The sequence below is a fragment of the Heptranchias perlo genome, unplaced genomic scaffold, assembly GCF_035084215.1.
Source record: "Heptranchias perlo isolate sHepPer1 unplaced genomic scaffold, sHepPer1.hap1 HAP1_SCAFFOLD_76, whole genome shotgun sequence".
In the NCBI taxonomy this organism is placed as follows: Eukaryota; Metazoa; Chordata; class Chondrichthyes; order Hexanchiformes; family Hexanchidae; genus Heptranchias; species Heptranchias perlo.
Window position 1 is genome coordinate 1,335,524 of NW_027139793.1, and position 72,089 is coordinate 1,407,612.

Here is a 72,089-nt window from a genome sequence, read left to right on the forward strand (position 1 = left end):
ATTTCAGCGAGGGAGAAATTTTTTCTTTAATAGCGTCAGATTTTATCTTAAATTACAAAAACTTTTCGTGGTTCATGTCAACTTTTGTTGGTTTTCATCTTATGAACTTATTTCAGTCAGCTCGATCTTTCTTCTTCAAAGCAAAAAGATTTTATCTTCAAATACAAGAACTTTTCGTGGTTTTGTTGATTTTCAGCAAATGAACATATTTCAGCGAGCGAGAAGTTTTTTCTTTAATAGCGTCAGCTTTTATCTTAAAATACAAGAACTTTTCGTGGTTCTTGTCAATTTTTGTTGGTTTTCATCCACTAAACTTATTTCAGTCAGCTAGATCTTTCTTCTTCAAAGCAAAAAGATTTTATCTTCAAATACAAGAAGTTTTCGTGGTTTTGTTGATTTTCAGCAAATGAACATATTTCAGCGAGCCAGAAGTTTTTTCTTCAATAGCGTAAGATTTTATCTTAAAATACAAGAACTTTTCGTGGTTCTTGTCAACTTTTGTTGGTTTTCATCCAAGGAACTTATTTTAGTCAGCTGGATCTTTCTTCTTCAAAGCAAAAAGATTTAATCTTCAAATACAAGAACTTTTCGTGGTTTTGTTGATTTTCAGCAAATGAACATATTTCAGCGAGGGAGAAGTTTTTTCATTAATAGCGTCAGATTTTATCTTAAAATACAAGAACTTTTCGTGGTTCTTGTCAATTTTTGTTGGTTTTCATCTTATGAACTTATTTCAGTCAGCTAGATCTTCTTCAAAGCAAAAAGATTTTATCTTCAAATACAAGAACTTTTTGTGGTTTTGTTGATTTTCAGCAAATGAACATATTTCAGCGAGCGAGAAGTTTTTTCTTTCATCGCGTCAGATTTTATCTGAAAATACAAAAACTTTTCGTGGTTCTTGTCAATTTTTGTTGATTTTCATCAAATGAGCTTATTTCAGTCAGCGAGATCTTTCTTCTTTAAAGCAAAAAGATTTTATCTTCAAATACAAGAACTTTTCGTGGTTTTGTTGATTTTCAGCAAATGAACATATTTCAGCGAGCGAGAAGTTTTTTCTTTAATCGCGTCAGATTTTATCTTAAAATACAAAAACTTTTCGTGGTTCTTGTCAATTGTTGTTCATTTTCATCAAATGAACTTATTTCAGTCAGCTAGATCATTCTTCTTTAAAGCAAAAAGATTTTATCTTCAAATACAAGAACTTTTCGTGGTTTTGTTGATTTTCAGCAAATGAACATATTTCAGCGAGGGAGAAGTTTTTTCTTTAATAGCGTCAGATTTTATCTTAAAATACAAGAACTTTTCGTGGTTCTTGTCAATTTTTGTTGGTTTTCATCCAATAAACTTATTTCAGTCAATGAGATCTTTCTTCTTCAAAGCAAAAAGATTTTATCTTCAAATACAAGAACTTTTCGTGGTTTTGTTGATTTTCAGCAAATGAACATATTTCAGCGAGGGAGAAGTTTTTCCTTTAATAGCGTCAGATTTTATCTTAAAATACAAGAACTTTTCGTGGTTCTTGTCAATTTTTGTTGGTTTTCATCCACTAAACTTATTTCAGTCAGCTAGATCTTTCTTCTTCAAAGCAAAAAGATTTTATCTTCAAATACAAGAAGTTTTCATGGCTTTGTTGATTTTCAGCAAATGAACATATTTCAGCGAGCCAGAAGTTTTTTCTTCAATAGCGTAAGATTTTATCTTAAAATACAAGAACTTTTCGTGGTTCTTGTCAATTTTTGTTAGTTTTCATCTTATGAACTTATTTCAGTCAGCTAGATCTTTCTTCTTGAAAGCAAAAGATTTTATCTTCAAATACAAGAACTTTTCGTGGTTTTGTTGATTTTCAGCAAATGAACATATTTCAGCGAGGGAGAAATTTTTTCTATATAGCGTCAGATTTTATCTTAAATTACAAAAACGTTTCGTGGTTCTTGTCAACTTTTGTTGGTTTTCATTCAATGAACTTATTTCAGTCAGCTCGATCTTTCTTCTTGAAAGCAAAAAATTTTATCTTCAAATACAAGAACTTTTCGTGGTTTTGTTGATTTTCAGCAAATGAACATATTTCAGCGAGCGAGAAGTTTTTTCTTTAATAGCGTCAGATTTTATCTTAAAATAACAGAACTTTTCGTGGTTCTTGTCAATTTTTGTTGGTTTTCATCCAATGAACTTATTTCAGTCAGCTGGATCTTTCTTCTTGAAAGCAAAAAGATTTTATCTTCAAATACAAGAACTTTTCGTGGTTTTGTTGATTTTCAGCAAATGAACATATTTCAGCGAGGGAGAAATTTTTTCTTTAATAGCGTCAGATTTTATCTTAAATTACAACAAATTTTCGTGGTTCTTGTCAACTTTTGTTGGTTTTCATCTTATGAACTTATTTCAGTCAGCTCGATCTTTCTTCTTCAAAGCAAAAAGATTTTATCTTCAAATACAAGAACTTTTCGGGTTTTGTTGATTTGCAGCAAATGAACATATTTCAGCGAGCGAGAAGTTTTTTCTTTAATAGCGTCAGATTTTATCTTAAAATACAAAAACTTTTCGTGGTTCTTGTCAATTTTTGTTGATTTTCATCAAATGAACTTATTTCAGTCAGCGAGATCTTTCTTCTTTAAAGCAAAAAGATTTTATCTTCAAATACAAGAACTTTTCGTGGTTTTGTTGATTTTCAGCAAATGAACATATTTCAGCGAGGGAGAAGTTTTATCTTTGATAGCGTCAGATTTTATCTTAAAATACAAGAACTTTTCGTGGTTCTTGTCAATTTTTGTTGGTTTTCATCCAATGAACTTATTTCAGTCAGCTGGATCTTTCTTCTTGAAAGCAAAAAGATTTTATCTTCAAATACAAGAACTTTTCGTGGTTTTGTTGATTTTCAGCAAATGAACATATTTCAGCGAGCTAGAAGTTTTTTCTTCAATAGCGTAAGATTTTATCTTAAAATACAAGAACTTTTCGTGGTTCTTGTCAATTTTTGTTAGTTTTCATCCAATGAACGTATTTCAGTCAGCTAGATCTTTCTTCTTCAAAGCAAAAAGATTTTATCTTCAAATACAAGAACTTTTCGTGGTTTTGTTGATTTTCAGCAAATGAACATATTTCAGCGAGTGAGAAGTTTTTTTCTTTAATAGCGTCAGATTTTATCTTAAAATACAAGAACTTTTCGTGGTTCTTGTCAATTTTTGTTGGTTTTCAACTGATGAACTTATTTCATTCCGCTAGATCTTTCTTCTTCAAAGCAAAAAGATTTTATCTTCAAATACAAGAACTTTTCGTGATTTTGTTGATTTTCAGCAAATGAACATATTTCAGCGAGGGAGAAATTTTTTCTTTAATAGCGTCAGATTTTATCTTAAATTACAAAAACTTTTCGTGGTTCATGTCAACTTTTGTTGGTTTTCATCTTATGAACTTATTTCAGTCAGCTCGATCTTTCTTCTTCAAAGCAAAAAGATTTTATCTTCAAATACAAGAACTTTTCGGGTTTTGTTGATTTGCAGCAAATGAACATATTTCAGCGAGCGAGAAGTTTTTTCTTTAATAGCGTCAGATTTTATCTTAAAATACAAAAACTTTTCGTGGTTCTTGTCAATTTTTGTTGATTTTCATCAAATGAACTTATTTCAGTCAGCGAGATCTTTCTTCTTTAAAGCAAAAAGATTTTATCTTCAAATACAAGAACTTTTCGTGGTTTTGTTGATTTTCAGCAAATGAACATATTTCAGCGAGGGAGAAGTTTTATCTTTGATAGCGTCAGATTTTATCTTAAAATACAAGAACTTTTCGTGGTTCTTGTCAATTTTTGTTGGTTTTCATCCAATGAACTTATTTCAGTCAGCTGGATCTTTCTTCTTGAAAGCAAAAAGATTTTATCTTCAAATACAAGAACTTTTCGTGGTTTTGTTGATTTTCAGCAAATGAACATATTTCAGCGAGCTAGAAGTTTTTTCTTCAATAGCGTAAGATTTTATCTTAAAATACAAGAACTTTTCGTGGTTCTTGTCAATTTTTGTTAGTTTTCATCCAATGAACGTATTTCAGTCAGCTAGATCTTTCTTCTTCAAAGCAAAAAGATTTTATCTTCAAATACAAGAACTTTTCGTGGTTTTGTTGATTTTCAGCAAATGAACATATTTCAGCGAGTGAGAAGTTTTTTTCTTTAATAGCGTCAGATTTTATCTTAAAATACAAGAACTTTTCGTGGTTCTTGTCAATTTTTGTTGGTTTTCAACTGATGAACTTATTTCATTCCGCTAGATCTTTCTTCTTCAAAGCAAAAAGATTTTATCTTCAAATACAAGAACTTTTCGTGATTTTGTTGATTTTCAGCAAATGAACATATTTCAGCGAGGGAGAAATTTTTTCTTTAATAGCGTCAGATTTTATCTTAAATTACAAAAACTTTTCGTGGTTCATGTCAACTTTTGTTGGTTTTCATCTTATGAACTTATTTCAGTCAGCTCGATCTTTCTTCTTCAAAGCAAAAAGATTTTATCTTCAAATACAAGAACTTTTCGTGGTTTTGTTGATTTTCAGCAAATGAACATATTTCAGCGAGCGAGAAGTTTTTTCTTTAATAGCGTCAGATTTTATCTTAAAATAACAGAACTTTTCGTGGTTCTTGTCAATTTTTGTTGGTTTTCATCCAATGAACTTATTTCAGTCAGCTGGATCTTTCTTCTTGAAAGCAAAAAGATTTTATCTTCAAATACAAGAACTTTTCGTGGTTTTGTTGATTTTCAGCAAATGAACATATTTCAGCGAGGGAGAAATTTTTTCTTTAATAGCGTCAGATTTTATCTTAAATTACAACAAATTTTCGTGGTTCTTGTCAACTTTTGTTGGTTTTCATCTTATGAACTTATTTCAGTCAGCTCGATCTTTCTTCTTCAAAGCAAAAAGATTTTATCTTCAAATACAAGAACTTTTCAGGTTTTGTTGATTTGCAGCAAATGAACATATTTCAGCGAGCGAGAAGTTTTTTCTTTAATAGCGTCAGATTTTATCTTAAAATACAAAAACTTTTCGTGGTTCTTGTCAATTTTTGTTGATTTTCATCAAATGAACTTATTTCAGTCAGCGAGATCTTTCTTCTTTAAAGCAAAAAGATTTTATCTTCAAATACAAGAACTTTTCGTGGTTTTGTTGATTTTCAGCAAATGAACATATTTCAGCGAGGGAGACGTTTTATCTTTGATAGCGTCAGATTTTATCTTAAAATACAAGAACTTTTCGTGGTTCTTGTCAATTTTTGTTGGTTTTCATCCAATGAACTTATTTCAGTCAGCTGGATCTTTCTTCTTGAAAGCAAAAAGATTTTATCTTCAAATACAAGAACTTTTCGTGGTTTTGTTGATTTTCAGCAAATGAACATATTTCAGCGAGCTAGAAGTTTTTTCTTCAATAGCGTAAGATTTTATCTTAAAATACAAGAACTTTTCGTGGTTCTTGTCAATTTTTGTTAGTTTTCATCCAATGAACGTATTTCAGTCAGCTAGATCTTTCTTCTTCAAAGCAAAAAGATTTTATCTTCAAATACAAGAACTTTTCGTGGTTTTGTTGATTTTCAGCAAATGAACATATTTCAGCGAGGGAGAAGTTTTTTTCTTTAATAGCGTCAGATTTTATCTTAAAATACAAGAACTTTTCGTGGTTCTTGTCAATTTTTGTTGGTTTTCAACTGATGAACTTATTTCATTCCGCTAGATCTTTCTTCTTCAAAGCAAAAAGATTTTATCTTCAAATACAAGAACTTTTCGTGGTTTTGTTGATTTTCAGCAAATGAACATATTTCAGCGAGGGAGAAGTTTTTTCATTAATAGCGTCAGATTTTATCTTAAAATACAAGAACTTTTCGTGGTTCTTGTCAATTTTTGTTGGTTTTCATCTTATGAACTTATTTCAGTCAGCTAGATCTTCTTCAAAGCAAAAAGATTTTATCTTCAAATACAAGAACTTTTTGTGGTTTTGTTGATTTTCAGCAAATGAACATATTTCAGCGAGCGAGAAGTTTTTTCTTTCATCGCGTCAGATTTTATCTGAAAATACAAAAACTTTTCGTGGTTCTTGTCAATTTTTGTTGATTTTCATCAAATGAGCTTATTTCAGTCAGCGAGATCTTTCTTCTTTAAAGCAAAAAGATTTTATCTTCAAATACAAGAACTTTTCGTGGTTTTGTTGATTTTCAGCAAATGAACATATTTCAGCGAGCGAGAAGTTTTTTCTTTCATCGCGTCAGATTTTATCTTAAAATACAAAAACTTTTCGTGGTTCTTGTCAATTGTTGTTCATTTTCATCAAATGAACTTATTTCAGTCAGCTAGATCATTCTTCTTTAAAGCAAAAAGATTTTATCTTCAAATGCAAGAACATTTCGTGGTTTTGTTGATTTTCAGCAAATGAACATATTTCAGCGAGGGAGAAGTTTTTTCTTTAATAGCGTCAGATTTTATCTTAAAATACAAGAACTTTTCGTGGTTCTTGTCAATTTTTGTTGGTTTTCATCCAATAAACTTATTTCAGTCAATGAGATCTTTCTTCTTCAAAGCAAAAAGATTTTATCTTCAAATACAAGAACTTTTCGTGGTTTTGTTGATTTTCAGCAAATGAACATATTTCAGCGAGGGAGAAGTTTTTCCTTTAATAGCGTCAGATTTTATCTTAAAATACAAAAACTTTTCGTGGTTCTTGTCAATTTTTGTTGATTTTCATCAAATGAACTTATTTCAGTCAGCGAGATCTTTCTTCTTTAAAGCAAAAAGATTTTATCTTCAAATACAAGAACTTTTCGTGGTTTTGTTGATTTTCAGCAAATGAACATATTTCAGCGAGGGAGAAGTTTTATCTTTGATAGCGTCAGATTTTATCTTAAAATACAAGAACTTTTCGTGGTTCTTGTCAATTTTTGTTGGTTTTCATCCAATGAACTTATTTCAGTCAGCTGGATCTTTCTTCTTGAAAGCAAAAAGATTTTATCTTCAAATACAAGAACTTTTCGTGGTTTTGTTGATTTTCAGCAAATGAACATATTTCAGCGAGCTAGAAGTTTTTTCTTCAATAGCGTAAGATTTTATCTTAAAATACAAGAACTTTTCGTGGTTCTTGTCAATTTTTGTTAGTTTTCATCCAATGAACGTATTTCAGTCAGCTAGATCTTTCTTCTTCAAAGCAAAAAGATTTTATCTTCAAATACAAGAACTTTTCGTGGTTTTGTTGATTTTCAGCAAATGAACATATTTCAGCGAGGGAGAAGTTTTTTTCTTTAATAGCGTCAGATTTTATCTTAAAATACAAGAACTTTTCGTGGTTCTTGTCAATTTTTGTTGGTTTTCAACTGATGAACTTATTTCATTCCGCTAGATCTTTCTTCTTCAAAGCAAAAAGATTTTATCTTCAAATACAAGAACTTTTCGTGAGTTTGTTGATTTTCAGCAAATGAACATATTTCAGCGAGGGAGAAATTTTTTCTTTAATAGCGTCAGATTTTATCTTAAATTACAAAAACTTTTCGTGGTTCATGTCAACTTTTGTTGGTTTTCATCTTATGAACTTATTTCAGTCAGCTCGATCTTTCTTCTTCAAAGCAAAAAGATTTTATCTTCAAATACAAGAACTTTTCGTGGTTTTGTTGATTTTCAGCAAATGAACATATTTCAGCGAGCGAGAAGTTTTTTCTTTAATAGCGTCAGCTTTTATCTTAAAATACAAGAACTTTTCGTGGTTCTTGTCAATTTTTGTTGGTTTTCATCCACTAAACTTATTTCAGTCAGCTAGATCTTTCTTCTTCAAAGCAAAAAGATTTTATCTTCAAATACAAGAAGTTTTCGTGGTTTTGTTGATTTTCAGCAAATGAACATATTTCAGCGAGCCAGAAGTTTTTTCTTCAATAGCGTAAGATTTTATCTTAAAATACAAGAACTTTTCGTGGTTCTTGTCAACTTTTGTTGGTTTTCATCCAAGGAACTTATTTTAGTCAGCTGGATCTTTCTTCTTCAAAGCAAAAAGATTTAATCTTCAAATACAAGAACTTTTCGTGGTTTTGTTGATTTTCAGCAAATGAACATATTTCAGCGAGGGAGAAGTTTTTTCATTAATAGCGTCAGATTTTATCTTAAAATACAAGAACTTTTTGTGGTTCTTGTCAATTTTTGTTGGTTTTCATCTTATGAACTTATTTCAGTCAGCTAGATCTTCTTCAAAGCAAAAAGATTTTATCTTCAAATACAAGAACTTTTTGTGGTTTTGTTGATTTTCAGCAAATGAACATATTTCAGCGAGCGAGAAGTTTTTTCTTTCATCGCGTCAGATTTTATCTTAAAATACAAAAACTTTTCGTGGTTCTTGTCAATTGTTGTTCATTTTCATCAAATGAACTTATTTCAGTCAGCTAGATCATTCTTCTTTAAAGCAAAAAGATTTTATCTTCAAATACAAGAACTTTTCGTGGTTTTGTTGATTTTCAGCAAATGAACATATTTCAGCGAGGGAGAAGTTTTTTCTTTAATAGCGTCAGATTTTATCTTAAAATACAAGAACTTTTCGTGGTTCTTGTCAATTTTTGTTGGTTTTCATCCAAAAAAATTAATTTCAGTCAATGAGATCTTTCTTCTTCAAAGCAAAAAGATTTTATCTTCAAATACAAGAACTTTTCGTGGTTTTGTTGATTTTCAGCAAATGAACATATTTCAGCGAGGGAGAAGTTTTTCCTTTAATAGCGTCAGATTTTATCTTAAAATACAAGAACTTTTCGTGGTTCTTGTCAATTTTTGTTGGTTTTCATCCACTAAACTTATTTCAGTCAGCTAGATCTTTCTTCTTCAAAGCAAAAAGATTTTATCTTCAAATACAAGAAGTTTTCGTGGCTTTGTTGATTTTCAGCAAATGAACATATTTCAGCGAGCCAGAAGTTTTTTCTTCAATAGCGTAAGATTTTATCTTAAAATACAAGAACTTTTCGTGGTTCTTGTCAATTTTTGTTAGTTTTCATCTTATGAACTTATTTCAGTCAGCTCGATCTTTCTTCTTGAAAGCAAAAAATTTTATCTTCAAATACAAGAACTTTTCGTGGTTTTGTTGATTTTCAGCAAATGAACATATTTCAGCGAGCGAGAAGTTTTTTCTTTAATAGCGTCAGATTTTATCTTAAAATACAAGAACTTTTCGTGGTTCTTGTCAATTTTTGTTGGTTTTCATCCAATGAACTTATTTCAGTCAGCTGGATCTTTCTTCTTGAAAGCAAAAAGATTTTATCTTCAAATACAAGAACTTTTCGTGGTTTTGTTGATTTTCAGCAAATGAACATATTTCAGCGAGGGAGAAATTTTTTCTTTAATAGCGTCAGATTTTATCTTAAATTACAACAAATTTTCGTGGTTCTTGTCAACTTTTGTTGGTTTTCATCTTATGAACTTATTTCAGTCAGCTCGATCTTTCTTCTTCAAAGCAAAAAGATTTTATCTTCAAATACAAGAACTTTTCGGGTTTTGTTGATTTGCAGCAAATGAACATATTTCAGCGAGTGAGAAGTTTTTTCTTTAATAGCGTCAGATTTTATCTTAAAATACAAAAACTTTTCGTGGTTCTTGTCAATTTTTGTTGATTTTCATCAAATGAACTTATTTCAGTCAGCGAGATCTTTCTTCTTTAAAGCAAAAAGATTTTATCTTCAAATACAAGAACTTTTCGTGGTTTTGTTGATTTTCAGCAAATGAACATATTTCAGCGAGGGAGAAGTTTTATCTTTGATAGCGTCAGATTTTATCTTAAAATACAAGAACTTTTCGTGGTTCTTGTCAATTTTTGTTGGTTTTCATCCAATGAACTTATTTCAGTCAGCTGGATCTTTCTTCTTGAAAGCAAAAAGATTTTATCTTCAAATACAAGAACTTTTCGTGGTTTTGTTGATTTTCAGCAAATGAACATATTTCAGCGAGCTAGAAGTTTTTTCTTCAATAGCGTAAGATTTTATCTTAAAATACAAGAACTTTTCGTGGTTCTTGTCAATTTTTGTTAGTTTTCATCCAATGAACGTATTTCAGTCAGCTAGATCTTTCTTCTTCAAAGCAAAAAGATTTTATCTTCAAATACAAGAACTTTTCGTGGTTTTGTTGATTTTCAGCAAATGAACATATTTCAGCGAGGGAGAAGTTTTTTTCTTTAATAGCGTCAGATTTTATCTTAAAATACAAGAACTTTTCGTGGTTCTTGTCAATTTTTGTTTGTTTTCAACTGATGAACTTATTTCATTCCGCGAGATCTTTCTTCTTCAAAGCAAAAAGATTTTATCTTCAAATACAAGAACTTTTCGTGAGTTTGTTGATTTTCAGCAAATGAACATATTTCAGCGAGGGAGAAATTTTTTCTTTAATAGCGTCAGATTTTATCTTAAATTACAAAAACTTTTCGTGGTTCATGTCAACTTTTGTTGGTTTTCATCTTATGAACTTATTTCAGTCAGCTCGATCTTTCTTCTTCAAAGCAAAAAGATTTTATCTTCAAATACAAGAACTTTTCGTGGTTTTGTTGATTTTCAGCAAATGAACATATTTCAGCGAGCGAGAAGTTTTTTCTTTAATAGCGTCAGCTTTTATCTTAAAATACAAGAACTTTTCGTGGTTCTTGTCAATTTTTGTTGGTTTTCATCCACTAAACTTATTTCAGTCAGCTAGATCTTTCTTCTTCAAAGCAAAAAGATTTTATCTTCAAATACAAGAAGTTTTCGTGGTTTTGTTGATTTTCAGCAAATGAACATATTTCAGCGAGCCAGAAGTTTTTTCTTCAATAGCGTAAGATTTTATCTTAAAATACAAGAACTTTTCGTGGTTCTTGTCAACTTTTGTTGGTTTTCATCCAAGGAACTTATTTTAGTCAGCTGGATCTTTCTTCTTCAAAGCAAAAAGATTTAATCTTCAAATACAAGAACTTTTCGTGGTTTTGTTGATTTTCAGCAAATGAACATATTTCAGCGAGGGAGAAGTTTTTTCATTAATAGCGTCAGATTTTATCTTAAAATACAAGAACTTTTCGTGGTTCTTGTCAATTTTTGTTGGTTTTCATCTTATGAACTTATTTCAGTCAGCTAGATCTTCTTCAAAGCAAAAAGATTTTATCTTCAAATACAAGAACTTTTTGTGGTTTTGTTGATTTTCAGCAAATGAACATATTTCAGCGAGCGAGAAGTTTTTTCTTTCATCGCGTCAGATTTTATCTGAAAATACAAAAACTTTTCGTGGTTCTTGTCAATTTTTGTTGATTTTCATCAAATGAGCTTATTTCAGTCAGCGAGATCTTTCTTCTTTAAAGCAAAAAGATTTTATCTTCAAATACAAGAACTTTTCGTGGTTTTGTTGATTTTCAGCAAATGAACATATTTCAGCGAGCGAGAAGTTTTTTCTTTAATCGCGTCAGATTTTATCTTAAAATACAAAAACTTTTCGTGGTTCTTGTCAATTGTTGTTCATTTTCATCAAATGAACTTATTTCAGTCAGCTAGATCATTCTTCTTTAAAGCAAAAAGATTTTATCTTCAAATACAAGAACTTTTCGTGGTTTTGTTGATTTTCAGCAAATGAACATATTTCAGCGAGGGAGAAGTTTTTTCTTTAATAGCGTCAGATTTTATCTTAAAATACAAGAACTTTTCGTGGTTCTTGTCAATTTTTGTTGGTTTTCATCCAATAAACTTATTTCAGTCAATGAGATCTTTCTTCTTCAAAGCAAAAAGATTTTATCTTCAAATACAAGAACTTTTCGTGGTTTTGTTGATTTTCAGCAAATGAACATATTTCAGCGAGGGAGAAGTTTTTCCTTTAATAGCGTCAGATTTTATCTTAAAATACAAGAACTTTTCGTGGTTCTTGTCAATTTTTGTTGGTTTTCATCCACTAAACTTATTTCAGTCAGCTAGATCTTTCTTCTTCAAAGCAAAAAGATTTTATCTTCAAATACAAGAAGTTTTCATGGCTTTGTTGATTTTCAGCAAATGAACATATTTCAGCGAGCCAGAAGTTTTTTCTTCAATAGCGTAAGATTTTATCTTAAAATACAAGAACTTTTCGTGGTTCTTGTCAATTTTTGTTAGTTTTCATCTTATGAACTTATTTCAGTCAGCTAGATCTTTCTTCTTGAAAGCAAAAGATTTTATCTTCAAATACAAGAACTTTTCGTGGTTTTGTTGATTTTCAGCAAATGAACATATTTCAGCGAGGGAGAAATTTTTTCTATATAGCGTCAGATTTTATCTTAAATTACAAAAACGTTTCGTGGTTCTTGTCAACTTTTGTTGGTTTTCATTCAATGAACTTATTTCAGTCAGCTCGATCTTTCTTCTTGAAAGCAAAAAATTTTATCTTCAAATACAAGAACTTTTCGTGGTTTTGTTGATTTTCAGCAAATGAACATATTTCAGCGAGCGAGAAGTTTTTTCTTTAATAGCGTCAGATTTTATCTTAAAATAACAGAACTTTTCGTGGTTCTTGTCAATTTTTGTTGGTTTTCATCCAATGAACTTATTTCAGTCAGCTGGATCTTTCTTCTTGAAAGCAAAAAGATTTTATCTTCAAATACAAGAACTTTTCGTGGTTTTGTTGATTTTCAGCAAATGAACATATTTCAGCGAGGGAGAAATTTTTTCTTTAATAGCGTCAGATTTTATCTTAAATTACAACAAATTTTCGTGGTTCTTGTCAACTTTTGTTGGTTTTCATCTTATGAACTTATTTCAGTCAGCTCGATCTTTCTTCTTCAAAGCAAAAAGATTTTATCTTCAAATACAAGAACTTTTCGGGTTTTGTTGATTTGCAGCAAATGAACATATTTCAGCGAGCGAGAAGTTTTTTCTTTAATAGCGTCAGATTTTATCTTAAAATACAAAAACTTTTCGTGGTTCTTGTCAATTTTTGTTGATTTTCATCAAATGAACTTATTTCAGTCAGCGAGATCTTTCTTCTTTAAAGCAAAAAGATTTTATCTTCAAATACAAGAACTTTTCGTGGTTTTGTTGATTTTCAGCAAATGAACATATTTCAGCGAGGGAGAAGTTTTATCTTTGATAGCGTCAGATTTTATCTTAAAATACAAGAACTTTTCGTGGTTCTTGTCAATTTTTGTTGGTTTTCATCCAATGAACTTATTTCAGTCAGCTGGATCTTTCTTCTTGAAAGCAAAAATATTTTATCTTCAAATACAAGAACTTTTCGTGGTTTTGTTGATTTTCAGCAAATGAACATATTTCAGCGAGCTAGAATTTTTTCTTCAATAGCGTAAGATTTTATCTTAAAATACAAGAACTTTTCGTGGTTCTTGTCAATTTTTGTTAGTTTTCATCCAATGAACGTATTTCAGTCAGCTAGATCTTTCTTCTTCAAAGCAAAAAGATTTTATCTTCAAATACAAGAACTTTTCGTGGTTTTGTTGATTTTCAGCAAATGAACATATTTCAGCGAGTGAGAAGTTTTTTTCTTTAATAGCGTCAGATTTTATCTTAAAATACAAGAACTTTTCGTGGTTCTTGTCAATTTTTGTTGGTTTTCAACTGATGAACTTATTTCATTCCGCTAGATCTTTCTTCTTCAAAGCAAAAAGATTTTATCTTCAAATACAAGAACTTTTCGTGATTTTGTTGATTTTCAGCAAATGAACATATTTCAGCGAGGGAGAAATTTTTTCTTTAATAGCGTCAGATTTTATCTTAAATTACAAAAACTTTTCGTGGTTCATGTCAACTTTTGTTGGTTTTCATCTTATGAACTTATTTCAGTCAGCTCGATCTTTCTTCTTCAAAGCAAAAAGATTTTATCTTCAAATACAAGAACTTTTCGTGGTTTTGTTGATTTTCAGCAAATGAACATATTTCAGCGAGCGAGAAGTTTTTTCTTTAATAGCGTCAGATTTTATCTTAAAATAACAGAACTTTTCGTGGTTCTTGTCAATTTTTGTTGGTTTTCATCCAATGAACTTATTTCAGTCAGCTGGATCTTTCTTCTTGAAAGCAAAAAGATTTTATCTTCAAATACAAGAACTTTTCGTGGTTTTGTTGATTTTCAGCAAATGAACATATTTCAGCGAGGGAGAAATTTTTTCTTTAATAGCGTCAGATTTTATCTTAAATTACAACAAATTTTCGTGGTTCTTGTCAACTTTTGTTGGTTTTCATCTTATGAACTTATTTCAGTCAGCTCGATCTTTCTTCTTCAAAGCAAAAAGATTTTATCTTCAAATACAAGAACTTTTCAGGTTTTGTTGATTTGCAGCAAATGAACATATTTCAGCGAGCGAGAAGTTTTTTCTTTAATAGCGTCAGATTTTATCTTAAAATACAAAAACTTTTCGTGGTTCTTGTCAATTTTTGTTGATTTTCATCAAATGAACTTATTTCAGTCAGCGAGATCTTTCTTCTTTAAAGCAAAAAGATTTTATCTTCAAATACAAGAACTTTTCGTGGTTTTGTTGATTTTCAGCAAATGAACATATTTCAGCGAGGGAGACGTTTTATCTTTGATAGCGTCAGATTTTATCTTAAAATACAAGAACTTTTCGTGGTTCTTGTCAATTTTTGTTGGTTTTCATCCAATGAACTTATTTCAGTCAGCTGGATCTTTCTTCTTGAAAGCAAAAAGATTTTATCTTCAAATACAAGAACTTTTCGTGGTTTTGTTGATTTTCAGCAAATGAACATATTTCAGCGAGCTAGAAGTTTTTTCTTCAATAGCGTAAGATTTTATCTTAAAATACAAGAACTTTTCGTGGTTCTTGTCAATTTTTGTTAGTTTTCATCCAATGAACGTATTTCAGTCAGCTAGATCTTTCTTCTTCAAAGCAAAAAGATTTTATCTTCAAATACAAGAACTTTTCGTGGTTTTGTTGATTTTCAGCAAATGAACATATTTCAGCGAGGGAGAAGTTTTTTTCTTTAATAGCGTCAGATTTTATCTTAAAATACAAGAACTTTTCGTGGTTCTTGTCAATTTTTGTTGGTTTTCAACTGATGAACTTATTTCATTCCGCTAGATCTTTCTTCTTCAAAGCAAAAAGATTTTATCTTCAAATACAAGAACTTTTCGTGAGTTTGTTGATTTTCAGCAAATGAACATATTTCAGCGAGGGAGAAATTTTTTCTTTAATAGCGTCAGATTTTATCTTAAATTACAAAAACTTTTCGTGGTTCATGTCAACTTTTGTTGGTTTTCATCTTATGAACTTATTTCAGTCAGCTCGATCTTTCTTCTTCAAAGCAAAAAGATTTTATCTTCAAATACAAGAACTTTTCGTGGTTTTGTTGATTTTCAGCAAATGAACATATTTCAGCGAGCGAGAAGATTTTTTCTTTAATAGCGTCAGCTTTTGTCTTAAAATACAAGAACTTTTCGTGGTTCTTGTCAATTTTTGTTGGTTTTCATCCACTAAACTTATTTCAGTCAGCTAGATCTTTCTTCTTCAAAGCAAAAAGATTTTATCTTCAAATACAAGAAGTTTTCGTGGTTTTGTTGATTTTCAGCAAATGAACATATTTCAGCGAGCCAGAAGTTTTTTCTTCAATAGCGTAAGATTTTATCTTAAAATACAAGAACTTTTCGTGGTTCTTGTCAACTTTTGTTGGTTTTCATCCAAGGAACTTATTTTAGTCAGCTGGATCTTTCTTCTTCAAAGCAAAAAGATTTAATCTTCAAATACAAGAACTTTTCGTGGTTTTGTTGATTTTCAGCAAATGAACATATTTCAGCGAGGGAGAAGTTTTTTCATTAATAGCGTCAGATTTTATCTTAAAATACAAGAACTTTTCGTGGTTCTTGTCAATTTTTGTTGGTTTTCATCTTACGAACTTATTTCAGTCAGCTAGATCTTCTTCAAAGCAAAAAGATTTTATCTTCAAATACAAGAACTTTTTGTGGTTTTGTTGATTTTCAGCAAATGAACATATTTCAGCGAGCGAGAAGTTTTTTCTTTAATCGCGTCAGATTTTATCTTAAAATACAAAAACTTTTCGTGGTTCTTGTCAATTGTTGTTCATTTTCATCAAATGAACTTATTTCAGTCAGCTAGATCATTCTTCTTTAAAGCAAAAAGATTTTATCTTCAAATACAAGAACTTTTCGTGGTTTTGTTGATTTTCAGCAAATGAACATATTTCAGCGAGGGAGAAGTTTTTTCTTTAATAGCGTCAGATTTTATCTTAAAATACAAGAACTTTTCGTGGTTCTTGTCAATTTTTGTTGGTTTTCATCCAATAAACTTATTTCAGTCAGCAAGATCTTTCTTCTTCAAAGCAAAAAGATTTTATCTTCAAATACAAGAAGTTTTCGTGGCTTTGTTGATTTTCAGCAAATGAACATATTTCAGCGAGCCAGAAGTTTTTTCTTCAATAGCGTAAGATTTTATCTTAAAATACAAGAACTTTTCGTGGTTCTTGTCAATTTTTGTTAGTTTTCATCTTATGAACTTATTCAGTGAGCTAGATCTTTCTTCTTCAAAGCAAAAAGATTTTATCTTCAAATACAAGAACTTTTCGTGTTTTTGTTGATTTTCAGCAAATGAACATATTTCAGCGAGGGAGAAGTTTTTTCTTTAATAGCGTCAGATTTTATCTTAAAATACAAGAACTTTTCGTGGTTCTTGACAATTTTTGTTGGTTTTCATCCACAAAACTTATTTCAGTCAGCTAGATCTTTCTTCTTCAAAGCAAAAAGATTTTATCTTCAAATACATGAAGTTTTCGTGGTTTTGTTGATTTTCAGCAAATGAACATATTTCAGCGAGCGAGAAGTTTTTTCTTCAATAGCGTAAGATTTTATCTTAAAATACAAGAACTTTTCGTGGTTCTTGTCAATTTTTGTTAGTTTTCATCTTATGAACTTATTTCAGTGAGCTAGATCTTTCTTCTTCAAAGCAAAAAGATTTTATCTTCAAATACAAGAACTTTTCGTGGTTTTGTTGATTTTCAGCAAATGAACATATTTCAGCGAGCGAGAAGTTTTTTCTTTAATAGCGTCAGATTTTATCTTAAAATACAAGAACTTTTCGTGGTTCTTGTCAAATATTGTTGGTTTTCATCCAATGAACTTATTTCAGTCAGCTGGATCTTTCTTCTTCAAAGCAAAAAGATTTTATCTTCAAATACAAGAACTTTTCGTGGTTTTGTTGATTTTCAGCAAATGAACATATTTCAGCGAGCGAGAAGTTTTTTCTTTAATAGCGTCAGATTTTATCTTAAAATACAAGAACTTTTCGTGGTTCTTGTCAATTTTTGTTGGTTTTCATCCAATGAACTTATTTCAGTCAGCTGGATCTTTCTTCTTCAAAGCAAAAAGATTTTATCTTCAAATACAAGAACTTTTCGTGGTTTTTGATGATTTTCATCAAATGAACATATTTCAGCGAGGGAGAAGTTTTTTCATTAATAGCGTCAGATTTTATCTTAAAATACAAGAACTTTTCGTGGTTCTTGTCAATTTTTGTTGGTTTTCATCTTATGAACTTGTTTCAGTCAGCTAGATCTTCTTCAAAGCAAAAAGATTTAATCTTCAAATACAAGAACTTTTCGTGGTTTTGTTGATTTTCAGCAAATGAACATATTTCAGCGAGCGAGAAGTTTTTTCTTTCATCGCGTCAGATTTTATCTGAAAATACAAAAACTTTTCGTGGTTCTTGTCAATTTTTGTTGATTTTCATGAAATGAACTTATTTCAGTCAGCTAGATCTTTCTTCTTGAAAGCAAAAAGATTTTTTCTTCAAATACAAGAACTTTTCGTGGTTTTGTTGATTTTCAGCAAATGAACATATTTCAGCGAGCGAGAAGTTTTTTCTTTAATAGCGTCAGCTTTTATCTTAAAATACAAGAACTTTTCGTGGTTCTTGTCAATTTTTGTTGGTTTTCATCCACTAAACTTATTTCAGTCAGCTAGATCTTTCTTCTTCAAAGCAAAAAGATTTTATCTTCAAATACAAGAAGTTTTCGTGGTTTTGTTGATTTTCAGCAAATGAACATATTTCAGCGAGCCAGAAGTTTTTTCTTCAATAGCGTAAGATTTTATCTTAAAATACAAGAACTTTTCGTGGTTCTTGTCAACTTTTGTTGGTTTTCATCCAAGGAACTTATTTTAGTCAGCTGGATCTTTCTTCTTCAAAGCAAAAAGATTTAATCTTCAAATACAAGAACTTTTCGTGGTTTTGTTGATTTTCAGCAAATGAACATATTTCAGCGAGCTGGAAGTTTTTTCTTCAATAGCGTAAGATTTTATCTTAAAATACAAGAACTTTTCGTGGTTCTTGTCAATTTTTGTTGGTTTTCATCTTATGAACTTATTTCAGTCAGCTAGATCTTCTTCAAAGCAAAAAGATTTTATCTTCAAATACAAGAACTTTTTGTGGTTTTGTTGATTTTCAGCAAATGAACATATTTCAGCGAGCGAGAAGTTTTTTCTTTAATCGCGTCAGATTTTATCTTAAAATACAAAAACTTTTCGTGGTTCTTGTCAATTGTTGTTCATTTTCATCAAATGAACTTATTTCAGTCAGCTAGATCATTCTTCTTGAAAGCAAAAAGATTTTATCTTCAAATACAAGAACTTTTCGTGGTTTTGTTGATTTTCAGCAAATGAACATATTTCAGCGAGGGAGAAGTTTTTTCTTTAATAGCGTCAGATTTTATCTTAAAATACAAGAACTTTTCGTGGTTCTTGTCAATTTTTGTTGGTTTTCATCCAATAAACTTATTTCAGTCAATGAGATCTTTCTTCTTCAAAGCAAAAAGATTTTATCTTCAAATACAAGAACTTTTCGTGGTTTTGTTGATTTTCAGCAAATGAACATATTTCAGCGAGGGAGAAGTTTTTCCTTTAATAGCGTCAGATTTTATCTTAAAATACAAGAACTTTTCGTGGTTCTTGTCAATTTTTGTTGGTTTTCATCCACTAAACTTATTTCAGTCAGCTAGATCTTTCTTCTTCAAAGCAAAAAGATTTTATCTTCAAATACAAGAAGTTTTCGTGGCTTTGTTGATTTTCAGGAAATGAACATATTTCAGCGAGCCAGAAGTTTTTTCTTCAATAGCGTAAGATTTTATCTTAAAATACAAGAACTTTTCGTGGTTCTTGTCAATTTTTGTTAGTTTTCATCTCATGAACTTATTTCAGTGAGCCAGATCTTTCTTCTTCAAAGCAAAAAGATTTTATCTTCAAATACAAGAACTTTTCGTGTTTTTGTTGATTTTCAGCAAATGAACATATTTCAGCGAGGGAGAAGTTTTTTCTTTAATAGCGTCAGATTTTATCTTAAAATACAAGAACTTTTCGTGGTTCTTGACAATTTTTGTTGGTTTTCATCCACAAAACTTATTTCAGTCAGCTAGATCTTTCTTCTTCAAAGCAAAAAGATTTTATCTTCAAATACATGAAGTTTTCGTGGTTTTGTTGATTTTCAGCAAATGAACATATTTCAGCGAGCGAGAAGTTTTTTCTTTAATAGCGTCAGCTTTTATCTTAAAATACAAGAACTTTTCGTGGTTCTTGTCAATTTTTGTTGGTTTTCATCCACTAAACTTATTTCAGTCAGCTGGATCTTTCTTCTTCAAAGCAAAAAGATTTTATCTCCAAATACAAGAAGTTTTCGTGGTTTTGTTGATTTTCAGCAAATGAACATATTTCAGCGAGCCAGAAGTTTTTTCTTCAATAGCGTAAGATTTTAACTTAAAATACAAGAAATTTTCGTGGTTCTTGTCAACTTTTGTTGGTTTTCATCCAAGGAACTTATTTTAGTCAGCTGGATCTTTCTTCTTCAAAGCAAAAAGATTTAATCTTCAAATACAAGAACTTTTCGTGGTTTTGTTGATTTTCAGCAAATGAACATATTTCAGCGAGCTGGAAGTTTTTTCTTCAATAGCGTAAGATTTTATCTTAAAATACAAGAACTTTTCGTGGTTCTTGTCAATTTTTGTTGGTTTTCATCTTATGAACTTATTTCAGTCAGCTGGATCTTCTTCAAAGCAAAAAGATTTTATCTTCAAATACAAGAACGTTTTGTGGTTTTGTTGATTTTCAGCAAATGAACATATTTCAGCGAGCGAGAAGTTTTTTCTTTAATAGCGTCAGATTTTATCTTAAAATACAAGAACTTTTCGTGGTTCTTGTCAATTTTTGTTGGTTTTCATCTTATGAACTTATTTCAGTCAGCTCGATCTTTCTTCTTGAAAGCAAAAAATTTTATCTTCAAATACAAGAACTTTTCGTGGTTTTGTTGATTTTCAGCAAATGAACATATTTCAGCGAGCGAGAAGTTTTTTCTTTAATAGCGTCAGATTTTATCTTAAAATACAAGAACTTTTCGTGGTTCTTGTCAATTTTTGTTGGTTTTCATCCAATGAACTTATTTCAGTCAGCTGGATCTTTCTTCTTGAAAGCAAAAAGATTTTATCTTCAAATACAAGAACTTTTCGTGGTTTTGTTGATTTTCAGCAAATGAACATATTTCAGCGAGGGAGAAATTTTTTCTTTAATAGCGTCACATTTTATCTTAAATTACAACAAATTTTCGTGGTTCTTGTCAACTTTTGTTGGTTTTCATCTTATGAACTTATTTCAGTCAGCTCGATCTTTCTTCTTCAAAGCAAAAAGATTTTATCTTCAAATACAAGAACTTTTCGGGTTTTGTTGATTTGCAGCAAATGAACATATTTCAGCGAGCGAGAAGTTTTTTCTTTAATAGCGTCAGATTTTATCTTAAAATACAAAAACTTTTCGTGGTTCTTTTCAATTTTTGTTGGTTTTCAACTCATGAACTTATTTCATTCCGCTAGATCTTTCTTCTTCAAAGCAAAAAGATTTTATCTTCAAATACAAGAACTTTTCGTGAGTTTGTTGATTTTCAGCAAATGAACATATTTCAGCGAGCGAGAAGTTTTTTCTTTAATAGCGTCAGATTTTATCTTAAAATACAAGAACTTTTCGTGGTTCTTGTCAACTTTTGTTGGTTTTCATCTTATGAACTTATTTCAGTCAGCTCGATCTTTCTTCTTCAAAGCAAAAAGATTTTATCTTCAAATACAAGAACTTTTCGTGGTTTTGTTGATTTGCAGCAAATGAACATATTTCAGCGAGCGAGAAGTTTTTTCTTTAATCGCGTCAGATTTTATCTTAAAATACAAAAACTTTTCGTGGTTCTTGTCAATTGTTGTTCATTTTCATCAAATGAACTTATTTCAGTCAGCTAGATCATTCTTCTTTAAAGCAAAAAGATTTTATCTTCAAATACAAGAACTTTTCGTGGTTTTGTTGATTTTCAGCAAATGAACATATTTCAGCGAGGGAGAAGTTTTTTCTTTAATAGCGTCAGATTTTATCTTAAAATACAAGAACTTTTCGTGGTTCTTGTCAATTTTTGTTGGTTTTCATCCAATAAACTTATTTCAGTCAGCAAGATCTTTCTTCTTCAAAGCAAAAAGATTTTATCTTCAAATACAAGAAGTTTTCGTGGCTTTGTTGATTTTCAGCAAATGAACATATTTCAGCGAGCCAGAAGTTTTTTCTTCAATAGCGTAAGATTTTATCTTAAAATACAAGAACTTTTCGTGGTTCTTGTCAATTTTTGTTAGTTTTCATCTTATGAACTTATTCAGTGAGCTAGATCTTTCTTCTTCAAAGCAAAAAGATTTTATCTTCAAATACAAGAACTTTTCGTGTTTTTGTTGATTTTCAGCAAATGAACATATTTCAGCGAGGGAGAAGTTTTTTCTTTAATAGCGTCAGATTTTATCTTAAAATACAAGAACTTTTCGTGGTTCTTGACAATTTTTGTTGGTTTTCATCCACAAAACTTATTTCAGTCAGCTAGATCTTTCTTCTTCAAAGCAAAAAGATTTTATCTTCAAATACATGAAGTTTTCGTGGTTTTGTTGATTTTCAGCAAATGAACATATTTCAGCGAGCGAGAAGTTTTTTCTTCAATAGCGTAAGATTTTATCTTAAAATACAAGAACTTTTCGTGGTTCTTGTCAATTTTTGTTAGTTTTCATCTTATGAACTTATTTCAGTGAGCTAGATCTTTCTTCTTCAAAGCAAAAAGATTTTATCTTCAAATACAAGAACTTTTCGTGGTTTTGTTGATTTTCAGCAAATGAACATATTTCAGCGAGCGAGAAGTTTTTTCTTTAATAGCGTCAGATTTTATCTTAAAATACAAGAACTTTTCGTGGTTCTTGTCAAATATTGTTGGTTTTCATCCAATGAACTTATTTCAGTCAGCTGGATCTTTCTTCTTCAAAGCAAAAAGATTTTATCTTCAAATACAAGAACTTTTCGTGGTTTTGTTGATTTTCAGCAAATGAACATATTTCAGCGAGCGAGAAGTTTTTTCTTTCATCGCGTCAGATTTTATCTGAAAATACAAAAACTTTTCGTGGTTCTTGTCAATTTTTGTTGGTTTTCATCCACTAAACTTATTTCAGTCAGCTAGATCTTTCTTCTTCAAAGCAAAAAGATTTTATCTTCAAATACAAGAAGTTTTCGTGGTTTTGTTGATTTTCAGCAAATGAACATATTTCAGCGAGCCAGAAGTTTTTTCTTCAATAGCGTAAGATTTTATCTTAAAATACAAGAACTTTTCGTGGTTCTTGTCAACTTTTGTTGGTTTTCATCCAAGGAACTTATTTTAGTCAGCTGGATCTTTCTTCTTCAAAGCAAAAAGATTTAATCTTCAAATACAAGAACTTTTCGTGGTTTTGTTGATTTTCAGCAAATGAACATATTTCAGCGAGCTGGAAGTTTTTTCTTCAATAGCGTAAGATTTTATCTTAAAATACAAGAACTTTTCGTGGTTCTTGTCAATTTTTGTTGGTTTTCATCTTATGAACTTATTTCAGTCAGCTAGATCTTCTTCAAAGCAAAAAGATTTTATCTTCAAATACAAGAACTTTTTGTGGTTTTGTTGATTTTCAGCAAATGAACATATTTCAGCGAGCGAGAAGTTTTTTCTTTAATCGCGTCAGATTTTATCTTAAAATACAAAAACTTTTCGTGGTTCTTGTCAATTGTTGTTCATTTTCATCAAATGAACTTATTTCAGTCAGCTAGATCATTCTTCTTTAAAGCAAAAAGATTTTATCTTCAAATACAAGAACTTTTCGTGGTTTTGTTGATTTTCAGCAAATGAACATATTTCAGCGAGGGAGAAGTTTTTTCTTTAATAGCGTCAGATTTTATCTTAAAATACAAGAACTTTTCGTGGTTCTTGTCAATTTTTGTTGGTTTTCATCCAATAAACTTATTTCAGTCAATGAGATCTTTCTTCTTCAAAGCAAAAAGATTTTATCTTCAAATACAAGAACTTTTCGTGGTTTTGTTGATTTTCAGCAAATGAACATATTTCAGCGAGGGAGAAGTTTTTCCTTTAATAGCGTCAGATTTTATCTTAAAATACAAGAACTTTTCGTGGTTCTTGTCAATTTTTGTTGGTTTTCATCCACTAAACTTATTTCAGTCAGCTAGATCTTTCTTCTTCAAAGCAAAAAGATTTTATCTTCAAATACAAGAAGTTTTCGTGGCTTTGTTGATTTTCAGGAAATGAACATATTTCAGCGAGCCAGAAGTTTTTTCTTCAATAGCGTAAGATTTTATCTTAAAATACAAGAACTTTTCGTGGTTCTTGTCAATTTTTGTTAGTTTTCATCTCATGAACTTATTTCAGTGAGCCAGATCTTTCTTCTTCAAAGCAAAAAGATTTTATCTTCAAATACAAGAACTTTTCGTGTTTTTGTTGATTTTCAGCAAATGAACATATTTCAGCGAGGGAGAAGTTTTTTCTTTAATAGCGTCAGATTTTATCTTAAAATACAAGAACTTTTCGTGGTTCTTGACAATTTTTGTTGGTTTTCATCCACAAAACTTATTTCAGTCAGCTAGATCTTTCTTCTTCAAAGCAAAAAGATTTTATCTTCAAATACATGAAGTTTTCGTGGTTTTGTTGATTTTCAGCAAATGAACATATTTCAGCGAGCGAGAAGTTTTTTCTTTAATAGCGTCAGCTTTTATCTTAAAATACAAGAACTTTTCGTGGTTCTTGTCAATTTTTGTTGGTTTTCATCCACTAAACTTATTTCAGTCAGCTGGATCTTTCTTCTTCAAAGCAAAAAGATTTTATCTCCAAATACAAGAAGTTTTCGTGGTTTTGTTGATTTTCAGCAAATGAACATATTTCAGCGAGCCAGAAGTTTTTTCTTCAATAGCGTAAGATTTTAACTTAAAATACAAGAAATTTTCGTGGTTCTTGTCAACTTTTGTTGGTTTTCATCCAAGGAACTTATTTTAGTCAGCTGGATCTTTCTTCTTCAAAGCAAAAAGATTTAATCTTCAAATACAAGAACTTTTCGTGGTTTTGTTGATTTTCAGCAAATGAACATATTTCAGCGAGCTGGAAGTTTTTTCTTCAATAGCGTAAGATTTTATCTTAAAATACAAGAACTTTTCGTGGTTCTTGTCAATTTTTGTTGGTTTTCATCTTATGAACTTATTTCAGTCAGCTAGATCTTCTTCAAAGCAAAAAGATTTTATCTTCAAATACAAGAACGTTTTGTGGTTTTGTTGATTTTCAGCAAATGAACATATTTCAGCGAGCGAGAAGTTTTTTCTTTCATCGCGTCAGATTTTATCTGAAAATACAAAAACTTTTCGTGGTTCTTGTCAATTTTTGTTGATTTTCATCAAATGAGCTTATTTCAGTCAGCGAGATCTTTCTTCTTTAAAGCAAAAAGATTTTATCTTCAAATACAAGAACTTTTCGTGGTTTTGTTGATTTTCAGCAAATGAACATATTTCAGCGAGCGAGAAGTTTTTTCTTTAATCGCGTCAGATTTTATCTTAAAATACAAAAACTTTTCGTGGTTCTTGTCAATTGTTGTTCATTTTCATCAAATGAACTTATTTCAGTCAGCTCGATCATTCTTCTTTAAAGCAAAAAGATTTTATCTTCAAATACAAGAACTTTTCGTGGTTTTGTTGATTTTCAGCAAATGAACATATTTCAGCGAGGGAGAAGTTTTTTCTTTAATAGCGTCAGATTTTATCTTAAAATACAAGAACTTTTCGTGGTTCTTGTCAATTTTTGTTGGTTTTCATCCAATAAACTTATTTCAGTCAATGAGATCTTTCTTCTTCAAAGCAAAAAGATTTTATCTTCAAATACAAGAACTTTTCGTGGTTTTGTTGATTTTCAGCAAATGAACATATTTCAGCGAGGGAGAAGTTTTTCCTTTAATAGCGTCAGATTTTATCTTAAAATACAAGAACTTTTCGTGGTTCTTGTCAATTTTTGTTGGTTTTCATCCACTAAACTTATTTCAGTCAGCGAGATCTTTCTTCTTCAAAGCAAAAAGATTTTATCTTCAAATACAAGAACTTTTCGTGGCTTTGTTGATTTTCAGCAAATGAACATATTTCAGCGAGCCAGAAGTTTTTTCTTCAATAGCGTAAGATTTTATCTTAAAATACAAGAACTTTTCGTGGTTCTTGTCAATTTTTGTTAGTTTTCATCTTATGAACTTATTTCAGTGAGCCAGATCTTTCTTCTTCAAAGCAAAAAGATTTTATCTTCAAATACAAGAACTTTTCGTGTTTTTGTTGATTTTCAGCAAATGAACATATTTCAGCGAGGGAGAAGTTTTTTCTTTAATAGCGTCAGATTTTATCTTAAAATACAAGAACTTTTCGTGGTTCTTGACAATTTTTGTTGGTTTTCATCCACAAAACTTATTTCAGTCAGCTAGATCTTTCTTCTTCAAAGCAAAAAGATTTTATCTTCAAATACATGAAGTTTTCGTGGTTTTGTTGATTTTCAGCAAATGAACATATTTCAGCGAGCGAGAAGTTTTTTCTTCAATAGCGTAAGATTTTATCTTAAAATACAAGAAATTTTCGTGGTTCTTGTCACTTTTTGTTGGTTTTCATCCAATGAACTTATTTCAGTCAGCTGGATCTTTCTTCTTCAAAGCAAAAAGATTTTATCTTCAAATACAAGAACTTTTCGTGGTTTTGTTGATTTTCAGCAAATGAACATATTTCAGCGAGCGAGAAGTTTTTTCTTTAATAGCGTCAGATTTTATCTTAAAATACAAGAACTTTTCGTGGTTCTTGTCAATTTTTGTTGGTTTTCATCCAATGAACGTATTTCAGTCAGCTGGATCTTTCTTCTTCAAAGCAAAAAGATTTTATCTTCAAATACAAGAACTTTTCGTGGTTTTTGATGATTTTCAGCAAATGAACATATTTCAGCGAGGGAGAAGTTTTTTCATTAATAGCGTCAGATTTTATCTTAAAATACAAGAACTTTTCGTGGTTCTTGTCAATTTTTGTTGGTTTTCATCTTATGAACTTGTTTCAGTCAGCTAGATCTTCTTCAAAGCAAAAAGATTTTATCTTCAAATACAAGAACTTTTCGTGGTTTTGTTGATTTTCAGCAAATGAACATATTTCAGCGAGCGAGAAGTTTTTTCTTTCATCGCGTCAGATTTTATCTGAAAATACAAAAACTTTTCGTGGTTCTTGTCAATTTTTGTTGATTTTTATCAAATGAACTTATTTCAGTCAGCGAGATCTTTCTTCTTGAAAGCAAAAAGATTTTATCTTCAAATACAAGAACTTTTCGTGGTTTTGTTGATTTTCAGCAAATGAACATATTTCAGCGAGGGAGAAGTTTTATCTTTAATAGCGTCAGATTTTATCTTAAAATACAAGAACTTTTCGTTGTTCTTCTCAATTTTTGTTAGTTTTCATCCAATGAACATATTTCAGTCAGCTGGATCTTTCTTCTTCAAAGCAAAAAGATTTTATCTTCAAATACAAGAACTTTTCGTGGTTTTGTTGATTTTCAGCAAATGAACATATTTCAGCGAGCGAGAAGTTTTTTCTTTAATAGCGTGAGATTTTATCTTAAAATACAAAAACTTTTCGTGGTACTTGTCAATTTTTGTTGGTTTTCATCTTATGAACTTCTTTCAGTCAGCTGGATCTTTCTTCTTGAAAGCAAAAAGATTTTATCTTCAAATACAAGAACTTTTCGTGGTTTTGTTGATTTTCAGCAAATGAACATATTTCAGCGAGCTGGAAGTTTTTGCTTTCATAGTGTAAGATTTTATCTTAAAATACAAGAACTTTTCGTGGTTCTTGTCAACTTTTGTTGGTTTTCATCTTATGAACTTATTTCAGTCAGCTCGATCTTTCTTCTTCAAAGCAAAAAGATTTTATCTTCAAATACAAGAACTTTTCGTGGTTTTGTTGATTTGCAGCAAATGAACATATTTCAGCGAGCGAGAAGTTTTTTCTTTAATAGCGTCAGATTTTATCTTAAAATACAAAAACTTTTCGTGGTTCTTGTCAATTTTTGTTGATTTTCATCAAATGAACTTATTTCAGTCAGCTAGATCTTTCTTCTTTAAAGCAAAAAATTTTTATCTTCAAACACAAGAACTTTTCGTGGTTTTGTTGATTTTCAGCAAATGAACATATTTCAGCGAGGGAGAAGTTTTATCTTTAATAGAGTCAGATTTTATCTTAAAATACAAGAACTTTTCGTGGTTCTTGTCAATTTTTGTTGGTTTTCATCTTACGAACTTATTTCAGTCAGCTAGATCTTCTTCAAAGCAAAAAGATTTTATCTTCAAATACAAGAACTTTTTGTGGTTTTGTTGATTTTCAGCAAATGAACATATTTCAGCGAGCGAGAAGTTTTTTCTTTAATCGCGTCAGATTTTATCTTAAAATACAAAAACTTTTCGTGGTTCTTGTCAATTGTTGTTCATTTTCATCAAATGAACTTATTTCAGTCAGCTAGATCATTCTTCTTTAAAGCAAAAAGATTTTATCTTCAAATACAAGAACTTTTCGTGGTTTTGTTGATTTTCAGCAAATGAACATATTTCAGCGAGGGAGAAGTTTTTTCTTTAATAGCGTCAGATTTTATCTTAAAATACAAGAACTTTTCGTGGTTCTTGTCAATTTTTGTTGGTTTTCATCCAATAAACTTATTTCAGTCAGCAAGATCTTTCTTCTTCAAAGCAAAAAGATTTTATCTTCAAATACAAGAAGTTTTCGTGGCTTTGTTGATTTTCAGCAAATGAACATATTTCAGCGAGCCAGAAGTTTTTTCTTCAATAGCGTAAGATTTTATCTTAAAATACAAGAACTTTTCGTGGTTCTTGTCAATTTTTGTTAGTTTTCATCTTATGAACTTATTCAGTGAGCTAGATCTTTCTTCTTCAAAGCAAAAAGATTTTATCTTCAAATACAAGAACTTTTCGTGTTTTTGTTGATTTTCAGCAAATGAACATATTTCAGCGAGGGAGAAGTTTTTTCTTTAATAGCGTCAGATTTTATCTTAAAATACAAGAACTTTTCGTGGTTCTTGACAATTTTTGTTGGTTTTCATCCACAAAACTTATTTCAGTCAGCTAGATCTTTCTTCTTCAAAGCAAAAAGATTTTATCTTCAAATACATGAAGTTTTCGTGGTTTTGTTGATTTTCAGCAAATGAACATATTTCAGCGAGCGAGAAGTTTTTTCTTCAATAGCGTAAGATTTTATCTTAAAATACAAGAACTTTTCGTGGTTCTTGTCAATTTTTGTTAGTTTTCATCTTATGAACTTATTTCAGTGAGCTAGATCTTTCTTCTTCAAAGCAAAAAGATTTTATCTTCAAATACAAGAACTTTTCGTGGTTTTGTTGATTTTCAGCAAATGAACATATTTCAGCGAGCGAGAAGTTTTTTCTTTAATAGCGTCAGATTTTATCTTAAAATACAAGAACTTTTCGTGGTTCTTGTCAAATATTGTTGGTTTTCATCCAATGAACTTATTTCAGTCAGCTGGATCTTTCTTCTTCAAAGCAAAAAGATTTTATCTTCAAATACAAGAACTTTTCGTGGTTTTGTTGATTTTCAGCAAATGAACATATTTCAGCGAGCGAGAAGTTTTTTCTTTAATAGCGTCAGATTTTATCTTAAAATACAAGAACTTTTCGTGGTTCTTGTCAATTTTTGTTGGTTTTCATCCAATGAACTTATTTCAGTCAGCTGGATCTTTCTTCTTCAAAGCAAAAAGATTTTATCTTCAAATACAAGAACTTTTCGTGGTTTTTGATGATTTTCATCAAATGAACATATTTCAGCGAGGGAGAAGTTTTTTCATTAATAGCGTCAGATTTTATCTTAAAATACAAGAACTTTTCGTGGTTCTTGTCAATTTTTGTTGGTTTTCATCTTATGAACTTGTTTCAGTCAGCTAGATCTTCTTCAAAGCAAAAAGATTTTATCTTCAAATACAAGAACTTTTCGTGGTTTTGTTGATTTTCAGCAAATGAACATATTTCAGCGAGCGAGAAGTTTTTTCTTTCATCGCGTCAGATTTTATCTGAAAATACAAAAACTTTTCGTGGTTCTTGTCAATTTTTGTTGGTTTTCATCCACTAAACTTATTTCAGTCAGCTAGATCTTTCTTCTTCAAAGCAAAAAGATTTTATCTTCAAATACAAGAAGTTTTCGTGGTTTTGTTGATTTTCAGCAAATGAACATATTTCAGCGAGCCAGAAGTTTTTTCTTCAATAGCGTAAGATTTTATCTTAAAATACAAGAACTTTTCGTGGTTCTTGTCAACTTTTGTTGGTTTTCATCCAAGGAACTTATTTTAGTCAGCTGGATCTTTCTTCTTCAAAGCAAAAAGATTTAATCTTCAAATACAAGAACTTTTCGTGGTTTTGTTGATTTTCAGCAAATGAACATATTTCAGCGAGCTGGAAGTTTTTTCTTCAATAGCGTAAGATTTTATCTTAAAATACAAGAACTTTTCGTGGTTCTTGTCAATTTTTGTTGGTTTTCATCTTATGAACTTATTTCAGTCAGCTAGATCTTCTTCAAAGCAAAAAGATTTTATCTTCAAATACAAAAACTTTTTGTGGTTTTGTTGATTTTCAGCAAATGAACATATTTCAGCGAGCGAGAAGTTTTTTCTTTAATCGCGTCAGATTTTATCTTAAAATACAAAAACTTTTCGTGGTTCTTGTCAATTGTTGTTCATTTTCATCAAATGAACTTATTTCAGTCAGCTAGATCATTCTTCTTTAAAGCAAAAAGATTTTATCTTCAAATACAAGAACTTTTCGTGGTTTTGTTGATTTTCAGCAAATGAACATATTTCAGCGAGGGAGAAGTTTTTTCTTTAATAGCGTCAGATTTTATCTTAAAATACAAGAACTTTTCGTGGTTCTTGTCAATTTTTGTTGGTTTTCATCCAATAAACTTATTTCAGTCAATGAGATCTTTCTTCTTCAAAGCAAAAAGATTTTATCTTCAAATACAAGAACTTTTCGTGGTTTTGTTGATTTTCAGCAAATGAACATATTTCAGCGAGGGAGAAGTTTTTCCTTTAATAGCGTCAGATTTTATCTTAAAATACAAGAACTTTTCGTGGTTCTTGTCAATTTTTGTTGGTTTTCATCCACTAAACTTATTTCAGTCAGCTAGATCTTTCTTCTTCAAAGCAAAAAGATTTTATCTTCAAATACAAGAAGTTTTCGTGGCTTTGTTGATTTTCAGGAAATGAACATATTTCAGCGAGCCAGAAGTTTTTTCTTCAATAGCGTAAGATTTTATCTTAAAATACAAGAACTTTTCGTGGTTCTTGTCAATTTTTGTTAGTTTTCATCTCATGAACTTATTTCAGTGAGCCAGATCTTTCTTCTTCAAAGCAAAAAGATTTTATCTTCAAATACAAGAACTTTTCGTGTTTTTGTTGATTTTCAGCAAATGAACATATTTCAGCGAGGGAGAAGTTTTTTCTTTAATAGCGTCAGATTTTATCTTAAAATACAAGAACTTTTCGTGGTTCTTGACAATTTTTGTTGGTTTTCATCCACAAAACTTATTTCAGTCAGCTAGATCTTTCTTCTTCAAAGCAAAAAGATTTTATCTTCAAATACATGAAGTTTTCGTGGTTTTGTTGATTTTCAGCAAATGAACATATTTCAGCGAGCGAGAAGTTTTTTCTTTAATAGCGTCAGCTTTTATCTTAAAATACAAGAACTTTTCGTGGTTCTTGTCAATTTTTGTTGGTTTTCATCCACTAAACTTATTTCAGTCAGCTGGATCTTTCTTCTTCAAAGCAAAAAGATTTTATCTCCAAATACAAGAAGTTTTCGTGGTTTTGTTGATTTTCAGCAAATGAACATATTTCAGCGAGCCAGAAGTTTTTTCTTCAATAGCGTAAGATTTTAACTTAAAATACAAGAAATTTTCGTGGTTCTTGTCAACTTTTGTTGGTTTTCATCCAAGGAACTTATTTTAGTCAGCTGGATCTTTCTTCTTCAAAGCAAAAAGATTTAATCTTCAAATACAAGAACTTTTCGTGGTTTTGTTGATTTTCAGCAAATGAACATATTTCAGCGAGCTGGAAGTTTTTTCTTCAATAGCGTAAGATTTTATCTTAAAATACAAGAACTTTTCGTGGTTCTTGTCAATTTTTGTTGGTTTTCATCTTATGAACTTATTTCAGTCAGCTAGATCTTCTTCAAAGCAAAAAGATTTTATCTTCAAATACAAGAACGTTTTGTGGTTTTGTTGATTTTCAGCAAATGAACATATTTCAGCGAGCGAGAAGTTTTTTCTTTCATCGCGTCAGATTTTATCTGAAAATACAAAAACTTTTCGTGGTTCTTGTCAATTTTTGTTGATTTTCATCAAATGAGCTTATTTCAGTCAGCGAGATCTTTCTTCTTTAAAGCAAAAAGATTTTATCTTCAAATACAAGAACTTTTCGTGGTTTTGTTGATTTTCAGCAAATGAACATATTTCAGCGAGCGAGAAGTTTTTTCTTTAATCGCGTCAGATTTTATCTTAAAATACAAAAACTTTTCGTGGTTCTTGTCAATTGTTGTTCATTTTCATCAAATGAACTTATTTCAGTCAGCTCGATCATTCTTCTTTAAAGCAAAAAGATTTTATCTTCAAATACAAGAACTTTTCGTGGTTTTGTTGATTTTCAGCAAATGAACATATTTCAGCGAGGGAGAAGTTTTTTCTTTAATAGCGTCAGATTTTATCTTAAAATACAAGAACTTTTCGTGGTTCTTGTCAATTTTTGTTGGTTTTCATCCAATAAACTTATTTCAGTCAATGAGATCTTTCTTCTTCAAAGCAAAAAGATTTTATCTTCAAATACAAGAACTTTTCGTGGTTTTGTTGATTTTCAGCAAATGAACATATTTCAGCGAGGGAGAAGTTTTTCCTTTAATAGCGTCAGATTTTATCTTAAAATACAAGAACTTTTCGTGGTTCTTGTCAATTTTTGTTGGTTTTCATCCACTAAACTTATTTCAGTCAGCGAGATCTTTCTTCTTCAAAGCAAAAAGATTTTATCTTCAAATACAAGAACTTTTCGTGGCTTTGTTGATTTTCAGCAAATGAACATATTTCAGCGAGCCAGAAGTTTTTTCTTCAATAGCGTAAGATTTTATCTTAAAATACAAGAACTTTTCGTGGTTCTTGTCAATTTTTGTTAGTTTTCATCTTATGAACTTATTTCAGTGAGCCAGATCTTTCTTCTTCAAAGCAAAAAGATTTTATCTTCAAATACAAGAACTTTTCGTGTTTTTGTTGATTTTCAGCAAATGAACATATTTCAGCGAGGGAGAAGTTTTTTCTTTAATAGCGTCAGATTTTATCTTAAAATACAAGAACTTTTCGTGGTTCTTGACAATTTTTGTTGGTTTTCATCCACAAAACTTATTTCAGTCAGCTAGATCTTTCTTCTTCAAAGCAAAAAGATTTTATCTTCAAATACATGAAGTTTTCGTGGTTTTGTTGATTTTCAGCAAATGAACATATTTCAGCGAGCGAGAAGTTTTTTCTTCAATAGCGTAAGATTTTATCTTAAAATACAAGAAATTTTCGTGGTTCTTGTCACTTTTTGTTGGTTTTCATCCAATGAACTTATTTCAGTCAGCTGGATCTTTCTTCTTCAAAGCAAAAAGATTTTATCTTCAAATACAAGAACTTTTCGTGGTTTTGTTGATTTTCAGCAAATGAACATATTTCAGCGAGCGAGAAGTTTTTTCTTTAATAGCGTCAGATTTTATCTTAAAATACAAGAACTTTTCGTGGTTCTTGTCAATTTTTGTTGGTTTTCATCCAATGAACGTATTTCAGTCAGCTGGATCTTTCTTCTTCAAAGCAAAAAGATTTTATCTTCAAATACAAGAACTTTTCGTGGTTTTTGATGATTTTCAGCAAATGAACATATTTCAGCGAGGGAGAAGTTTTTTCATTAATAGCGTCAGATTTTATCTTAAAATACAAGAACTTTTCGTGGTTCTTGTCAATTTTTGTTGGTTTTCATCTTATGAACTTGTTTCAGTCAGCTAGATCTTCTTCAAAGCAAAAAGATTTTATCTTCAAATACAAGAACTTTTCGTGGTTTTGTTGATTTTCAGCAAATGAACATATTTCAGCGAGCGAGAAGTTTTTTCTTTCATCGCGTCAGATTTTATCTGAAAATACAAAAACTTTTCGTGGTTCTTGTCAATTTTTGTTGATTTTTATCAAATGAACTTATTTCAGTCAGCTAGATCTTTCTTCTTGAAAGCAAAAAGATTTTATCTTCAAATACAAGAACTTTTCGTGGTTTTGTTGATTTTCAGCAAATGAACATATTTCAGCGAGGGAGAAGTTTTATCTTTAATAGCGTCAGATTTTATCTTAAAATACAAGAACTTTTCGTTGTTCTTCTCAATTTTTGTTAGTTTTCATCCAATGAACATATTTCAGTCAGCTGGATCTTTCTTCTTCAAAGCAAAAAGATTTTATCTTCAAATACAAGAACTTTTCGTGGTTTTGTTGATTTTCAGCAAATGAACATATTTCAGCGAGCGAGAAGTTTTTTCTTTAATAGCGTGAGATTTTATCTTAAAATACAAAAACTTTTCGTGGTACTTGTCAATTTTTGTTGGTTTTCATCTTATGAACTTCTTTCAGTCAGCTGGATCTTTCTTCTTGAAAGCAAAAAGATTTTATCTTCAAATACAAGAACTTTTCGTGGTTTTGTTGATTTTCAGCAAATGAACATATTTCAGCGAGCTGGAAGTTTTTGCTTTCATAGTGTAAGATTTTATCTTAAAATACAAGAACTTTTCTTGGTTCTTGTCAATTTTAATTGGTTTTCATCTGATGAACTTATTTCATTCAGCTAGATCTTTCTTCTTCAAAGCAAAAGATTTTATCTTCAAATACAAGAACTTTTCGTGATTTTGTTGATTTTCAGCAAATGAACATATTTCAGCGAGCGAGAAGTTTTTTCTTTAATCGCGTCAGATTTTATCTTAAAATACAAAAACTTTTCGTGGTTCTTGTCAATTTTTGTTGGTTTTCATCTTATGAACTTATTTCAGTCAGCTAGATCTTCTTCAAAGCAAAAAGATTTTATCTTCAAATACAAGAACTTTTTGTGGTTTTGTTGATTTTCAGCAAATGAACATATTTCAGCGAGCGAGAAGTTTTTTCTTTAATCGCGTCAGATTTTATCTTAAAATACAAAAACTTTTCGTGGTTCTTGTCAATTGTTGTTCATTTTCATCAAATGAACTTATTTTAGTCAGCTGGATCTTTCTTCTTCAAAGCAAAAAGATTTAATCTTCAAATACAAGAACTTTTCGTGGTTTTGTTGATTTTCAGCAAATGAACATATTTCAGCGAGCGAGAAGTTTTTTCTTTAATAGCGTCAGCTTTTATCTTAAAATACAAGAACTTTTCGTGGTTCTTGTCAATTTTTGTTGGTTTTCATCCACTAAACTTATTTCAGTCAGCTAGATCTTTCTTCTTCAAAGCAAAAAGATTTTATCTTCAAATACAAGAAGTTTTCGTGGTTTTGTTGATTTTCAGCAAATGAACATATTTCAGCGAGCCAGAAGTTTTTTCTTCAATAGCGTAAGATTTTATCTTAAAATACAAGAAATTTTCGTGGTTCTTGTCAACTTTTGTTGGTTTTCATCCAAGGACCTTATTTTAGTCAGCTGGATCTTTCTTCTTCAAAGCAAAAAGATTTAATCTTCAAATACAAGAACTTTTCGTGGTTTTGTTGATTTTCAGCAAATGAACATATTTCAGCGAGCTGGAAGTTTTTTCTTCAATAGCGTAAGATTTTATCTTAAAATACAAGAACTTTTCGTGGTTCTTGTCAATTTTTGTTGGTTTTCATCTTATGAACTTATTTCAGTCAGCTAGATCTTCTTCAAAGCAAAAAGATTTTATCTTCAAATACAAGAACGTTTTGTGGTTTTGTTGATTTTCAGCAAATGAACATATTTCAGCGAGCGAGAAGTTTTTTCTTTCATCGCGTCAGATTTTATCTGAAAATACAAAAACTTTTCGTGGTTCTTGTCAATTTTTGTTGATTTTCATCAAATGAGCTTATTTCAGTCAGCGAGATCTTTCTTCTTTAAAGCAAAAAGATTTTATCTTCAAATACAAGAACTTTTCGTGGTTTTGTTGATTTTCAGCAAATGAACATATTTCAGCGAGCGAGAAGTTTTTTCTTTAATCGCGTCAGATTTTATCTTAAAATACAAAAACTTTTCGTGGTTCTTGTCAATTGTTGTTCATTTTCATCAAATGAACTTATTTCAGTCAGCTCGATCATTCTTCTTTAAAGCAAAAAGATTTTATCTTCAAATACAAGAACTTTTCGTGGTTTTGTTGATTTTCAGCAAATGAACATATTTCAGCGAGGGAGAAGTTTTTTCTTTAATAGCGTCAGATTTTATCTTAAAATACAAGAACTTTTCGTGGTTCTTGTCAATTTTTGTTGGTTTTCATCCAATAAACTTATTTCAGTCAATGAGATCTTTCTTCTTCAAAGCAAAAAGATTTTATCTTCAAATACAAGAACTTTTCGTGGTTTTGTTGATTTTCAGCAAATGAACATATTTCAGCGAGGGAGAAGTTTTTCCTTTAATAGCGTCAGATTTTATCTTAAAATACAAGAACTTTTCGTGGTTCTTGTCAATTTTTGTTGGTTTTCATCCACTAAACTTATTTCAGTCAGCGAGATCTTTCTTCTTCAAAGCAAAAAGATTTTATCTTCAAATACAAGAACTTTTCGTGGCTTTGTTGATTTTCAGCAAATGAACATATTTCAGCGAGCCAGAAGTTTTTTCTTCAATAGCGTAAGATTTTATCTTAAAATACAAGAACTTTTCGTGGTTCTTGTCAATTTTTGTTAGTTTTCATCTTATGAACTTATTTCAGTGAGCCAGATCTTTCTTCTTCAAAGCAAAAAGATTTTATCTTCAAATACAAGAACTTTTCGTGTTTTTGTTGATTTTCAGCAAATGAACATATTTCAGCGAGGGAGAAGTTTTTTCTTTAATAGCGTCAGATTTTATCTTAAAATACAAGAACTTTTCGTGGTTCTTGACAATTTTTGTTGGTTTTCATCCACAAAACTTATTTCAGTCAGCTAGATCTTTCTTCTTCAAAGCAAAAAGATTTTATCTTCAAATACATGAAGTTTTCGTGGTTTTGTTGATTTTCAGCAAATGAACATATTTCAGCGAGCGAGAAGTTTTTTCTTCAATAGCGTAAGATTTTATCTTAAAATACAAGAAATTTTCGTGGTTCTTGTCACTTTTTGTTGGTTTTCATCCAATGAACTTATTTCAGTCAGCTGGATCTTTCTTCTTCAAAGCAAAAAGATTTTATCTTCAAATACAAGAACTTTTCGTGGTTTTGTTGATTTTCAGCAAATGAACATATTTCAGCGAGCGAGAAGTTTTTTCTTTAATAGCGTCAGATTTTATCTTAAAATACAAGAACTTTTCGTGGTTCTTGTCAATTTTTGTTGGTTTTCATCCAATGAACGTATTTCAGTCAGCTGGATCTTTCTTCTTCAAAGCAAAAAGATTTTATCTTCAAATACAAGAACTTTTCGTGGTTTTTGATGATTTTCAGCAAATGAACATATTTCAGCGAGGGAGAAGTTTTTTCATTAATAGCGTCAGATTTTATCTTAAAATACAAGAACTTTTCGTGGTTCTTGTCAATTTTTGTTGGTTTTCATCTTATGAACTTGTTTCAGTCAGCTAGATCTTCTTCAAAGCAAAAAGATTTTATCTTCAAATACAAGAACTTTTCGTGGTTTTGTTGATTTTCAGCAAATGAACATATTTCAGCGAGCGAGAAGTTTTTTCTTTCATCGCGTCAGATTTTATCTGAAAATACAAAAACTTTTCGTGGTTCTTGTCAATTTTTGTTGATTTTTATCAAATGAACTTATTTCAGTCAGCTAGATCTTTCTTCTTGAAAGCAAAAAGATTTTATCTTCAAATACAAGAACTTTTCGTGGTTTTGTTGATTTTCAGCAAATGAACATATTTCAGCGAGGGAGAAGTTTTATCTTTAATAGCGTCAGATTTTATCTTAAAATACAAGAACTTTTCGTTGTTCTTCTCAATTTTTGTTAGTTTTCATCCAATGAACATATTTCAGTCAGCTGGATCTTTCTTCTTCAAAGCAAAAAGATTTTATCTTCAAATACAAGAACTTTTCGTGGTTTTGTTGATTTTCAGCAAATGAACATATTTCAGCGAGCGAGAAGTTTTTTCTTTAATAGCGTGAGATTTTATCTTAAAATACAAAAACTTTTCGTGGTACTTGTCAATTTTTGTTGGTTTTCATCTTATGAACTTCTTTCAGTCAGCTGGATCTTTCTTCTTGAAAGCAAAAAGATTTTATCTTCAAATACAAGAACTTTTCGTGGTTTTGTTGATTTTCAGCAAATGAACATATTTCAGCGAGCTGGAAGTTTTTGCTTTCATAGTGTAAGATTTTATCTTAAAATACAAGAACTTTTCTTGGTTCTTGTCAATTTTAATTGGTTTTCATCTGATGAACTTATTTCATTCAGCTAGATCTTTCTTCTTCAAAGCAAAAGATTTTATCTTCAAATACAAGAACTTTTCGTGATTTTGTTGATTTTCAGCAAATGAACATATTTCAGCGAGCGAGAAGTTTTTTCTTTAATCGCGTCAGATTTTATCTTAAAATACAAAAACTTTTCGTGGTTCTTGTCAATTTTTGTTGGTTTTCATCTTATGAACTTATTTCAGTCAGCTAGATCTTCTTCAAAGCAAAAAGATTTTATCTTCAAATACAAGAACTTTTTGTGGTTTTGTTGATTTTCAGCAAATGAACATATTTCAGCGAGCGAGAAGTTTTTTCTTTAATCGCGTCAGATTTTATCTTAAAATACAAAAACTTTTCGTGGTTCTTGTCAATTGTTGTTCATTTTCATCAAATGAACTTATTTTAGTCAGCTGGATCTTTCTTCTTCAAAGCAAAAAGATTTAATCTTCAAATACAAGAACTTTTCGTGGTTTTGTTGATTTTCAGCAAATGAACATATTTCAGCGAGCGAGAAGTTTTTTCTTTAATAGCGTCAGCTTTTATCTTAAAATACAAGAACTTTTCGTGGTTCTTGTCAATTTTTGTTGGTTTTCATCCACTAAACTTATTTCAGTCAGCTAGATCTTTCTTCTTCAAAGCAAAAAGATTTTATCTTCAAATACAAGAAGTTTTCGTGGTTTTGTTGATTTTCAGCAAATGAACATATTTCAGCGAGCCAGAAGTTTTTTCTTCAATAGCGTAAGATTTTATCTTAAAATACAAGAAATTTTCGTGGTTCTTGTCAACTTTTGTTGGTTTTCATCCAAGGACCTTATTTTAGTCAGCTGGATCTTTCTTCTTCAAAGCAAAAAGATTTAATCTTCAAATACAAGAACTTTTCGTGGTTTTGTTGATTTTCAGCAAATGAACATATTTCAGCGAGCTGGAAGTTTTTTCTTCAATAGCGTAAGATTTTATCTTAAAATACAAGAACTTTTCGTGGTTCTTGTCAATTTTTGTTGGTTTTCATCTTATGAACTTATTTCAGTCAGCTAGATCTTCTTCAAAGCAAAAAGATTTTATCTTCAAATACAAGAACGTTTTGTGGTTTTGTTGATTTTCAGCAAATGAACATATTTCAGCGAGCGAGAAGTTTTTTCTTTCATCGCGTCAGATTTTATCTGAAAATACAAAAACTTTTCGTGGTTCTTGTCAATTTTTGTTGATTTTCATCAAATGAGCTTATTTCAGTCAGCGAGATCTTTCTTCTTTAAAGCAAAAAGATTTTATCTTCAAATACAAGAACTTTTCGTGGTTTTGTTGATTTTCAGCAAATGAACATATTTCAGCGAGCGAGAAGTTTTTTCTTTAATCGCGTCAGATTTTATCTTAAAATACAAAAACTTTTCGTGGTTCTTGTCAATTGTTGTTCATTTTCATCAAATGAACTTATTTCAGTCAGCTCGATCATTCTTCTTTAAAGCAAAAAGATTTTATCTTCAAATACAAGAACTTTTCGTGGTTTTGTTGATTTTCAGCAAATGAACATATTTCAGCGAGGGAGAAGTTTTTTCTTTAATAGCGTCAGATTTTATCTTAAAATACAAGAACTTTTCGTGGTTCTTGTCAATTTTTGTTGGTTTTCATCCAATAAACTTATTTCAGTCAATGAGATCTTTCTTCTTCAAAGCAAAAAGATTTTATCTTCAAATACAAGAACTTTTCGTGGTTTTGTTGATTTTCAGCAAATTAACATATTTCAGCGAGGGAGAAGTTTTTCCTTTAATAGCGTCAGATTTTATCTTAAAATACAAGAACTTTTCGTGGTTCTTGTCAATTTTTGTTGGTTTTCATCCACTAAACTTATTTCAGTCAGCGAGATCTTTCTTCTTCAAAGCAAAAAGATTTTATCTTCAAATACAAGAAGTTTTCGTGGCTTTGTTGATTTTCAGCAAATGAACATATTTCAGCGAGCCAGAAGTTTTTTCTTCAATAGCGTAAGATTTTATCTTAAAATACAAGAACTTTTCGTGGTTCTTGTCAATTTTTGTTAGTTTTCATCTTATGAACTTATTTCAGTGAGCCAGATCTTTCTTCTTCAAAGCAAAAAGATTTTATCTTCAAATACAAGAACTTTTCGTGTTTTTGTTGATTTTCAGCAAATGAACATATTTCAGCGAGGGAGAAGTTTTTTCTTTAATAGCGTCAGATTTTATCTTAAAATACAAGAACTTTTCGTGGTTCTTGACAATTTTTGTTGGTTTTCATCCACAAAACTTATTTCAGTCAGCTAGATCTTTCTTCTTCAAAGCAAAAAATTTTATCTTCAAATACATGAAGTTTTCGTGGTTTTGTTGATTTTCAGCAAATGAACATATTTCAGCGAGCGAGAAGTTTTTTCTTCAATAGCGTAAGATTTTATCTTAAAATACAAGAACTTTTCGTGGTTCTTGTCACTTTTTGTTGGTTTTCATCCAATGAACTTATTTCAGTCAGCTGGATCTTTCTTCTTCAAAGCAAAAAGATTTTATCTTCAAATACAAGAACTTTTCGTGGTTTTTGATGATTTTCAGCAAATGAACATATTTCAGCGAGGGAGAAGTTTTTTCATTAATAGCGTCAGATTTTATCTTAAAATACAAGAACTTTTCGTGGTTCTTGTCAATTTTTGTTGGTTTTCATCTTATGAACTTGTTTCAGTCAGCTAGATCTTCTTCAAAGCAAAAAGATTTTATCTTCAAATACAAGAACTTTTCGTGGTTTTGTTGATTTTCAGCAAATGAACATATTTCAGCGAGCGAGAAGTTTTTTCTTTCATCGCGTCAGATTTTATCTGAAAATACAAAAACTTTTCGTGGTTCTTGTCAATTTTTGTTGATTTTTATCAAATGAACTTATTTCAGTCAGCTAGATCTTACTTCTTGAAAGCAAAAAGATTTTATCTTCAAATACAAGAACTTTTCGTGGTTTTGTTGATTTTCAGCAAATGAACATATTTCAGCGAGGGAGAAGTTTTATCTTTAATAGCGTCAGATTTTATCTTAAAATACAAGAACTTTTCGTTGTTCTTCTCAATTTTTGTTAGTTTTCATCCAATGAACATATTTCAGTCAGCTGGATCTTTCTTCTTCAAAGCAAAAAGATTTTATCTTCAAATACAAGAACTTTTCGTGGTTTTGTTGATTTTCAGCAAATGAACATATTTCAGCGAGCGAGAAGTTTTTTCTTTAATAGCGTGAGATTTTATCTTAAAATACAAAAACTTTTCGTGGTACTTGTCAATTTTTGTTGGTTTTCATCTTATGAACTTCTTTCAGTCAGCTGGATCTTTCTTCTTGAAAGCAAAAAGATTTTATCTTCAAATACAAGAACTTTTCGTGGTTTTGTTGATTTTCAGCAAATGAACATATTTCAGCGAGCTGGAAGTTTTTGCTTTCATAGCGTAAGATTTTATCTTAAAATACAAGAACTTTTCTTGGTTCTTGTCAATTTTAATTGGTTTTCATGTGATGAACTTATTTCATTCAGCTAGATCTTTCTTCTTCAAAGCAAAAGATTTTATCTTCAAATACAAGAACTTTTCGTGATTTTGTTGATTTTCAGCAAATGAACATATTTCAGCGAGCGAGAAGTTTTTTCTTTAATAGCGTCAGATTTTATCTTCAAATACAAAAACTTTTCGTGGTTCTTGTCAATTTCTGTTGATTTTCATCTTATGAACTTATTTCAGTCAGCTGGATCTTTCTTCTTCAAAGCAAAAAGATTTTATCTTCAAATACAAGAACTTTTCGTGGTTTTGTTGATTTTCAGCAAATGAACATATTTCAGCGAGGGAGAAGTTTTTTCATTAATAGCGTCAGATTTTATCTTAAAATACAAGAACTTTTCGTGGTTCTTGTCAATTTTTGTTGGTTTTCATCTTATGAACTTATTTCAGTCAGCTAGATCTTCTTCAAAGCAAAAAGATTTTATCTTCAAATACAAGAACTTTTCGTGGTTTTGTTGATTTTCAGCAAATGAACATATTTCAGCGAGCGAGAAGTTTTTTCTTTCATCGCGTCAGATTCTATCTTAAAATACAAGAACTTTTCGTTGTTCGTCTCAATTTTTGTTAGTTTTCATCCAATGAACATATTTCAGTCAGCTAGATCTTTCTTCTTGAAAGCAAAAAGATTTTTTCTTCAAATACAAGAACTTTTCGTGGTTCTTGTCAATTTTTGTTGGTTTTCATCCAATGAACTTATTTCAGTCAGCTAGATCTTTCTTCTTCAAACCAAAAAGATTTTATCTTCAAATACAAGAACTTTTCGTGGTTTTGTGGATTTTCAGCAAATGAACATATTTCAGCGAGCGAGAAGTTTTTTCTTTAATAGCGTGAGATTTTATCTTAAAATACAAAAACTTTTCGTGGTTCTTGTCAATTTTTGTTGGTTTTCATCTTATGAACTTCTTTCAGTCAGCTAGATCTTTCTTCTTGAAAGCAAAAAGATTTTATCTTCAAATACAAGAACTTTTCGTGGTTTTGTTGATTTTCAGCAAATGAACATATTTCAGCGAGCTGGAAGTTTTTGCTTTAATAGCGTAAGATTTTATCTCAAAATACAAGAACTTTTCTTGGTTCTTGTCAATTTTAATTGTTTTTCATCTGATGAACTTATTTCATTCAGCTAGATCTTTCTTCTTCAAAGCAAAAGATTTTATCTTCAAATACAAGAACTTTTCGTGATTTTGTTGATTTTCAGCAAATGAACATATTCCAGCGAGCGAGAAGTTTTTTCTTTAATGGCGTCAGATTTTATCTTAAAATACAAGAACTTTTCGTGGTTCTTGTCAATTTTTGTTGGTTTTCATGCAATAAACTTATTTCAGTCAGCCAGATCTTTCTTCTTCAAAGCAAAAAGATTTTATCTTCAAATACAAGAACTTTTCGTGGTTTTGTTGATTTTCAGCAAATGAACATATTTCAGCGAGCGAGAAGTTTTTTCTTTAATAGCGTGAGATTTTATCTTAAAGTACAAAAACTTTTCGTGGTTCTTGTCAATTTTTGTTGGTTTTCATCTTATGAACTTCTTTCAGTCAGCTAGATCTTTCTTCTTGAAAGCAAAAAGATTTTATCTTCAAATACAAGAACTTTTCGTGGTTTTGTTGATTTTCAGCAAATGAACATATTTCAGCGAGCGAGAAGTTTTTTCTTTAATCGCGTCAGATTTTATCTTAAAATACAAAAACTTTTCGTGGTTCTTGTCAATTTCTGTTGATTTTCATCTTATGAACTTATTTCAGTCAGCTGGATCTTTCTTCTTCAAAGCAAAAAGATTTTATCTTCAAATACAAGAACTTTTCGTGGTTTTGTTGATTTTCAGCAAATGAACATATTTCAGCGAGGGAGAAGTTTTTTCATTAATAGCGTCAGATTTTATCTTAAAATACAAGAACTTTTCGTGGTTCTTGTCAATTTTTGTTGGTTTTCATCTTATGAACTTATTTCAGTCAGCTCGATCTTCTTCAAAGCAAAAAGATTTTATCTTCAAATACAAGAACTTTTCCTGGTTTTGTTGATTTTCAGCAAATGAACATATTTCAGCGAGCGAGAAGTTTTTTCTTTCATCGCGTCAGATTTTATCTGAAAATACAAAAACTTTTCGTGGTTCTTGTCAATTTTTGTTTATTTTCATCAAATGAACTTATTTCAGTCAGCTAGATCTTTCTTCTTGAAAGCAAAAAGATTTTATCTTCAAATACAAGAACTTTTCGTGGTTTTGTTGATTTTCGGCAAATGAACATATTTCAGCGAGCGAGAAGTTTTTTCTTTAATAGCGTGAGATTTTATCTTAAAATACAAAAACTTTTCGTGGTTCTTGTCAATTTTTGTTGGTTTTCATCTTATGAACTTCTTTCAGTCAGCTAGATCTTTCTTCTTGAAAGCAAAAAGATTTTATCTTCAAATACAAGAACTTTACGTGGTTTTGTTGATTTTCAGCAAATGAACATATTTCAGCGAGCTGGAAGTTTTTGCTTTAATAGCGTAAGATTTTATCTTAAAATACAAAACTTTTCTTGGTTCTTGTCAATTTTAATTGTTTTTCATCTGATGAACTTATTTCATTCAGCTAGATCTTTCTTCTTCAAAGCAAAAGATTTTATCTTCAAATACAAGAACTTTTCGTGATTTTGTTGATTTTCAGCAAATGAACATATTTCAGCGAGCGAGAAGTTTTTTCTTTAATAGCGTCAGATTTTATCTTAAAATACAAAAACGTTTCGTGGTTCTTGTCAATTTCTGTTGATTTTCATCAAATGAACTAATTTCAGTCAGCTAGATCTTTCTTCTTCAAAGCAAAAATATTTTATCTTCAAATACAAGAAGTTTTCGTGGTTTTGTTGATTTTCAGCAAATGAACATATTTCAGCGAGCCAGAAGTTTTTTCATTAATAGCTTCAGATTTTATCTTAAAATACAAGAACTTTTCGTGGTTCTTGTCAATTTTTGTTGGTTTTCATCTTATGAACTTATTTCAGTCAGCTAGATCTTCTTCAAAGCAAAAAGATTTTATCTTCAAATACAAGAACTTTTCGTGGTTTTGTTCATTTTCAGCAAATAAACATATTTCAGCGAGCGAGAAGTTTTTTCTTTAATAGCGTCAGATTTTATCTTAAAATACGAGAACTTTTTGTGGTTCTTGTCAATTTTTGTTAGTTTTCATCTTATGAACTTATTTCAGTCAGCTCGATCATTCTTCAAAGCAAAAAGATTTTATCTTCAAATACAAGAACTTTTCGTGGTTTTGTTGATTTTCAGCAAATGAACATATTTCAGCGAGGGAGAAGTTTTTTCTTTAATAGCGTCAGATTTTATCTTAAAATACAAGAACTTTTCGTGGTTCTTGTCAATTTTTGTTGGTTTTCATCCAATAAAATTATTTCAGTCTGCTAGATCTTTCTTCTTAAAAGCAAAAAGATTTTATCTTCAAATACAAGAACTTTTCGTGGTTTTGTTGATTTTCAGCAATTGAACATATTTCAGTGAGCGAGAAGTTTTTTCTTTAATCGCGTCAGATTTTATCTTAAAATACAAGAACTTTTCGTGGTTCTTGTCAATTTTTGTTGGTTTTCATGCAATAAACTTATTTCAGTCAGCTCGATCTTTCTTCTTCAAAGCAAAAAGATTTTATCTTCAAATACAAGAACTTTTCGTGGTTTTGTTGATTTTCAGCAAATGAACATATTTCAGCGAGCGAGAAGTTTTTTCTTTAATAGCGTCAGATTTTATCTTAAAATACAAAAACTTTTCGTGGTTCTTGTCAATTGTTGTTCATTTTCATCAAATGAACTTATTTCAGTCAGCTAGATCATTCTTCTTTAAAGCAAAAAGATTTTATCTTCAAATACAAGAACTTTTCGTGGTTTTGTTGATTTTCAGCAAATGAACATATTTCAGCGAGGGAGAAGTTTTTTCTTTAATAGCGTCAGATTTTAACTTAAAATACAAGAACTTTTCGTGGTTCTTGTCAATTTTTGTTGGTTTTCATCCAATGAACTTATTTCAGTCAGCTGGATCTTTCTTCTTGAAAGCAAAAAGATTTTATCTTCAAATACACGAACTTTTCGTGGTTTTGTTGATTTTCAGCAAATGAACATATTTCAGCGAGCTCGAAGTTTTTTCTTCAATAGCGTAAGATTTTATCTTAAAATACAAGAACTTTTCGTTGTTCTTGTCAATTTTTGTTAGTTTTCATCCAATGAACATATTTCAGTCAGCTGGATCTTTCTTCTTCAGAGCAAAAAGATTTTATCTTCAAATACAAGAACTTTTCGTGGTTTTGTTGATTTTCAGCAAATGAACATATTTCAGCGAGCGAGAAGTTTTTTCTTTAATAGCGTCAGATTTTATCTTAAAATACAAAAACTTTTCGTGGTTCTTGTCAATTTCTGTTGATTTTCATCAAATGAACGTATTTCAGTCAGCTAGATCTTTCTTCTTCAAAGCAAAAAGATTTTATCTTCAAATACAAGAACTTTTTGTAGTTTTGTTGATTTTCAGCAAATGAACATATTTCAGCGAGGGAGAAGTTTTTTCTTCAATAGCGTCAGATTTTATCTTAAAACACAAGAACTTTTCGTGGTTCTTCTCAATTTTTGTTAGTTTTCATCCAATGAACATATTTCAGTCAGCTGGAACTTTCTTCTTCAAAGCAAAAAGATTTTATCTTCAAATACAAGAACTTTTCGTGGTTTTGTTGATTTTCAGCAAATGAACATATTTCAGCGAGCTAGAAGTTTTTTCTTCAATAGCGTAAGATTTTATCTTAAAATACAAGAACTTTTCGTGGTTCTTGTCAATTTTTGTTGGTTTTCATCCACTAAACTTATTTCAGTCAGCTAGATCTTTCTTCTTCAAAGCAAAAAGCTTTTATCTTCAAATACAAGAACTTTTCGTGGTTTTGTTGATTTTCAGCAAATGAACATATTTCAGCGAGCCAGAAGTTTTTTCTTCAATAGCTTAAGATTTTCTCTTAAAATACAAGAACTTTTCGTGGTTCTTGTCAATTTTTGTTAGTTTTCATCTTATGAACTTATTTCAGTGAGCTAGATCTTTCTTGTTCAAAGCAAAAAGATTTTATCTTCAAATACAAGAACTTTTCGTGGTTTTGTTGATTTGCAGCAAATGAACATATTTCAGCGAGCTCGAAGTTTTTTCTTCAATAGCGTAAGATTTTATCTTAAAATACAAGAACTTTTCGTGGTTCTTGTCAATTTTTGTTAGTTTTCATCTTATGAACTGATTTCAGTCAGCTCGATCTTTCTTCTTCAAAGCAAAAAGATTTTATCTTCAAATACAAAAACTTTTCGTGGTTCTTGTCAATTTTTGTTGGTTTTCATCCAATGAACTTATTTCAGTCAGCTAGATCTTTCTTCTTCAAACCAAAAAGATTTTATCTTCAAATACAAGAACTTTTCGTGGTTTTGTTGATTTTCAGCAAATGAACATATTTCAGCGAGCGAGAAGTTTTTTCTTTAATAGCGTCAGATTTTATCTTAAAATACAAAAACTTTTCGTGGTTCTTGTCAATTTCTGTTGATTTTCATCAAATGAACTTATTTCAGTCAGCTAGATCTTTCTTCTTCAAAGCAAAAAGATTTTATCTTCAAATACAAGACCTTTCGTGGTTTTGTTGATTTTCAGCAAATGAACATATTTCAGCGAGTGAGAAGTTTTTTCTTCAATAGCGTCAGATTTTATCTTAAAATACACGAACTTTTCGTGGTTCTTCTCAATTTTTGTTGGTTTTCATCCAATGAACTTATTTCAGTCAGCGAGATCTTTCTTCTTCAAACCAAAAAGATTTTATCTTCAAATACAAGAACTTTTCGTGGTTTTGTTGATTTTCAGCAAATGAACATATTTCAGCGAGAGAGAAGTTTTTTCTTTAATAGCGTGAGATTTTATCTTAAAATACAAAAACTTTTCGTGGTTCTTGTCAATTTTTGTTGGTTTTAATCCAATGAACTTATTTCAGTCAGCTAGATCTTTCTTCTTGAAAGCAAAAAGATTTTATCTTCAAATGCAAGAACTTTTTGTGGTTTTGTTGATTTTCAGCAAATGAAGATATTTCAGCGAGCTGGAAGTTTTTTCTTTAATAGCGTAAGATTTTATCTTAAAATACAAGAACTTTTCGTGGTTCTTGTCAATTTCTGTTGATTTTCATCCACTAAACTTATTTCAGTCAGCTAGATCTTTCTTCTTCAAAGCAAAAAGCTTTTATCTTCAAATACAAGAACTTTTCGTGGTTTTGTTGATTTTCAGCAAATGAACATATTTCAGCGAGCCAGAAGTTTTTTCTTCAATAGCGTAAGATTTTCTCTTAAAATACAAGAACTTTTCGTGGTTCTTGTCAATTTTTGTTAGTTTTCATCTTATGAACTTATTTCAGTGAGCTAGATCTTTCTTCTTCAAAGCAAAAAGATTTTATCTTCAAATACAAGAACTTTTCGTGGTTTTGTTGATTTTCAGCAAATGAACATATTTCAGCGAGCTAGAAGTTTTTTCTTCAATAGCGTAAGATTTTATCTTAAAATACAAGAACTTTTCGTGGTTCTTGTCAATTTTTGTTAGTTTTCATCTTATGAACTGATTTCAGTCAGCTCGATCTTTCTTCTTCAAAGCAAAAAGATTTTATCTTCAAATACAAAAACTTTTCGTGGTTCTTGTCAATTTTTGTTGGTTTTCATCCAATGAACTTATTTCAGTCAGCTAGATCTTTCTTCTTCAAACCAAAAAGATTTTATCTTCAAATACAAGAACTTTTCGTGGTTTTGTTGATTTTCAGCAAATGAACATATTTCAGCGAGCGAGAAGTTTTTTCTTTAATAGCGTCAGAGTTTTTCTTAAAATACAAAAACTTTTCGTGGTTCTTGTCAATTTCCGTTGATTTTCATCAAATGAACTTATTTCAGTCAGCTCGATCTTTCTTCTTCAAAGCAAAAATATTTTATCTTCAAATACAAGAACTTTTCGTGGTTTTGTTGATTTTCAGCAAATGAACATATTTCAGCGAGGGAGAAGTTTTTTCTTCAATAGCGTCAGATTTTATCTTAAAATACACGAACTTTTCGTGGTTCTTCTCAATTTCTGTTGGTTTTCATCCAATGAACTTATTTCAGTCAGCGAAATCTTTCTTCTTCAAACCAAAAAGATTTTATCTTCAAATACAAGAACTTTTTGTGGTTTTGTTGATTTTCAGCAAATGAACATATTTCAGCGAGCGAGAAGTTTTTTCTTTAATAGCGTGAGATTTTATCTTAAAATACAAAAACTTTTCGTGGTTCTTGTCAATTTTTGTTGGTTTTAATCCAATGAACTTATTTCAGTCAGCTAGATCTTTCTTCTTGAAAGCAAAAAGATTTTATCTTCAAATACAAGAACTTTTTGTGGTTTTGTTGATTTTCAGCAAATGAAGATATTTCAGCGAGCTGGAAGTTTTTTCTTTAATAGCGTAAGGTTTTATCTTAAAATACAAGAACTTTTCTTGGTTCTTGTCAATTTCTGTTGATTTTCATCAAATGAACTTATTTCAGTCAGCTAGATCTTCCTTCTTCAAAGCAAAAAGATTTTATCTTCAAATACAAGAACTTATCGTGGTTTTGTTGATTTTCAGCAAATGAACATATTTCAGCGAGCGAGAAGTTTTTTCTTTAATAGCGTCAGATTTTATCTTAAAATACAAGAACTTTTCGTGGTTCTTGTCAATTTTTGTTGGTTTTCATCCAATGAACTTATTTCAGTCAGCTGGATCTTTCTTCTTCAAAGCAAAAAGATTTTATCTTCAAATACAAGAACTTTTCGTGGTTTTGTTGATTTTCAGCAAATGAACATATTTCAGCGAGGGAGAAGTTTTTTCATTAATTGCGTCAGATTTTATCTTAAAATACAAGAACTTTTCGTGGTTCTTGTCAATTTTTGTTGGTTTTCACCTTATGAACTTATTTCAGTCAGCTAGATCTTTCTTCTTCAAAGCAAAAAGATTTTATCTTCAAATACAAGAACTTTTCGTGGTTTTGTTGATTTTCAGCAAATGAACATATTTCAGCGAGCGAGAAGTTTTTTCTTTAATAGCGTCAGATTTTATCTTAAAATACAAAAACTTTTCGTGGTTCTTGTCAATTTCTGTTGATTTTCATCAAATGAACGTATTTCAGTCAGCTAGATCTTTCTTCTTCAAAGCAAAAAGATTTTATCTTCAAATACAAGAACTTTTTGTAGTTTTGTTGATTTTCAGCAAATGAACATATTTCAGCGAGGGAGAAGTTTTTTCTTCAATAGCGTCAGATTTTATCTTAAAACACAAGAACTTTTCGTGGTTCTTCTCAATTTTTGTTAGTTTTCATCCAATGAACATATTTCAGTCAGCTGGAACTTTCTTCTTCAAAGCAAAAAGATTTTATCTTCAAATACAAGAACTTTTCGTGGTTTTGTTGATTTTCAGCAAATGAACATATTTCAGCGAGCTAGAAGTTTTTTCTTCAATAGCGTAAGATTTTATCTTAAAATACAAGAACTTTTCGTGGTTCTTGTCAATTTTTGTTGGTTTTCATCCACTAAACTTATTTCAGTCAGCTAGATCTTTCTTCTTCAAAGCAAAAAGCTTTTATCTTCAAATACAAGAACTTTTCGTGGTTTTGTTGATTTTCAGCAAATGAACATATTTCAGCGAGCCAGAAGTTTTTTCTTCAATAGCTTAAGATTTTCTCTTAAAATACAAGAACTTTTCGTGGTTCTTGTCAATTTTTGTTAGTTTTCATCTTATGAACTTATTTCAGTGAGCTAGATCTTTCTTGTTCAAAGCAAAAAGATTTTATCTTCAAATACAAGAACTTTTCGTGGTTTTGTTGATTTGCAGCAAATGAACATATTTCAGCGAGCTCGAAGTTTTTTCTTCAATAGCGTAAGATTTTATCTTAAAATACAAGAACTTTTCGTGGTTCTTGTCAATTTTTGTTAGTTTTCATCTTATGAACTGATTTCAGTCAGCTCGATCTTTCTTCTTCAAAGCAAAAAGATTTTATCTTCAAATACAAAAACTTTTCGTGGTTCTTGTCAATTTTTGTTGGTTTTCATCCAATGAACTTATTTCAGTCAGCTAGATCTTTCTTCTTCAAACCAAAAAGATTTTATCTTCAAATACAAGAACTTTTCGTGGTTTTGTTGATTTTCAGCAAATGAACATATTTCAGCGAGCGAGAAGTTTTTTCTTTAATAGCGTCAGATTTTATCTTAAAATACAAAAACTTTTCGTGGTTCTTGTCAATTTCTGTTGATTTTCATCAAATGAACTTATTTCAGTCAGCTAGATCTTTCTTCTTCAAAGCAAAAAGATTTTATCTTCAAATACAAGACCTTTCGTGGTTTTGTTGATTTTCAGCAAATGAACATATTTCAGCGAGTGAGAAGTTTTTTCTTCAATAGCGTCAGATTTTATCTTAAAATACACGAACTTTTCGTGGTTCTTCTCAATTTTTGTTGGTTTTCATCGAATGAACTTATTTCAGTCAGCGAGATCTTTCTTCTTCAAACCAAAAAGATTTTATCTTCAAATACAAGAACTTTTCGTGGTTTTGTTGATTTTCAGCAAATGAACATATTTCAGCGAGAGAGAAGTTTTTTCTTTAATAGCGTGAGATTTTATCTTAAAATACAAAAACTTTTCGTGGTTCTTGTCAATTTTTGTTGGTTTTAATCCAATGAACTTATTTCAGTCAGCTAGATCTTTCTTCTTGAAAGCAAAAAGATTTTATCTTCAAATGCAAGAACTTTTTGTGGTTTTGTTGATTTTCAGCAAATGAAGATATTTCAGCGAGCTGGAAGTTTTTTCTTTAATAGCGTAAGATTTTATCTTAAAATACAAGAACTTTTCGTGGTTCTTGTCAATTTCTGTTGATTTTCATCCACTAAACTTATTTCAGTCAGCTAGATCTTTCTTCTTCAAAGCAAAAAGCTTTTATCTTCAAATACAAGAACTTTTCGTGGTTTTGTTGATTTTCAGCAAATGAACATATTTCAGCGAGCCAGAAGTTTTTTCTTCAATAGCGTAAGATTTTCTCTTAAAATACAAGAACTTTTCGTGGTTCTTGTCAATTTTTGTTAGTTTTCATCTTATGAACTTATTTCAGTGAGCTAGATCTTTCTTCTTCAAAGCAAAAAGATTTTATCTTCAAATACAAGAACTTTTCGTGGTTTTGTTGATTTTCAGCAAATGAACATATTTCAGCGAGCTAGAAGTTTTTTCTTCAATAGCGTAAGATTTTATCTTAAAATACAAGAACTTTTCGTGGTTCTTGTCAATTTTTGTTAGTTTTCATCTTATGAACTGATTTCAGTCAGCTCGATCTTTCTTCTTCAAAGCAAAAAGATTTTATCTTCAAATACAAAAACTTTTCGTGGTTCTTGTCAATTTTTGTTGGTTTTCATCCAATGAACTTATTTCAGTCAGCTAGATCTTTCTTCTTCAAACCAAAAAGATTTTATCTTCAAATACAAGAACTTTTCGTGGTTTTGTTGATTTTCAGCAAATGAACATATTTCAGCGAGCGAGAAGTTTTTTCTTTAATAGCGTGAGATTTTATCTTAAAATACAAAAACTTTTCGTGGTTCTTGTCAATTTTTGTTGGTTTTAATCCAATGAACTTATTTCAGTCAGCTAGATCTTTCTTCTTGAAAGCAAAAAGATTTTATCTTCAAATACAAGAACTTTTTGTGGTTTTGTTGATTTTCAGCAAATGAAGATATTTCAGCGAGCTGGAAGTTTTTTCTTTAATAGCGTAAGGTTTTATCTTAAAATACAAGAACTTTTCTTGGTTCTTGTCAATTTCTGTTGATTTTCATCAAATGAACTTATTTCAGTCAGCTAGATCTTCCTTCTTCAAAGCAAAAAGATTTTATCTTCAAATACAAGAACTTATCGTGGTTTTGTTGATTTTCAGCAAATGAACATATTTCAGCGAGCGAGAAGTTTTTTCTTTAATAGCGTCAGATTTTATCTTAAAATACAAGAACTTTTCGTGGTTCTTGTCAATTTTTGTTGGTTTTCATCCAATGAACTTATTTCAGTCAGCTGGATCTTTCTTCTTCAAAGCAAAAAGATTTTATCTTCAAATACAAGAACTTTTCGTGGTTTTGTTGATTTTCAGCAAATGAACATATTTCAGCGAGGGAGAAGTTTTTTCATTAATTGCGTCAGATTTTATCTTAAAATACAAGAACTTTTCGTGGTTCTTGTCAATTTTTGTTGGTTTTCATCTTATGAACTTATTTCAGTCAGCTAGATCTTTCTTCTTCAAAGCAAAAAGATTTTATCTTCAAATACAAGAACTTTTCGTGGTTTTGTTGATTTTCAGCAAATGAACATATTTCAGTGAGCGAGAATTTTTTTCTTTCATAGCGTCAGATTTTATCTTAAAATACAAAAACTTTTCGTGGTTCTTGTCAATTTTTGTTGGTTTTCATCCAATGAACTTATTTCAGTCAGCTAGATCTTTCTTCTTCAAAGCAAAAAGATTTTATCTTCAAATACAAGAACTTTTCGTGGTTTTGTTGATTTTCAGCAAATGAACATATTTCAGCGAGCGAGAAGTTTTTTTCTTCAATAGCGTAAGATTTTATCTTAAAATACAAGAACTTTTCGTGGTTCTTGTCAATTTTTCTTAGTTTTCATCTTATGAACTTATTTCAGTCAGCTAGATCTTTCTTCTTCAAAGCAAAAAGATTTTATCTTCAAATACAAGAACTTTTCGTGGTTCTTGTCAATTTTTGTTGGTTTTCATCCAATGAACTTATTTCAGTCAGCGAGATCTTTCTTCTTCAAACCAAAAAGATTTTATCTTCAAATACAAGAACTTTTCGTGGTTTTGTTGATTTTCAGCAAATGAGCATATTTCAGCGAGGGAGAAGTTTTTTCTTCAATAGCGTCAGATTTTATCTTAAAATACAAGAACTTTTCGTGGTTCTTGTCAATTTTTGTTGGTTTTCATCCACTAAACTTATTTCAGTCAGCTAGATCTTTCTTCTTCAAAGCAAAAAGATTTTATCTTCAAATACAAGAACTTTTCGTGGTTTTGTTGATTTTCAGCAAATGAACATATTTCAGCGAGCCAGAAGTTTTTTCTTCAATAGCGTAAGATTTTCTCTTAAAATACAAGAACTTTTCGTGGTTCTTGTCAATTTTTGTTAGTTTTCATCTTATGAACATATTTCAGTGAGCTAGATCTTTCTTCTTCAAAGCAAAAAGATTTTATCTTCAAATACAAGAACTTTTCGTGGTTTTGTTGATTTTCAGCAAATGAACATATTTCAGCGAGCGAGAAGTTTTTTCTTTAATAGCCTCAGATTTTATCTTAAAATACAAGAACTTTTCGTGGTTCTTGTCAATTTTTGTTGGTTTTCATCCAATAAAATTATTTCAGTCTGCTAGATCTTTCTTCTTAAAAGCAAAAAGATTTTATCTTCAAATACAAGAACTTTTCGTGGTTTTGTTGATTTTCAGCAATTGAACATATTTCAGTGAGCGAGAAGTTTTTTCTTTAATCGCGTCAGATTTTATCTTAAAATACAAGAACTTTTCGTGGTTCTTGTCAATTTTTGTTGGTTTTCATGCAATAAACTTATTTCAGTCAGCTAGATCTTTCTTCTTCAAAGCAAAAAGATTTTATCTTCAAATACAAGAACTTTTCGTGGTTTTGTTGATTTTCAGCAAATGAACATATTTCAGCGAGCGAGAAGTTTTTTCTTTAATAGCGTCAGATTTTATCTTAAAATACAAAAACTTTTCGTGGTTCTTGTCAATTTTTGTTGATTTTCATCAAATGAACTTATTTCAGTCAGCTGGATCTTTCTTCTTTAAAGCAAAAAGATTTTATCTTCAAATACAAGAACTTTTCGTGGTTTTGTTGATTTTCAGCAAATGAACATATTTCAGCGAGGGAGAAGTTTTATCTTTAATAGCGTCAGATTTTAACTTAAAATACAAGAACTTTTCGTGGTTCTTGTCAATTTTTGTTGGTTTTCATCCAATGAACTTATTTCAGTCAGCTGGATCTTTCTTCTTGAAAGCAAAAAGATTTTATCTTCAAATACACGAACTTTTCGTGGTTTTGTTGATTTTCAGCAAATGAACATATTTCAGCGAGCTAGAAGTTTTTTCTTCAATAGCGTAAGATTTTATCTTAAAATACAAGAACTTCTCGTTGTTCTTGTCAATTTTTGTTAGTTTTCATCCAATGAACATATTTCAGTCAGCTGGATCTTTCTTCTTCAGAGCAAAAAGATTTTATCTTCAAATACAAGAACTTTTCGTGGTTTTGTTGATTTTCAGCAAATGAACATATTTCAGCGAGCGAGAATTTTTTTCTTCAATAGCGTAAGATTTTATCTTAAAATACAAGAACTTTTCGTGATTCTTGTCAATTTTTGTTAGTTTTCATCTTATGAACTGATTTCAGTCAGCTCGATCTTTCTTCTTCAAAGCAAAAAGATTTTATCTTCAAATACAAAAACTTTTCATGGTTCTTGTCAATTTTTGTTGGTTTTCATCCAATGAACTTATTTCAGTCAGCTAGATCTTTCTTCCTCAAACCAAAAAGATTTTATCTTCAAATACAAGAACTTTTCGTGGTTTTGTTGATTTTCAGCAAATGAACATATTTCAGCGAGCGAGAAGTTTTTTCTTTAATAGCGTCAGATTTTATCTTAAAATACAAAAACTTTTCGTGGTTCTTGTCAATTTCTGTTGATTTTCATCAAATGAACTTATTTCAGTCAGCTAGATCTTTCTTCTTCAAAGCAAAAAGATTTTATCTTCAAATACAAGAACTTTTTGTAGTTTTGTTGATTTTCAGCAAATGAACATATTTCAGCGAGGGAGAAGTTTTTTCTTCAATAGCGTCAGATTTTATCTTAAAACACAAGAACTTTTCGTGGTTCTTCTCAATTTTTGTTAGTTTTCATCCAATGAACATATTTCAGTCAGCTGGATCTTTCTTCTTCAAAGCAAAAAGATTTTATCTTCAAATACAAGAACTTTTCGTGGTTTTGTTGATTTTCAGCAAATGAACATATTTCAGCGAGCTAGAAGTTTTTTCTTCAATAGCGTAAGATTTTATCTTAAAATACAAGAACTTTTCGTGGTTCTTGTCAATTTTTGTTGGTTTTCATCCACTAAACTTATTTCAGTCAGCTAGATCTTTCTTCTTCAAAGCAAAAAGCTTTTATCTTCAAATACAAGAACTTTTCGTGGTTTTGTTGATTTTCAGCAAATGAACATATTTCAGCGAGCCAGAAGTTTTTTCTTCAATAGCTTAAGATTTTCTCTTAAAATACAAGAACTTTTCGTGGTTCTTGTCAATTTTTGTTAGTTTTCATCTTATGAACTTATTTCAGTGAGCTAGATCTTTCTTGTTCAAAGCAAAAAGATTTTATCTTCAAATACAAGAACTTTTCGTGGTTTTGTTGATTTTCAGCAAATGAACATATTTCAGCGAGCTCGAAGTTTTTTCTTCAATAGCGTAAGATTTTATCTTAAAATACAAGAACTTTTCGTGGTTCTTGTCAATTTTTGTTAGTTTTCATCTTATGAACTGATTTCAGTCAGCTCGATCTTTCTTCTTCAAAGCAAAAAGATTTTATCTTCAAATACAAAAACTTTTCGTGGTTCTTGTCAATTTTTGTTGGTTTTCATCCAATGAACTTATTTCAGTCAGCTAGATCTTTCTTCTTCAAACCAAAAAGATTTTATCTTCAAATACAAGAACTTTTCGTGGTTTTGTTGATTTTCAGCAAATGAACATATTTCAGCGAGCGAGAAGTTTTTTCTTTAATAGCGTCAGATTTTATCTTAAAATACAAAAACTTTTCGTGGTTCTTGTCAATTTCTGTTGATTTTCATCAAATGAACTTATTTCAGTCAGCTAGATCTTTCTTCTTCAAAGCAAAAAGATTTTATCTTCAAATACAAGAACTTTTCGTGGTTTTGTTGATTTTCAGCAAATGAACATATTTCAGCGAGTGAGAAGTTTTTTCTTCAATAGCGTCAGATTTTATCTTAAAATACACGAACTTTTCGTGGTTCTTCTCAATTTTTGTTGGTTTTCATCCAATGAACTTATTTCAGTCAGCGAGATCTTTCTTCTTCAAACCAAAAAGATTTTATCTTCAAATACAAGAACTTTTCGTGGTTTTGTTGATTTTCAGCAAATGAACATATTTCAGCGAGCGAGAAGTTTTTTCTTTAATAGCGTGAGATTTTATCTTAAAATACAAAAACTTTTCGTGGTTCTTGTCAATTTTTGTTGGTTTTAATCCAATGAACTTATTTCAGTCAGCTAGATCTTTCTTCTTGAAAGCAAAAAGATTTTATCTTCAAATGCAAGAACTTTTTGTGGTTTTGTTGATTTTCAGCAAATGAAGATATTTCAGCGAGCTGGAAGTTTTTTCTTTAATAGCGTAAGATTTTATCTTCAAATACAAGAACTTCTCGTTGTTCTTGTCAATTTTTGTTAGTTTTCATCCAATGAACATATTTCAGTCAGCTGGATCTTTCTTCTTCAGAGCAAAAAGATTTTATCTTCAAATACAAGAACTTTTCGTGGTTTTGTTGATTTTCAGCAAATGAACATATTTCAGCGAGCGAGAAGTTTTTTCTTCAATAGCGTAAGATTTTATCTTAAAATACAAGAACTTTTCGTGATTCTTGTCAATTTTTGTTAGTTTTCATCTTATGAACTGATTTCAGTCAGCTCGATCTTTCTTCTTCAAAGCAAAAAGATTTTATCTTCAAATACAAAAACTTTTCATGGTTCTTGTCAATTTTTGTTGGTTTTCATCCAATGAACTTATTTCAGTCAGCTAGATCTTTCTTCCTCAAACCAAAAAGATTTTATCTTCAAATACAAGAACTTTTCGTGGTTTTGTTGATTTTCAGCAAATGAACATATTTCAGCGAGCGAGAAGTTTTTTCTTTAATAGCGTCAGATTTTATCTTAAAATACAAAAACTTTTCGTGGTTCTTGTCAATTTCTGTTGATTTTCATCAAATGAACTTATTTCAGTCAGCTAGATCTTTCTTCTTCAAAGCAAAAAGATTTTATCTTCAAATACAAGAACTTTTTGTAGTTTTGTTGATTTTCAGCAAATGAACATATTTCAGCGAGGGAGAAGTTTTTTCTTCAATAGCGTCAGATTTTATCTTAAAACACAAGAACTTTTCGTGGTTCTTCTCAATTTTTGTTAGTTTTCATCCAATGAACATATTTCAGTCAGCTGGATCTTTCTTCTTCAAAGCAAAAAGATTTTATCTTCAAATACAAGAACTTTTCGTGGTTTTGTTGATTTTCAGCAAATGAACATATTTCAGCGAGCTAGAAGTTTTTTCTTCAATAGCGTAAGATTTTATCTTAAAATACAAGAACTTTTCGTGGTTCTTGTCAATTTTTGTTGGTTTTCATCCACTAAACTTATTTCAGTCAGCTAGATCTTTCTTCTTCAAAGCAAAAAGCTTTTATCTTCAAATACAAGAACTTTTCGTGGTTTTGTTGATTTTCAGCAAATGAACATATTTCAGCGAGCCAGAAGTTTTTTCTTCAATAGCTTAAGATTTTCTCTTAAAATACAAGAACTTTTCGTGGTTCTTGTCAATTTTTGTTAGTTTTCATCTTATGAACTTATTTCAGTGAGCTAGATCTTTCTTGTTCAAAGCAAAAAGATTTTATCTTCAAATACAAGAACTTTTCGTGGTTTTGTTGATTTTCAGCAAATGAACATATTTCAGCGAGCTCGAAGTTTTTTCTTCAATAGCGTAAGATTTTATCTTAAAATACAAGAACTTTTCGTGGTTCTTGTCAATTTTTGTTAGTTTTCATCTTATGAACTGATTTCAGTCAGCTCGATCTTTCTTCTTCAAAGCAAAAAGATTTTATCTTCAAATACAAAAACTTTTCGTGGTTCTTGTCAATTTTTGTTGGTTTTCATCCAATGAACTTATTTCAGTCAGCTGGATCTTTCTTCTTCAAACCAAAAAGATTTTATCTTCAAATACAAGAACTTTTCGTGGTTTTGTTGATTTTCAGCAAATGAACATATTTCAGCGAGCGAGAAGTTTTTTCTTTAATAGCGTCAGATTTTATCTTAAAATACAAAAACTTTTCGTGGTTCTTGTCAATTTCTGTTGATTTTCATCAAATGAACTTATTTCAGTCAGCTAGATCTTTCTTCTTCAAAGCAAAAAGATTTTATCTTCAAATACAAGAACTTTTCGTGGTTTTGTTGATTTTCAGCAAATGAACATATTTCAGCGAGTGAGAAGTTTTTTCTTCAATAGCGTCAGATTTTATCTTAAAATACACGAACTTTTCGTGGTTCTTCTCAATTTTTGTTGGTTTTCATCCAATGAACTTATTTCAGTCAGCGAGATCTTTCTTCTTCAAACCAAAAAGATTTTATCTTCAAATACAAGAACTTTTCGTGGTTTTGTTGATTTTCAGCAAATGAACATATTTCAGCGAGCGAGAAGTTTTTTCTTTAATAGCGTGAGATTTTATCTTAAAATACAAAAACTTTTCGTGGTTCTTGTCAATTTTTGTTGGTTTTAATCCAATGAACTTATTTCAGTCAGCTAGATCTTTCTTCTTGAAAGCAAAAAGATTTTATCTTCAAATGCAAGAACTTTTTGTGGTTTTGTTGATTTTCAGCAAATGAAGATATTTCAGCGAGCTGGAAGTTTTTTCTTTAATAGCGTAAGATTTTATCTTAAAATACAAGAACTTTTCGTGGTTCTTGTCAATTTTTGTTAGTTTTCATCTTATGAACTGATTTCAGTCAGCTCGATCTTTCTTCTTCAAAGCAAAAAGATTTTATCTTCAAATACAAAAACTTTTCGTGGTTCTTGTCAATTTCTGTTGATTTTCATCAAATGAACTTATTTCAGTCAGCTAGATCTTTCTTCTTCAAAGCAAAAAGATTTTATCTTCAAATACAAGAACTTTTCGTGGTTTTGTTGATTTTCAGCAAATGAGCATATTTCAGCGAGGGAGAAGTTTTTTCTTCAATATCGTCAGATTTTATCTTAAAATACAAGAACTTTTCGTGGTTCTTGTCAATTTTTGTTGGTTTTCATCCACTAAACTTATTTCAGTCAGCTAGATCTTTCTTCTTCAAAGCAAAAAGCTTTTATCTTCAAATACAAGAACTTTTCGTGGTTTTGTTGATTTTCAGCAAATGAACATATTTCAGCGAGCCAGAAGTTTTTTCTTCAATCGCGTAAGATTTTCTCTTAAAATACAAGAACTTTTCGTGGTTCTTGTCAATTTTTGTTAGTTTTCATCTTATGAACTTATTTCAGTGAGCTAGATCTTTCTTCTTCAAAGCAAAAAGATTTTATCTTCAAATACAAGAACTTTTCGTGGTTTTGTTGATTTTCAGCAAATGAACATATTTCAGCGAGCTAGAAGTTTTTTCTTCAATAGCGTAAGATTTTATCTTAAAATACAAGAACTTTTCGTGGTTCTTGTCAATTTTTGTTAGTTTTCATCTTATGAACTGATTTCAGTCAGCTCGATCTTTCTTCTTCAAAGCAAAAAGATTTTATCTTCAAATACAAAAACTTTTCGTGGTTCTTGTCAATTTTTGTTGGTTTTCATCCAATGAACTTATTTCAGTCAGCTAGATCTTTCTTCTTCAAACCAAAAAGATTTTATCTTCAAATACAAGAACTTTTCGTGGTTTTGTTGATTTTCAGCAAATGAACATATTTCAGCGAGCGAGAAGTTTTTTCTTTAATAGCGTCAGATTTTATCTTAAAATACAAAAACTTTTCGTGGTTCTTGTCAATTTCTGTTGATTTTCATCAAATGAACTTATTTCAGTCAGCGAGATCTTTCTTCTTCAAAGCAAAAATATTTTATCTTCAAATACAAGAACTTTTCGTGGTTTTGTTGATTTTCAGCAAATGAACATATTTCAGCGAGGGAGAAGTTTTTTCTTCAATAGCGTCAGATTTTATCTTAAAATACACGAACTTTTCGTGGTTCTTGTCAATTTCTGTTGGTTTTCATCCAATGAACTTATTTCAGTCAGCGAAATCTTTCTTCTTCAAACCAACAAGATTTTATCTTCAAATACAAGAACTTTTCGTGGTTTTGTTGATTTTCAGCAAATGAACATATTTCAGCGAGCGAGAAGTTTTTTCTTTAATAGCGTGAGATTTTATCTTAAAATACAAAAACTTTTCGTGGTTCTTGTCAATTTTTGTTGGTTTTAATCCAATGAACTTATTTCAGTCAGCTAGATCTTTCTTCTTGAAAGCAAAAAGATTTTATCTTCAAATACAAGAACTTTTTGTGGTTTTGTTGATTTTCAGCAAATGAAGATATTACAGCGAGCTGGAAGTTTTTTCTTTAATAGCGTAAGGTTTTATCTTAAAATACAAGAACTTTTCTTGGTTCTTCTCAATTTCTGTTGATTTTCATCAAATGAACTTATTTCAGTCAGCGAGATCTTCCTTCTTCAAAGCAAAAAGATTTTATCTTCAAATACAAGAACTTATCGTGGTTTTGTTGATTTTCAGCAAATGAACATATTTCAGCGAGCGAGAAGTTTTTTCTTTAATAGCGTCAGATTTTATCTTAAAATACAAGAACTTTTCGTGGTTCTTGTCAATTTTTGTTGGTTTTCATCCAATGAACTTATTTCAGTCAGCTGGATCTTTCTTCTTCAAAGCAAAAAGATTTTATCTTCAAATACAAGAACTTTTCGTGGTTTTGTTGATTTTCAGCAAATGAACATATTTCAGCGAGGGAGAAGTTTTTTCATTAATTGCGTCAGATTTTATCTTAAAATACAAGAACTTTTCGTGGTTCTTGTCAATTTTTGTTGGTTTTCATCTTATGAACTTATTTCAGTCAGCTAGATCTTTCTTCTTCAAAGCAAAAAGATTTTATCTTCAAATACAAGAACTTTTCGTGGTTTTGTTGATTTTCAGCAAATGAACATATTTCAGTGAGCGAGAAGTTTTTTCTTTCATAGCGTCAGATTTTATCTTAAAATACAAAAACTTTTCGTGGTTCTTGTCAATTTTTGTTGGTTTTCATCCAATGAACTTATTTCAGTCAGCTGGATCTTTCTTCTTGAAAGCAAAAAGATTTTATCTTCAAATACAAGAACTTTTCGTGGTTTTGTTGATTTTCAGCAAATGAACATATTTCAGCGAGCGAGAAGTTTTTTTCTTCAATAGCGTAAGATTTTATCTTAAAATACAAGAACTTTTCGTGGTTCTTGTCAATTTTTGTTAGTTTTCATCTTATGAACTTATTTCAGTCAGCTAGATCTTTCTTCTTCAAAGCAAAAAGATTTTATCTTCAAATACAAGAACTTTTTGTGGTTTTGTTGATTTTCAGCAAATGAACATATTTCAGTGAGCGAGAAGTTTTTTCTTTAATCGCGTCAGATTTTATCTTAGAATGCAAGAACTTTTCGTGGTTCTTGTCAATTTTTGTTGGTTTTCATCCAATAAACTTATTTCAGTCAGCTAGATCTTTCTTCTTCAAAGCAAAAAGATTTTATCTTCAAATACAAGAACTTTTCGTGGTTTTGTTGATTTTCAGCAAATGAACATATTTCAGCGAGCGAGAAGTTTTTTCTTTAATAGCGTCAGATTTTATCTTAAAATACAAGAACTTTTCGTGGTTCTTGTCAATTTTTGTTGGTTTTCATCCAATGAACTTATTTCAGTCAGCTAGATCTTTCCTCTTGAAAGCAAAAAGATTTTATCTTCAAATACAAGAACTTTTCGTGGTTTTGTTGATTTTCAGCAAATGAACATATTTCAGCGAGCTAGAAGTTTTTTCTTCAATGGCGTAAGATTTTATCTTAAAATACAAGAACTTTTCGTGGTTCTTGTCAATTTTTGTTAGTTTTCATCTTATGAACTGATTTCAGTCAGCTGGATCTTTCTTCTTCAAAGCAAAAAGATTTTATCTTCAAATACAAGAACTTTTCGTGGTTCTTGTCAATTTTTGTTGGTTTTCATCCAATGAACTTATTTCAGTCAGCGAGATCTTTCTTCTTCAAACCAAAAAGATTTTATCTTCAAATACAAGAACTTTTCGTGGTTTTGTTGATTTTCAGCAAATGAGCATATTTCAGCGAGGGAGAAGTTTTTTCTTCAATAGCGTCAGATTTTATCTTAAAATACAAGAACTTTTCGTGGTTCTTGTCAATTTTTGTTGGTTTTCATCCACTAAACTTATTTCAGTCAGCGAGATCTTTCTTCTTCAAAGCAAAAAGATTTTATCTTCAAATACAAGAACTTTTCGTGGTTTTGTTGATTTTCAGCAAATGAACATATTTCAGCGAGCCAGAAGTTTTTTCTTCAATAGCGTAAGATTTTCTCTTAAAATACAAGAACTTTTCGTGGTTCTTGTCAATTTTTGTTAGTTTTCATCTTATGAACTTATTTCAGTGAGCTAGATCTTTCTTCTTCAAAGCAAAAAGATTTTATCTTCAAATACAAGAACTTTTCGTGGTTTTGTTGATTTTCAGCAAATGAACATATTTCAGCGAGCTAGAAGTTTTTTCTTCAATAGCGTAAGATTTTATCTTAAAATACAAGAACTTTTCGTGGTTCTTGTCAATTTTTGTTAGTTTTCATCTTATGAACTGATTTCAGTCAGCTCGATCTTTCTTCTTCAAAGCAAAAAGATTTTATCTTCAAATACAAAAACTTTTCGTGGTTCTTGTCAATTTTTGTTGGTTTTCATCCAATGAACTTATTTCAGTCAGCTAGATCTTTCTTCTTCAAACCAAAAAGATTTTATCTTCAAATACAAGAACTTTTCGTGGTTTTGTTGATTTTCAGCAAATGAACATATTTCAGCGAGCGAGAAGTTTTTTCTTTAATAGCGTCAGATTTTATCTTAAAATACAAAAACTTTTCGTGGTTCTTGTCAATTTCTGTTGATTTTCATCAAATGAACTTATTTCAGTCAGCGAGATCTTTCTTCTTCAAAGCAAAAATATTTTATCTTCAAATACAAGAACTTTTCGTGGTTTTGTTGATTTTCAGCAAATGAACATATTTCAGCGAGGGAGAAGTTTTTTCTTCAATAGCGTCAGATTTTATCTTAAAATACACGAACTTTTCGTGGTTCTTGTCAATTTCTGTTGGTTTTCATCCAATGAACTTATTTCAGTCAGCGAAATCTTTCTTCTTCAAACCAACAAGATTTTATCTTCAAATACAAGAACTTTTCGTGGTTTTGTTGATTTTCAGCAAATGAACATATTTCAGCGAGCGAGAAGTTTTTTCTTTAATAGCGTGAGATTTTATCTTAAAATACAAAAACTTTTCGTGGTTCTTGTCAATTTTTGTTGGTTTTAATCCAATGAACTTATTTCAGTCAGCTAGATCTTTCTTCTTGAAAGCAAAAAGATTTTATCTTCAAATACAAGAACTTTTTGTGGTTTTGTTGATTTTCAGCAAATGAAGATATTACAGCGAGCTGGAAGTTTTTTCTTTAATAGCGTAAGGTTTTATCTTAAAATACAAGAACTTTTCTTGGTTCTTCTCAATTTCTGTTGATTTTCATCAAATGAACTTATTTCAGTCAGCGAGATCTTCCTTCTTCAAAGCAAAAAGATTTTATCTTCAAATACAAGAACTTATCGTGGTTTTGTTGATTTTCAGCAAATGAACATATTTCAGCGAGCGAGAAGTTTTTTCTTTAATAGCGTCAGATTTTATCTTAAAATACAAGAACTTTTCGTGGTTCTTGTCAATTTTTGTTGGTTTTCATCCAATGAACTTATTTCAGTCAGCTGGATCTTTCTTCTTCAAAGCAAAAAGATTTTATCTTCAAATACAAGAACTTTTCGTGGTTTTGTTGATTTTCAGCAAATGAACATATTTCAGCGAGGGAGAAGTTTTTTCATTAATTGCGTCAGATTTTATCTTAAAATACAAGAACTTTTCGTGGTTCTTGTCAATTTTTGTTGGTTTTCATCTTATGAACTTATTTCAGTCAGCTAGATCTTTCTTCTTCAAAGCAAAAAGATTTTATCTTCAAATACAAGAACTTTTCGTGGTTTTGTTGATTTTCAGCAAATGAACATATTTCAGTGAGCGAGAAGTTTTTTCTTTCATAGCGTCAGATTTTATCTTAAAATACAAAAACTTTTCGTGGTTCTTGTCAATTTTTGTTGGTTTTCATCCAATGAACTTATTTCAGTCAGCTGGATCTTTCTTCTTGAAAGCAAAAAGATTTTATCTTCAAATACAAGAACTTTTCGTGGTTTTGTTGATTTTCAGCAAATGAACATATTTCAGCGAGGGAGAAGTTTTATCTTTAATAGCGTCAGATTTTATCTTAAAATACAAGAACTTTTCGTTGTTCTTCTCAATTTTTGTTAGTTTTCATCCAATGAACATATTTCAGTCAGCTGGATCTTTCTTCTTCAAAGCAAAAAGATTTTATCTTCAAATACAAGAACTTTTCGTGGTTTTGTTGATTTTCAGCAAATGAACATATTTCAGCGAGCTAGAAGTTTTTTCTTCAATAGATTAAGATTTTATCTTAAAATACAAGAACTTTTCGTGGTTCTTGTCAATTTTTGTTAGTTTTCATCTCATGAAATGATTTCAGTCAGCTGGATCTTTCTTCTTCAAAGCAAAAAGATTTTATCTTCAAATACAAGAACTTTTCGTGGTTCTTGTCAATTTTTGTTGGTTTTCATCCAATGAACTTATTTCAGTCAGCTAGATCTTTCTTCTTCAAACCAAAAAGATTTTATCTTCAAATACAAGAACTTTTCGTGGTTTTGTTGATTTTCAGCAAATGAACATATTTCAGCGAGCGAGAAGTTTTTTCTTTAATAGCGTGAGATTTTATCTTAAAATACAAAAACTTTTCGTGGTTCTTGTCAATTTATGTTGGTTTTCATCTTATGAACTTCTTACAGTCAGCTCGATCTTTCTTCTTGAAAGCAAAAAGATTTTATCTTCAAATACAAGAACTTTTCGTGGTTTTGTTGATTTTCAGCAAATGAACATATTTCAGCGAGCTGGAAGTTTTTGCTTTAATAGCGTAAGATTTTATCTTAAAATACAAGAACTTTTCTTGGTTCTTGTCAATTTTAATTGTTTTTCATCTGATGAACTTATGTCATTCAGCTAGATCTTTCTTCTTCAAAGCAAAAAGATTTTATCTTCAAATACAAGAAGTTTTCGTGGTTTTGTTGATTTTCAGCAAATGAACATATTTCAGCGAGCCAGAAGTTTTTTCTTCAATAGCGTCAGATTTTATCTTAAAATACAAGAACTTTTCATGGTTCTTGTCAATTTTTGTTGGTTTTCATCTTATGAACTTATTTCAGTCAGCTGGATCTTCTTCAAAGCAAAAAGATTTTATCTTCAAATACAAGAACTTTTCGTGGTTTTGTTGATTTTCAGCAAATGAACATATTTCAGCGAGCCAGAAGTTTTTTCTTCAATAGCGTCAGATTTTATCTTAAAATACAAGAACTTTTCATGGTTCTTGTCAATTTTTGTTGGTTTTCATCTTATGAACTTATTTCAGTCAGCTGGATCTTCTTCAAAGCAAAAAGATTTTATCTTCAAATACAAGAACTTTTCGTGGTTTTGTTCATTTTCAGCAAATGAACATATTTCAGCAAGCGAGAAGTTTTTTCTTCAATAGCGTCAGATTTTATCTTAAAATACAAAAACTTTTCGTGGTTCTTCTCAATTTTTGTTCATTTTCATCAAATGAACTTATTTCAGTCAGCTCGATCATTCTTCTTCAAAGCAAAAAGATTTTATCTTCAAATACAAGAACTTTTCGTGGTTTTGTTGATTTTCAGCAAATGAACATATTTCAGCGAGCGAGAAGTTTTTTCTTTAATAGCGTCAGATTTTATCTTAAAATACAAGAACTTTTTGTGGTTCTTGTCAATTTTTGTTGGTTTTCATCTTATGAACTTATTTCAGTCAGCTCGATCATTCTTCAAAGCAAAAAGATTTTATCTTCAAATACAAGAACTTTTTGTGGTTTTGTTGATTTTCAGCAAATGAACATATTTCAGCGAGGGAGAAGTTTTTTCTTTAATAGCGTCAGATTTTATCTTAAAATACAAGAACTTTTCGTGGTTCTTGTCAATTTTTGTTGGTTTTCATCCAATAAAATTATTTCAGTCTGCTAGATCTTTCTTCTTCAAAGCAAAAAGATTTTATCTTCAAATACAAGAACTTTTTGTGGTTTTGTTGATTTTCAGCAAATGAACATATTTCAGTGAGCGAGAAGTTTTTTCTTCAATCGCGTCAGATTTTATCTTAAAATACAAGAACTTTTCGTGGTTCTTGTCAATTTTTGTTGGTTTTCATCCAATAAACTTATTTCAGTCAGCTCGATCTTTCTTCTTCAAAGCAAAAAGATTTTATCTTCAAATACAAGAACTTTTCGTGGTTTTGTTGATTTTCAGCAAATGAACATATTTCAGCGAGCGAGAAGTTTTTTCTTTAATAGCGTCAGATTTTATCTTAAAATACAAAAACTTTTCGTGGTTCTTGTCAATTTTTGTTGATTTTCATCAAATGAACTTATTTCAGTCAGCTGGATCTTTCTTCTTTAAAGCAAAAAGATTTTATCTTCAAATACAAGAACTTTTCGTGGTTTTGTTGATTTTCACCAAATGAACATATTTCAGCGAGCGAGAAGTTTTTTCTTCAATTGCGTCAGATTTTATCTTAAAATACAAGAACTTTTCGTGGTTCTTGTCAATTTTTGTTGGTTTTCATCCAATGAACTTATTTCATTCAGCTAGATCTTTCTTCTTCAAAGCAAAAAGATTTTATCTTCAAATACAAGAACTTTTCGTGGTTTTGTTGATTTTCAGCAAATGAACATATTTCAGCGAGCTGGAAGTTTTTTCTTTAATAGCGTAAGATTTTATCTTAAAATACAAGAACTTTTCGTGGTTCTTGTCAATTCTTGTTGATTTTCATCAAATGAACTTATTTCAGTCAGCTAGATCTTTCTTCTTTAAAGCAAAAGGATTTTATCTTCAAATACAAGAACTTTTCGTGGTTTTGTTGATTTTCAGCAAATGAACATATTTCAGCGAGGGAGAAGTTTTTTCTTGAATAGCGTCAGATTTTATCTTAAAATACAAGAACTTTTCGTGGTTCTTGTCAATTTTTGTTAGTTTTCATCTTATGAACTGATTTCAGTCAGCTCGATCTTTCTTCTTGAAAGCAAAAAGATTTCATCTTCAAATACAAGAACTTTTCGTGGTTCTTGTCAATTTTTGTTGGTTTTCATTCAATGAACTTATTTCAGTCAGCTAGATCTTTCTTCATCAAAGCAAAAAGATTTTATCTTCAAATACAAGAACTTTTCGTGGTCTTGTTGATTTTCAGCAAACGAACATATTTCAGCGAGCGAGAAGTTTTTTCTTTAATAGCGTCAGATTTTATCTTAAAATACAAGAACTTTTCGTGGTTCTTGTCAATTTTTGTTGGTTTTCATCCAATAAACTTATTTCAGTCAGCGAGATCTTTCTTCTTCAAAGCAAAAAGATTTTATCTTCAAATACAAGAACTTTTCGTGGTTTTGTTGATTTTCAGCAAATGAACATATTTCAGCGAGCTAGAAGTTTTTTCTTCAATAGCGTAAGATTTTATCTTAAAATACAAGAACTTTTCGTGGTTCTTCTCAATTTTTGTTGGTTTTCATCCAATGAACTTATTTCAGTCAGCAAGATCTTTCTTCTTGAAAGCAAAAATATTTTATCTTCAATTGCAAGAACTTTTCGTGGTTTTGTTGATTTTCAGCAAATGAACATATTTCAGCGAGCGAGAAGTTTTTTCTTTGTTAGCGTCAGATTTTATCTTAAAATACAAGAACTTTTCGTGGTTCTTGTCAATTTTTGTTAGTTTTCATCTTATGAACTGATTTCAGTCAGCTCGATCTTTCTTCTTGAAAGCAAAAAGATTTCATCTTCAAATACAAGAACTTTTCGTGGTTCTTGTCAATTTTTGTTGGTTTTCATTCAATAAACTTATTTCAGTCAGCTAGATCTTTCTTCATCAAAGCAAAAAGATTTTATCTTCAAATACAAGAACTTTTCGTGGTCTTGTTGATTTTCAGCAAATGAACATATTTCAGCAAGCGAGAAGTTTTTTCTTTAATAGCGTCAGATTTTATCTTAAAATACAAGAACTTTTCATGGTTCTTGTCAATTTTTGTTGGTTTTCATCCAATAAACTTATTTCAGTCAGCGAGATCTTTCTTCTTCAAAGCAAAAAGATTTTATCTTCAAATACAAGAACTTTTCGTGGTTTTGTTGATTTTCAGCAAATGAACATATTTCAGCGAGCTAGAAGTTTTTTCTTCAATAGCGTAAGATTTTATCTTAAAATACAAGAACTTTTCGTGGTTCTTCTCAATTTTTGTTGGTTTTCATCCAATGAACTTATTTCAGTCAGCAAGATCTTTCTTCTTGAAAGCAAAAATATTTTATCTTCAATTGCAAGAACTTTTCGTGGTTTTGTTGATTTTCAGCAAATGAACATATTTCAGTGAGCGAGAAGTTTTTTCTTTGTTAGCGTCAGATTTTATCTTAAAATACAAGAACTTTTCGTGGTTCTTGTCAATTTTTGTTGGTTTTCATCCAATGAACATATTTCAGTCAGCTGGATCTTTCTTCTTTAAAGCAAAAAGATTTTATCTTCAAATACAAGAACTTTTCGTGGTTTTGTTGATTTTCAGCAAATGAACATATTTCAGCGAGGGAGAAGTTTTATCTTTAATAGCGTCAGATTTTAACTTAAAATACAAGAATTTTTCGTGGTTCTTGTCAATTTTTGTTGGTTTTCATCCAATGAACTTATTTCAGTCAGCTGGATCTTTCTTCTTGACAGCAAAAAGATTTTATCTTCAAATACAAGAACTTTTCGTGGTTTTGTTGATTTTCAGCAAATGAACATATTTCAGCGAGCTAGAAGTTTTTTCTTCAATAGCGTAAGATTTTATCTTAAAATACAAGAACTTTTCGTTGTTCTTGTCAATTTTTGTCAGTTTTCATCCAATGAACATATTTCAGTCAGCTGGATCTTTCTTCTTCAAAGCAAAAAGATTTTATCTTCAAATACAAGAACTTTTCGTGGTTTTGTTGATTTTCAGCAAATGAACATATTTCAGCGAGCTCGAAGTTTTTTCTTCAATAGCGTAAGATTTTATCTTAAAATACAAGAACTTTTCGTGGTTCTTGTCAATTTTTGTTGGTTTTCATCTTATGAACTTATTTCAGTCAGCAAGATCTTCTTCAAAGCAAAAAGATTTTATCTTCAAATACAAGAACTTTTCGTGGTTTTGTTGATTTTCAGCAAATGAACATATTTCAGCGAGCGAGAAGTTTTTTCTTTCATCGCGTCAGATTTTATCTGAAAATACAAAAACTTTTCGTGGTTCTTGTCAATTTTTGTTTATTTTCATCAAATGAACTTATTTCAGTCAGCTAGATCTTTCTTCTTGAAAGCAAAAAGATTTTATCTTCAAATACAAGAACTTTTCGTGGTTTTGTTGATTTTCAGCAAATGAACATATTTCAGCGAGGGAGAAGTTTTATCTTTAATAGCGTCAGATTTTATCTTAAAATACAAGAACTTTTCGTTGTTCTTCTCAATTTTTGTTAGTTTTCATCCAATGAACATATTTCAGTCAGCTGGATCTTTCTTCTTCAAAGCAAAAAGATTTTATCTTCAAATACAAGAACTTTTCGTGGTTTTGTTGATTTTCAGCAAATGAACATATTTCAGCGAGCTAGAAGTTTTTTCTTCAATAGCGTAAGATTTTATCTTAAAATACAAGAACTTTTCGTGGTTCTTTTCAATTTTTGTTAGTTTTCATCTCATGAACTGATTTCAGTCAGCTCGATCTTTCTTCTTCAAACCAAAAAGATTTTATCTTCAAATACAAGAACTTTTCGTGGTTTTGTTGATTTTCAGCAAATGAACATATTTCAGCGAGCGAGAAGTTTTTTATTTAATAGCGTGAGATTTTATCTTAAAATACAAAAACCTGTCGTGGTTCTTGTCAATTTTTGTTGGTTTTCATCTTATGAACTTCTTACAGTCAGCTAGATCTTTCTTCTTCAAAGCAAAAAGATTTTATCTTCAAATACAAGAACTTTTCGTGGTTTTGTTGATTTTCAGCAAATGAACATATTTCAGTGAGCGAGAAGTTTTTTCTTTAATAGCGTGAGATTTTATCTTAAAATACAAAAACTTTTCGTGGTTCTTGTCAATTTTTGTTGGTTTTAATCCAATGAACTTATTTCAGTCAGCTAGATCTTTCTTCTTGAAAGCAAAAAGATTTTATCTTCAAATACAAGAACTTTTTGTGGTTTTGTTGATTTTCAGCAAATGAAGATATTTCAGCGAGCTGGAAGTTTTTTCTTTAATAGCGTAAGATTTTATCTTAAAATACAAGAACTTTTCTTGGTTCTTGTCAATTTTAATTGTTGTTCATCTGATGAACTTATTTCATTCAGCTAGATCTTTCTTCTTCAAAGCAAAAGATTTTATCTTCAAATACAAGAACTTTTCGTGATTTTGTTGATTTTCAGCAAATGAACATATTTCAGCGAGCGATAAGTTTTTTCTTTAATAGCGTCAGATTTTATCTTAAAATACAAAAACTTTTCGTGGTTCTTGTCAATTTCTGTTGATTTTCATCAAATGAACTTATTTCAGTCAGCTCGATCTTTCTTCTTCAAAGCAAAAAGATTTTATCTTCAAATACAAGAAGTTTTCGTGGTTTTGTTGATTTTCAGCAAATGAACATATTTCAGCGAGCCAGAAGTTTTTTCATTAATAGCGTCAGATTTTATCTTAAAATACAAGAACTTTTCGTGGTTCTTGTCAATTTTTGTTGGTTTTCATCTTATGAACTTATTTCAGTCAGCTGGATCTTCTTCAAAGCAAAAAGATTTTATCTTCAAATACAAGAACTTTTCGTGGTTTTGTTCATTTTCCGCAAATGAACATATTTCAGCAAGCGAGAAGTTTTTTCTTTAATAGCGTCAGATTTTATCTTAAAATACAAAAACTTTTCGTGGTTCTTCTCAATTTTTGTTCATTTTCATCAAATGAACTTATTTCAGTCAGCTAGATCATTCTTCTTCAAAGCAAAAAGATTTTATCTTCAAATACAAGAACTTTTCGTGGTTTTGTTGATTTTCAGCAAATGAACATATTTCAGTGAGCGAGAAGTTTTTTCTTTAATAGCGTGAGATTTTATCTTAAAATACAAAAACTTTTCGTGGTTCTTGTCAATTTTTGTTGGTTTTAATCCAATGAACTTATTTCAGTCAGCTAGATCTTTCTTCTTGAAAGCAAAAAGATTTTATCTTCAAATACAAGAACTTTTTGTGGTTTTGTTGATTTTCAGCAAATGAAGATATTTCAGCGAGCTGTAAGTTTTTTCTTTAATAGCGTAAGATTTTATCTTAAAATACAAGAACTTTTCTTGGTTCTTGTCAATTTCTGTTGATTTTCATCAAATGAACTTATTTCAGTCAGCTAGATCTTTCTTCTTCAAAGCAAAAAGATTTTATCTTCAAATACAAGAACTTTTCGTGGTTTTGTTGATTTTCAGC